The sequence below is a fragment of the Pan troglodytes genome, chromosome X, assembly GCF_028858775.2.
Source record: "Pan troglodytes isolate AG18354 chromosome X, NHGRI_mPanTro3-v2.0_pri, whole genome shotgun sequence".
NCBI lineage: Eukaryota > Metazoa > Chordata > Mammalia > Primates > Hominidae > Pan > Pan troglodytes.
The window spans coordinates 65,496,380-65,568,468 of NC_072421.2; the positions used below are offsets into that span (position 1 = coordinate 65,496,380).

Sequence of the window (72,089 nt, forward strand, 5' to 3'; positions counted from 1 at the left end):
AGCCATTAATGTCACCTCCCACGTTGGTGATCCTGATCCAGCAGGCTTATGCAGCATCCAGAGAAATGGGAGAAGGGCCTCTAATCTTCAGTTTTTCATTGCCACTGCTGACATCCCTGTTACCCAAGCCCAGTCAATGGACTATGAATGAGGCAGGCTGAAAACTGTACCTGAGGAAATTCGGCCCTAGGCAACCCCTGTCTTTGGCCTTAGGTTAGAAAGAGCTTGTGAGACCCAAGAGAGTGCTCCAAAGGTACCTTTGTTATCCTTCTAATATTTTCATTACTATATTTATAACTATACAATGCTGGTTCTGTACCAATACAGCCTTGTAAAGCAAGCATAATGCCATCTGATCCTTACAAAAGATACTCATTTTAAAAAGACAGTAAAATAAACAAGAAAGGTGGCACTTGTGATTTAGAAGGAAGCCGGGAGGGCAGAAATGTAGTTTCCTGGGAGGTGGTGCTAGTAAGGCCCCACTGAAGTGGTAGAGGCGCCTGGATACTTGTCTTCTGGCCACAAAGAACTGCTTTGTAAAATTGACCTTGTTAATAAGATTTAATTTTCTTGTCATTCTTTCCTTCTTTGATCTGTTTTTAGTATTTAATACAATTATTTGTGAAATGACAGCCACTTTCACCTGTACCGCAAAGAAGCAGAAAATATGTGTGGCAGACTGCTTGTCCTTATCCCATACCTACTCTCTTATTCCTAACAGAACATTAATTTTGTTTGAGGCAGAAGTGTGCCCAGCTGAACAAACTACACTTCTCAGCCTCCCTTGCCTTGTAGAAGTGTAGCCAGATGACAGGTAGCCAATGAGATATAAGCAGAACTCACTGTGTTGGGATTCTAGAAGTTTATTTTTTTAAAGACACTTATATGGGCACATAAGTTTTGCCTTTTTCCTGTCCTCTTCTTTCTTCCTGCAATGCAGCCATGATGCCTGGAGCTTCAGGAGCTATCTATCCTGTAGATAGATACCTATATCACTAGGATGATGCTACAGGCAAGAATGGCAGAGCATAAAGACACGAGGGCCTGAATATCCAGTGGTTCCTGGACTTGCTAGCTTTTGATTTCTTGTTATATGAGAAAAGCAAACCCTTTGCTTGTTTAAACTTCCGGGTTTCTTTGTTTGCTTATTTGCTTTTATTATTTGTGGCCAAATGCAATCACAAATTTATGTAGTTTGCATACCTTCTTGAGCTAGAGTTGAAAGAGTAGTGGGGCAGTGGTGTCTGCTGAGAAAGAGATCATACTGAGAGGTGAGCTGTGGGCAGCCAATCCTTCCCCTCCTGCAGGCCTTCCTTTCCAAGCTCTTCTTTGTCCAAACCTGGGAATTTCTCCGTGCTCATTAAATTGAGAACTCTGTTCCCTTACAAGGGGTGACAGTGAGAACCAGTGCCTTCAAGGGAAAGTAAAACCCAGTAGATAAAATATGGGCATCTGATACAAACTGTACCTTCCCTCCTACACCCTTGTCTTTTGGAACTCTTCTTTGGCAAAACCTAGGATGTTCCCAGTTCTGATTTTTAAAAATACGCAAATGTAGTGATTTAATAGTGATAAGCAAGACAAAATGATAGAATTGTGCTTTTTTTACATAGAGGGGACAATGAAATGTTTAGCCAAAAATTTTCCATATAAACCTGAAGCAATATTCATATAGAATAAACAGCCTCACATGTAACTGATAGATGATAAATATACACAGTTTGACCAAAGCAAAATATATATGGAAAATTGTTGGAGTTATTCATATTTTATGTTCAACATGCTCACTCTATTTTAAAATTAATACATGTAGAAGATCATAATAAATTATTTATATTATCAGACATTACAGAGAAGGTATATTCCATTGTTTGTAACTGTTAAAGTAACTATTAAATTAGAAAATGCTACTATGCCCCATACTAAAAAAAAATTCTGATTCATTTAAAAATTAAAAGGTTTCATTTTAAAAATTGCTATAGAATTATAGTTACTGACAGGCATTTTAAAAACACACTAATTCCACCATAGCCAACAGGCAAAATTTAGAACGATATACACAATTTTTATATTCCTTGGTTAAGAGATTTTCTTTATTATAGTAATAAAATTTTAAAGTAAAAAAATGTATTATTGGAAATATTTCAACATTGTAATGATTTGTCAATTTCTTCCAATGGAAAATAATTTAGATTTGTGTATCCACATTTAAAATGTTACATGATGATAAGCAAGGTTCAAATACAGAGTATCTGCCAAGTCTGAACTAGTTTGGATAACTTGAAAACCATTTCTAAGTACATGAAACACAATATTTTCATTATTATATTTATAAATATACAATACTGTTTCTGTACGAATACAGCATTGTAAAGCAAGCATAATGCCATCTGATTCTTACAAAATATATTCATTTAAACAAGTCAGTAAAAATAAACAATAGTACCCACTTTTAAAGCACACAAATTGTAAAACTGCTGTTTACTTTCTTAAGATTGTTCTGTGCAATAACAGAGAAGTAAAGTGAAATGAAGAACTCAAAATGGTTAAATATGCAAGAAATGGCTACTCACAGTTACATCGCAGCATTTGATGTATAGTCTATGCACCATTCTATGCATATTCTTTTTATTTTTTAAATTTCAAAATAAAAAGCATGTGTTGTCTACAGGTTCATAAAACAACATAATAGCAAGAACAATCCAAGGGCATGTAACACAGATGTTAATGGAGATTGACGAACTATGGACCAAGGTTTATGTCTATTTTAGAGGGTTTTCACATTCAAACAGTGTTTACAGAAAACACTTCACACAGAAGAAAACATTGCCTGCCCACACAAAAACCAGTTCTTTTTAAGACAATCTTTCTTTCCAAGTAATGTATATATGAATGTCACACTTGGTCCATCTTTTATAGTCAAATTCAATGTAATTACAAAAGAAAGCAAATTTGACCACAGTCACGTGTATTAGTGTTTGTAAAGCTGTAATGGCATAGACATACCTATATAAATTAGGAGCTTGGCTGAGCACTATGGCTCGCGTCTGTAATCTCAACACTTTGGGAGGACAAGGAGGGAGGATTGCTTGAGCCCAGGAGTTTGAGACCAGCATGGGCAACATAGGGAGACCCCCATCTCTACATTTAAAAAAAAAACTTAAATTTGTTGGGCATGGTGGCACTCACCTGTGGTCCCAGCTACTTGGGAGGCTGAGGTGGGAGGATAGCTTGAGCCCAGGAGGTCTAGGCTGCAGTGAGTTGTGATCACACCACTGTGATCCAGCCTGGGCAATAGAGCAAGACCCTGTCTCAAAAAAAAAAAAAAATTAGGAGCTGGATTTTTTTTTCCTTAACAGTCTCAGTTATCAACCTAAGAATGAAGTTTCTAATAACCCATTTGCTGATGATTTTTTAGGTCTGTTGGCAGAGAAAGGTTCATAGTTACCAGTGGGACTGTTCCTGGTGGCATTCATAATACTGGGCATGTGAGGAAACTGAAGATGAGGAGACTGGATTGGAGTAGTGCAGCTAGGCAAACAAGAAGAGCTAGAGGAAATAACTCCTACTGGGCCATTGGCCTTGTTACTTCCAAAGTCACATTCCAGTTCTCCAGCATTTTTGTCAGTTCATCTCTCCGGCAACTAAGTTTCATTCTTTTACTAATAGGTCAAACACCGTACTTTAAAGGAAGAAGTCCATTTCTTATCCACATATAAATGTAAGTAATATCTATTAATGTATATTTATCCTTTAAAGATTCCTCTTCATACATGACATCAATTGGGAAGTATAAGATATGTTCCTTAGGTTCATCACAGTCATTCTGGCTGAGCATTGTAAATAACTTTTATCATTCACCTCCTCCTTAAACTTCTCTTTGTCTTTGTTTACTTTCTGTTCTGGTCAAAAAAAAAATCCAATGGATAAGCTTATTGTTTCACCATCAGTTATAATTCTCTTATCTTCATCTGCAACTTCTCTATTTTCATTAGAGCCATTGGCAGCAACAGCTGAATAAAGAGATGCATAAAGATCCCTTCTCATTTTATTTTTGAAAAGGCCTGGAAGTAATTGTATACAATAGATTGAGGATTTTTATCTGATGTTATATTCAGAGCATAATGGTTTTGTGAACTTGGACATTAAAGGACAATATTTGCTGATCTATAGGTAACACGAAATACAGGTTTCACAGAAGGAATGCAGATATTCTATTATGGTTCTGGCATCAATTAAGTATCCTCCACAAAGCACACACATTAAGTGGGGATTTAGCTCAGTGATTTTGACTTTGATTGCTCAATGCATTTTTGCGTTATGAAAGATCTCAGAAAAGCAGCCACTGAGAGGCTATCAAAGCGAGTGGAAAAGACAATGAAAGTTAAAAGTCATTGAGCAGAAAATGAATGTGGGCTAACTGGCCATCTTAAAGTGAGCTGCAGATACCACTGTCAACAGCCAAAGAGGAGCCTCTGCTTTGTAGGTGTTCAGCTGGGCTACCTCCCAAGCCTGGCCCCTCTTTTGTGCCCTGGGGAGGGAGCATGAGGAAGGAGTGCGATCAGTCATCAATACTGTTCTGCTGGGCTAGAAGGTATTTCTAATTCGAATCAGGGCTTCCTTGACAACATCCCCTCCCCTCCCACCCCCACCCTCACCCTTGCCAGTTCTCTTTCAGCAAGGGCAGCTGTTTTCCTTGTGTGATGGCAGGAAAAGAAGAAAGGGGGCCTACTAACCTGGCTAGAAAATAGAGAGAGTGTCTAGAAGGCAGAAAATTAATAACAGTAATAATCATGGTTGCCATGGATTAATCATTTTCTTTTTCCCAGGCAATGCGCTATGGACTTTTTATGTTTATTTCTCATTAACCCTAGTACGAATGCTATGCCATAGGTGCAATTGTTGTTCCCGTTCTATAGAAACTCACACAGAAAGGTTAAGATACTTGCCCAAGATCACACAACCAGCAAACTGAAAGCTGCAATTTTAACTTAGAAGCACTACCCAAGTATAACCTGAAAAACTTCCATAGTTTCTTATAGTCTCTGGGGAAGTCCCAGACATTTCAAAAGGTATTAAAGATCTAGTATGATCTGGCCCTAAAATACCTTTTTGGCCAAACCTGAATCAATTCAAAGGAACCAAGTCTGTTTGGGCTAGAAGTTTTTTTAGAGATCATCTAGTCTAATGTCCTTCTTATATAGATGGAGAGACTGAGGCGTAGAACTCATTCCTAGTGGTAGTACTAGAACTAGGACTCAGGTCTTCAGGATCAGTCCAGTATTTCTTTTCTGGTGTGCCTGGTCAGGAAAATGTAATTAATAAATGTTCATTAAACTCATAGATAAATGGATTAAAGCTACACCTAAATGACAACAAGTGGTTCCAACAATGCTGTGGGAATGCATAGAAGGGATAGAGTAGGACTATTGATCTTAGACCAGAAGCTCCTGGGAGGTAAGAACAAAGTTTCCTGGTCCCTTCCTATATACATACATATCTTATTTGTATATGACCCAGTTAGTACCATCAGGAACCTAGAAAATGCCTCATGAGGGCAGTGATTGATTCTTCTCTCAAAAGGTTGCATCTCTCTCTCTTTCTCTCTCTCTCTCTCTCTCTGTCTCTCCCTGTCTAATACACACACACACACACACACACACACAATCTCTCTCTGGCAGAGTATCCTGTAAGAAAGCTGTCATGCAATAGTATAGAAGAAAAAGCATAGGAAAAGATAGATCTAGATTTGGGTCCAGACTGCTACTTAAAAGCTGTGTGGACTTAGACAAATCTCTTAGCTTCTGTTTCTTCATGTGTCCAATTGGAATAATAAAGCCTACCTCATGAAGTTATTGAGAAGATTAAATGAGATTATTTTATCAGCTAAGATTGTGCTGTCTTTGTGTAACAGAAATTCTTTCACCTAAAGTGGCTTAGATAATAAGGGCTTTATTTGTGTCACTAAAAAAAAAGCATGGACGTAAACCACAGAGGATTGGAACAGTGGTTCTAAAGTCTTTAAATATTAGGTTCTTAGGATTCTTGGCCCCCCAAATCCTTAGCATGTATATTTCTTCCTTGTGCTCTCAAGTTGCATCACATTCTAGGCATGAAAGGAAGAAGGGCAAAAGGCACAGGATGAGTGCCAGCTCAATCTATCATTGGCCACAGTGGGTCACATTATCACACCTAGTTGCAGGGAGTTTGTGGAGAGGAGCATTTTAAGTGGGTGCATTATTTACCCAAACAAAATCATGGTTCTGTTTAGAAGGAGGAAAGAATGGATAGAGAGTAGGTAACTTGCCGAGTCTATCACAATGGTATAGGTCAAAGTTTTTAGACACAGAGCCAGTTTGCTATAAAAGAGATGTTTAGTAAATGTGAGTGATTGACCTATAAACCTGAAAAAAAGTTCAAGTGATAGATGAAGTCAAGGACATTCTGGCCCATTAGTGGGGCACTCAAGACCCAGGGTCCCAGCTTGGAGGTCTCCACCAAAGTGTCTACTGGGAAATCTGTAAATACAAAAAACAAAAAACAAAAAACAAAAAAAAAATAACAAAATCTCTCATATTAAGTTCTTGTCCACTGGCTTTAAACCATTCCTGAAATTTTACTATTCAGCTTACTCTTTTGAGCTGAGGTATTGTCTCTAGGTTAAAACACAAACATGGAAGTCCTAGCCATAGCAATCAGGCAAGAAAAAGAAATAAAAGGCATCCAAATCAGAAAAAAATTCAAACTATCTTTCCCTGCCAATGATATAATCTTTGGAGAACTCTAAAGATTCCTCCAAAAGACTATATTTAATAACTGAATTCAGCAAAGTCTCAAGTACCAAAATCAATGCACACAAATCAATAACACTGCTGTATACCACCAAACAAGCTGATAATCAAATCAAGAACTCAATCCCTTTTACAATAGTTGCAACTTAACAAAAAGCATGAAAGTTATCCACAAGGAGAACTACAAGACACTGCTGAAAGAAATCATAGATGACAAAAACAAATGGAAATACACCCCATGCTCATGGATTGGAAGAATCAATATCATGAAAATGGCCATACTGCTCAAAGCGATCTACAGATTCAAAGTAATTCTTATCAAACCACAAACATCATTATTCACAGAATTAGAAAAAAAAATCCTACATTTCATATGGTGCCAAAAATAGAGCCCAAATGGCAATCCTAAGCAAAAGAACAAATCTGGAGGCATCACATTACCAAACTTCAAATTATACTATGAGGCTATAGTACCCAAAACAGCGTGGTACTGATATAAAAGTATATATATAGACCAATAGAACAGGATAGAGAACCCTGAAGTAAAGCCAAATACTTACAACCAACTGATCTTTGACAAAGCATACGAAAACATAATGTGGGGAAAGGACACCCTCTTTAATAAATGGTGTTGGGAAAACTGGATAGCCACATGTAGAAGAATGAAAGTGGAGCCCTGTCTCTCACCATATACAAAAATTAACTCTAGATGGATTAAAGGCTTTATTCTAAATACTGAAACTATAAAAATTCTACAAGAAAATCCAGGCAAACTCTTCTGGACATTGGCCTAGGCAAAGAATTTATGACTAAGACCGCAAAAGCAAATTCGACAAAAACAAAAATAAATAAATGGGACCTAATGAAACTAAAAAACATCTTTACAGCAAAAGAAATAATCATCAGAGTAAATAGATAACCTAGAGAATGGGAGAAAATATTTGCAAACTATGTATCCAACAGAAGACTAACATCTAGAATCTACAAGGAATACAAACAAATCAGCAAGAAAAAAAATCCTTTAAAAAATGGGTAGATGTCATGAATAAACATTTCTCAAAATAATATATACAAATGGCCAAGAAACATAAAAAAATGCTCACTACATCAAACATTACTACATTTTCTTCAGGTAAATGCAAATTAAAATCACAATGAGATACCACCTTACCTTGCCAGAACGCTAGGTAAAAAGTCAAAAAACAGGATTGTTGTGATTACTCACACCTGCAATCCCAGTATTTTGGGAGGCTAAGGTGAAAGTACTGCTTGAGCCTAGGAGTTTGAGACCAGCCTGGGCAACATAGTGGGACCCCATCTCTTCAAAAACTAATAATTAAACAAAAATTAGTCAGGCCTGGTGGTACACATCTGTAGTCCCAGCTACTCTGGAAGCTAAGGTGGTTGACTCACTTGAGCCCTGGAGTTTTAGGCTGCAGTGAGCCATGATTGTGCCACCACAATCCAGTCTGGGTGACAGAGTGAGTGAGACCCTGTCACAAATATATATATATATATATATATATATATATATATATATATATATATATATGTGTGTGTGTGTGTGTATATATATGTATATATATGTATGTGTATATATATGTATATATATGTATGTGTATATATATGTATATATATGTATGTGTATATATATATACATATATACATATATATATATTTTTAAAGATGTTGGCATGGATGTGGTGAAAAGGGAACACTTATATATTGCCGGTGGGAATGTAAATTAGTACAACCTCTATGGAAAACAGTATGGAGATTTATCAAAGAAGTAAAATTAGATCTACCATTCAATCCAGGAATCCCACTACTGATATCTACTCAGACGAAAAGAAAATATTATGCAAAACAGACATCTGCATGTGTGTGTTTATTGCAGCATTACTCACAGTTGCAAAGATATGGAATCAACCTAAATGCCCATCAACTGCTAAGTGGATAAAGAAAATATGGTATATACATATACCATGAGATATTACTCAGCTATTAAAACAAACAAACAACAAAAAAAAAACAAAGTAATGCCTTCTGCAGCAACATGGCTAGAACTGGAGGCCATTGTTCTATGAGAGGTAATTCAGGAATGGAAAACCAAATACCACATAGTCTCACATACAAGTGAGAGCGTTCAAGCTATGGGTAAGCAAAAGCAATCAGAGTGGTATAATGCACATTGGAGACTAAGAAGGGGGAGGGTGCAAGGGAGTGACGGATGAAAACCTACCTATTGGGTACAATGTACACTACTCAAGTGATGGGTACACGAAAATTCCAGACTTTACCAATATACAATTCACCCATGTACTGAAAAAAATTATACCCACAAAGTGATTGCAATAAAAAAATAAAAATATATAAATAAACCAAATAAAATACCAACATGTTATAACTTTAGGTTGGGTAACATATTGGTCTCTTAAGCCCTTTGCATATCAGCACAACTAAAAATGTGAGCATAAGATGTGCCCTGAAAGAATAAGGGGAACTTATGAAAAGGTGGAAGTGGGGTTTGAGAAAGTCCAAACAATGGGGGAAGCTCTGTGGAGACAGGCAACCAGGTTTAGAGTTAAATGTTGGGCACAGAGAACCCAAAGGGAAGACATAAACCCTGCCCACTTTACTATTTTTCTTCGAGATGGACCTGCTGAGTTGCTTTTAAGTCAACTGTGGAACACAGACACACCAACAAGTTTATCAGACTCTTGTGCCCAACTCTGCTTTCCAAGCCACTAACAAAAGTTGGCCTTATTCTTCTTCCCATTACCATGGTTGGGATTTTTTTTTTTTTTACTTAGAGAATAGGAGTCAGGAGGTCTGTGTTCAGTTTCTAACTCTAGCATCCACTTGTTGATAGCATAGGGAAATTGTTTAGCATATACATTCCAAAGTTTTACTTCCCCACATATCAAATGAGGATAAAAATCTCCACCTAGCTCATAATTCATAATTGAAGGAAAGTACTTTAAAAATAATAAAGTCTAATGTGTTATACAAAAGTAAGAAATTACTTTCTGGGTTTATCTATTCCATAATTCAACAGCATTTATTGAGAGCTTACTTTGGAGTCTGTTTTAGCATAGGGGATACTACTGTAGAAAACAAATTTTATTTTTACAAAATTTTAATCCTGTTAAAAGATCTAGAAAATAAACAAGAAAATATCACCTAGTAGTACATAAGTGCTATAATGGAATTAAAAAGGGTAATGTTGTTAGGAGTAACTTGTGAAGTAAAGAAAACTATTTTAAAATTCATATGGAACCAAAAAAGAGCCCAAATATCCAAGGCAATCCCTAGGCAAAAAGAACAAAGCTGGAGGCATTACACTACCTGACTTCAACCTATACTACAAAGTTACAGTAACTAAAACAGCACTGTACTGGTATAAGGACAGACACATAGACTGGTGGAACAGCAGAGAACCCGGAAATAAGACCTCACTCCTACAGCTATCTGATCATCAACAAACCTGGCAAAAACAAGCAATGGGAAAAAGATTCCCTATTTTATAAATGGTGCTTGGATAACTGGCTAGCCACGTGCAGAAAATTGAAACTGGACCCTGTCCTTACACCTTACACAAAAATTAACTCAAGATAGAGTAAGGACTTAAATATAAAACCCAAAACTATAAAAACCCTAGAAGAAAACCTGGGCAATACCATTCAGGACATAGGCATGGGCAAAGATTTCATGATGAAGATGCCAAAGGCAATTGCAACTACAGCAAAAATTGACAGATGGGATCTATTAAACTAAAAAGCTTCTGCACAGCAAAAGAAACTATTAACAGAGTAAACAGACAACCTACAGAATGGGAGAAAAGTTTTGCCAACTGACAGAAGTCTAATATCCAGCATCTATAAGAAACTTAAACAAATTAACAAGAAAAAAACAACCCCATAAAAAAGTGGACAAAGACATGAACAGACACTTCTCAAAAGAAGACATACATGTGAGCCAGGCAAGGTGGCTCAAGTCTATAATCCCAGCTCTCTGGGAGGCTGAGGTGGGTGGATCATGCGGTCAAGAGATCGAGACCATCCTGGCCAACATGGTGAAACCCTGTCTCTACTAAAAATAAAAAAAAAATAGCTGAATGTGGTGGTGCACACCTGTAGTCCCAGCTACTCAGGAGGCTGAGGCAGGAGAATCACTTGAACCAGGAGGCGGAGGTTGCAGTGAGCTGAGATCATGCCACTGCACTCCAGCCTGGCGACAGAGCAAGACTCCATCTCAAAAAAAAAAATTTTTTTTTTTTTTGCACATTGATTTTGTATCCTGAGACTTTGCTGAAGTTGCTTATCAGCTTAAGGAGATTTTGGGCTGAGACGATGGGGTTTTCTAGATATACAATCATGTCATCTGCAAACAGGGACAATTTGACTTCCTCTTTTCCTAACTGAATACCTTTATTTCTTTCTCCTGCCTGATTGCCCTGGCCAGAACTTCCAACACTATGTTGAATAGGAGTGAACAGGCAACCTACAGAATGGGAGAAAAATTTTGCAATCTATTCATCTGACAAAGGGCTAATATCCAGAATCTACAAAGAACTCAAACAAATTTACAAGAAAAAAACAAGCAACCCCATCAACAAGTGGGTGAAGGATATGAACAGACACTTCTCAAAAGAAGACAATTATGCAGCCAAAAGACACATGAAAAAATGCTCATCATCACTGGCCATCAGAGAAATGCAAATCAAAAACACAATGAGATATCATCTCACACCAGTTAGAATAGCGATCATTAAAAAGTCAGGAAACGACAGGTGCTAGAGAGGATGTAGAGAAACAGGAACACTTTTACACTGTTGGTGGGACTGTAAACTCGTTCAACCATTGTGGAAGACAGTGTGGCGATTCCTCAGGGATCTAGAGCGAGCAATTCCATTTGACCCAGCCATCCCATTACTGGGTATATACCCAAAGGATTATAAATCATGCTGCTATAAAGACACATGCACACGTATGTTTATGGTGCCACTATTCACAATAGCAAAGACTTGGAACCAACCCAAATGTCCAACAATGATAGACTGGATTAAGAAAATGTGGCACATACACAACATGGAATACTATGCAGCCATAAAAAAGGATGAGTTCATGTCCTTTGTAGGGACATGGATGAAGCTGGAAACCATCATTCTCAGCAAACTATCACAAGGACAAAAAACCAAACGCTGCATGTTCTCACTCATAGGTGGGAATGGAACAACGAGAACACTTGGACACAGGAAGGGGAACATCACACACCGGGGCCTGTTGTGGGGTTGGGGGAGGGGGGAGGGATAGCATTAGAGATATACCTAATGTAAATGACGAGTTACTGGGTGCAGCACACCAATATGGCACATGTATACATATGTAACAAATCTGCACGTTGTGCACAAGTACCCTAGAACTTAAAGTATAATAATAATTATATATATATATATATATATATATATATATGACTTACATGCGGCCAACAATCATATGAAAAAAAGCTCAACCTCACTGATAATTAGAGAAATGTAAATCAAAACCACAACAAGATACCATCTCACACCAGCCCAGAATGGCTATTATTTAAAAAGTCAAAAAAACAACAGATGCTGGCGAGGTTGTGGAGAAAAAGGAACACTTTACACTGTTGATGGAAGTGTAAATTAGTTCAACCATTTTGGAAGACAGTGTGGCAATTCCTCAAAGACCTGAAGGCAGAAATACCATTCGACCCAGCAATCTCATTACTGGGCACATACCCAAAGGAATATAAATCATTCTATTGTAAAGACACATACACATGTATGTTCATTGCATCACTATTCACAATAGCAAAGACATGGAATCAATCTAAATACCCATCAATGATAGACTGGATAAAGAAAATGTGTTACATGTACACCATGGGATACTATGCAGCCATAAAAAAGAATGAGATTATGTTTTTGCAGGGACATGGGTGGTGTTGGAGGCCATTATCCTTAGCAAACTAATGCAGGAACAGAAAAGCAAACACTGCTTATTCTCATTTATAAGTGGGAGCTAAGTGATGAGAACACATGGACACATAGAGGGGAACAACTCACAGTGGGACCTGCTGGAGGGCGGAGGGTGGAAGGAAGGAGAGGATCAAGAAAAATATCTAATGAATACTAGGCTTAATACCTGGGTGATGAAATAATCTGTACAACAAACCCCTTACCTATGTAACAAACCTGCACATCCTGTATATGTACCCCTGAATTTAAAAGTTAAGGAAAAAAGGAGTGATTGTGGCTATCAAATAGTTTGGTCAGGAAAAGAGAAGCTACTCTATGGATTCCAGCTGTGAAGAGTCTTAGTGTAGGAATTAGGAGATGATACAACTGTTGTATGAACTGGGGTAGCAAAGGTGAGGTATGCTGCTAATAATGATTGTATTCTGAAGCACAGAAGTGAGTGGTTTCTAAGAGCTCATGAGAAAATTGCTAAAATTCTCCAGAATCCTTCAGGGATATTCCCATCTACAATTTTAGTCTTAGTGAAGCAGGTAGATAGACCTTAAGAGCTCACTGGAAAAATGCTGTAAGTCTCACATTTGCCTACATGTCTTGCTGCAACTGCCTCCACAGAATAACATCTTCTAATTCCAAATCTGATGCAAGTGCCCTTTGTTGGAAAACTATAACCTAAAACCACATAAAGAAGAGGATTCTGAGAAATATGGCTCTGAAATTGATGATACCAAGTCGACAGAGACAATCCAGCATATTGGGAACTACTTTAGGCTGCGTCGTGAAAAGTCTTTCTCACAGGACCTTCACGAATGATTATACAATGTATATTGCACAAAGGCTCTCAACTGAGAACAGAGGGGCTGAAATTCAGCCCATTATCTGCTAGCCAAGACTTGAGCCCTGGCTTGGGGTTGTGTCAGAATAAAAAGAGTGCCTCTTCCTAATCAATCCCTGAAGTTGCCTTTTGTACAGTTTATCTTGGGTGGGGAGGTTCCTTTTAATAATTTACACAAAGGTACTGTATGTCTTGGCAATCCTCTCCTGTCTTAGAAGATGACAATCAAGATGTGAGATGTGACCTGAGCCATGATGGGACATGTCTATCTCACCCTATCTGTTGTTACCACCTTAAGGTCACAAAAGGGCCCATATATTAGCCTTCCTCTGTGCTGGTTGGTGGTCTGGCTGATTAAAATAAAGTTTGGCTGGCTCTCTGACTGACAGAATTACTGACTGGCTAACCAGCTGCTGTACTAACTAAATTTCTGATTGGCTGACTTATATAGAGTGAGTGGCAAATTTATTTAGTTGATAGGATAACTTTCTGATTCTCTGACTAATTGAATGATTGGCTCACTGACTTATTTGTGCTCTAGTGAACAAGCTTTCTGTGTGTCTGATTAGTGGTCTGGCAGGCTGATTCCTTAGTTACTTTTTCTATCATATAGGTGATTGATAGATTATCTGATGGACTGTCTGATAGACTGATTCATTGACATACTGATTCTCTGACTGTCGGACACTTTGACTGACTGGCCTACTGGCTGGTTTCATACTGGATAACAGATTACCTAGCATTCTTTCCAACAGACAAGTCTTCAGGCCTACAGGCTGACTGACAGGCTAGTCAATTGTGAGTGGAAATGGCCGACTGGATAGCTCTTATTTTGTCTGAAAGACTTTCCAATTGTGTATTCATGTAAAGAGACAAGGGTGAAGAAAGAAGACTGATAATACAATTCAAGACACTACCCTATGCAGATGAAAAAGGAAGGCAAATTGGTGACAAGCAGAAGAAAAGGGAATTTGATAAAGGGGTTAACAGCTTTTTTCTGATAGTTCAAAGGGGAAAATGGCTCTACATAAAATCAACCCATTAATAATGAGGCATGGAATTAATGTTAGCTCTAAACTGCCTGAGATACAAAGCTCATTACTCAACTTGATCGTTAACAAGGAAAACAACAGATGACACTTGAATAATAAAGAAACAGTAAAATATCGGGAATGGTCATAAAGGAGTCACTTATTGAGCCAGCAAGATGAAGACTGAGAGGGCACAAATCCCAGAGCCTGCTGATAAAGCCCCAAGCACTTAGTCATAAAGAAGCAAGCCCAGGAAGAAGAGAAACTCAAAAGCCATACATGTTTTCTAGTAGAAAAAAGGTGAAAGTATTATTCTCTCTTTATTCTCTGATTAAACTGAACAGCTGAATCTTTGAAATCCCCTTTTGCCCAATTCCCTTTGACTTTATACTAAGAAATACCAACTGGTAATTTACATACTGTGCTCTATACATTACTTATTTTGTGTCAGATATACATTGTGATGCCTGCTCACTCATGGTTTCTTTTTTATATATATTCTTTAAGTTTTAGGGTGCATGTGCACAACGTGCAGGTTTGTTACATATGTATACATGTGCCATGTTGGTGTGCTGCACCCATTAACTCATCATTTAGCATTAGGTATATCTCCTAATGCTATCCCTCCCCCCTCCCCACTCCCCCCACCCCACCACAGTCCTCGGTGTGTGATGTTCCCCTTCCTGTGTCCAAGTGTTCTCATTGTTCAATTCCCACGCATGAGTGACAACATGCGGTGTTTGGTTTTTTGTCCTTGCCATAGTTTGCTGAGAATGATGGTTTCCAATTTCATCCATGTCCCTACAAAGGACATGAACTCATCATTTTTTATGGCTGCATAATATCCCATGGTGTATATGTGCCACATTTTCTTAATCCAGTCTACCGTTGTTGGACATTTGGGTTGGTTCCAAGTCTTTGCTATTGTGAATAGTGGCACCATAAACATATGTGTGCATGTGTCTTTATAGCAGCATGATTTATAATCCTTTGGGTATATACCCAGTAATGGGATGGCTGGGTCAAATGGAATTTCTAGTTCTAGATCCCTGAGGAATCGCCACACTGTCTTCCACAATGGTTGAACTAGTTTACAGTCCCACCAACAGTGTAAAAGTGTTCCTATTTCCCCACATCCTCTTCTTATAGACTGCTGGCCATGACTTCAGACCCTACTAAAAGAACATGTGACTTTACTCTCATGCATGGCCATAGCTATTAGACTATGGTGCAAACTTAATAAACTTTTAGCCTAATCATAGATTTGCCAGTGAGCTATTACACTTTCTACTACAAAAAGATGTGCTGGGGCAACTCTCTAACTTTTGAGAAGTTGAACTAAGAAATACAGAGAGAAAGGGGCAATTAGCAGTATCAGTACAGTAGGCCAGAATATGAAAGGTTATCAGGTAAAGAGAGACAAGAGCAACAATGATGAATCTATTTTAAGCCTAAATTTTGTGGAAACAGAACCACAAGTAAGCAGAAGCCAGGAGGTAGAGAAAAGGGTATAAAATTGGCCACAATTGAAAAGTGAATAGAGAAATTATTGAGGAGCTGAGTTCCATTCATGGAAGACTACTAGCATGAGAAACCATAACCTCCAGTTGCTGAAGACCCTGGAACTTCTTTGACCTATTCTGTAGTTCTCCATACTACTGAATACCAGATGATTTGCTTTTCTTGGTCTCCTGGGTACAAGTCCTTAAAATGGATCCTCTATACTTAAAAAAAGAAGTGGACTTCTTATAAGCAAAAGTACCATATAAAGTCTGTACATAGAAACTCCTAACATCTTCCTCCTTTCCCCATCTAGATTTCCTTAGAATTTAATCCTTTTACCAAAATGTTCCCTCTTCTCCATCCCTTCCATATCCCCAAGAGTGTTAAAGTAAAATATCAGATATAACCCTACTTGCTTAGATATGTAATGCTATTTCCCAAGCCCACAATACACAATACTTCTGTATTGGATTTCTAGTGATTATTAATATTTTTACAGAATTTTCACATTCCTTTAAAATTTTATATTACATAACTCTTAGAAGTGGGCAAGGTAACTGTTTTTATGCTCATCTTCGAGATGAAGTAACAGAGACTGAGGATAAAGAATGATGAGTCCAAAATCACACAGTAGTCAAGCCAGGACTAGAACCCACTTCCTCTTACTTCCAGTCCTCTACTTCCTCAAATGCTTAGAGTCATTCTTTAGGCCTGAGTTCTCAAAAGTGGGGTGTGCCTACATCAGGAAATGTATAAGATAATATGTTGTGCAAAATAAACAAAATATTTTATATAGACTTCTGCTTCTGAGAAGAAGGAGTAGATACTATTTTCCCTATTCCTCACATTAAATACAACTAGGAACCCTGAATGTGATATATACAACAAACATAAAAAGACTGAAATCTACAGAAGAGAAGGCAGACTGGCAAGGGACATTGAGACCTGAGGAACAACATGGTGATAGGTTCCTTTGAGTTTTCCTTTTGCTCATATATCTAAGACATGGAGCTGAAAAATCAGCAACCCAAAAATACCAATGGGCACAGACCAAAAACGGTGCAATAAAAGCCTGCTGTTTTTATCCAAAAGATCAAGGAAGGAACAATCTAGCCAGTCAGAAGATTTTAGACAATAACCACCCTACTTCAGCCAAACAATGCAGAAAAAAATGATAAAATCATATCAATCTTAGTACGGGTTTTCTAGAAAAACAAAACCAGTAGCAGGCTTCTATCCTCCAGAGGTGTGAAACAATAAATTTCTGTCATTTAAGACAACCAATACAGTCAGGTGCCGCATGATGACATTTTAGCCAATGATGAACCATATATAACATGATGGTCACATAAGAGTATAACACCATATTTTTATGGTACTTCTTCTATGTTTAGTTATGTTTAGATACACAAATACTTACAATTGCCTACACTATTCAGTACAAAAACATGCTTTACATGTTTTTAGCCTAGAAGCAAAAGGTTATACCATGTAGCTTAGGAGGGTAGTAAGGTTATTCCATCCAGGTTTGTGTAAGTGCACGCTATGATGCTCACACGGTGAAGAAGTCGCCCTATGACACATTTCTCAGAACACATTCCCCATCTTCAAGTGACACACGACTACATATGGTATTGTGTTATGGCAGCCAGAGCTGGCAAATACAAATACTATGACAGCAAATAAGGCATTCCGTAAATCCGTGGATGATAGTTTTAGTAGAAACATGTGCTGGGAAGACAAATCCATATCCAGAATGTCTATTCAAATAATAACAAAATGGTGCCCCTTTTATGATGGAAAATGTTCAATGTAATCAACCTACCACCAGGCTGGTCACCCTAGAGAACGGTGCGGTACTGGGGACTCAGCGTTGGTCTCTGCTGTTGGAGGATTGGGTACTCAGCAGTGGCTGCAGCCATGTCAGCCTTGGTAAATGAAAAAACAAATTGCTAAGTCCATGCATGACGTCCATCTCTGCCTCCATGTCCAGTTTGTCCATGAACTCATTGGGCCATGACTAGAGTGACTGGGGAAAGAGGCTGACTGGTATCCACAGAATGGGCTATCCTATGCGTTTAATCATTAAAATTCTCCTCTGCTGAGGTTACCCTTTGGTGTGCATTCACAATATTCACATAGATATTCACACAAATATCTTCATGTTTTTCACCCATTCAGAGAGGTCTATCCATGCCTCTTCCCCAGACCTCCTTGTTATCAATTTTCCAATCATGTTCCTTCCAAGTCCCTGATTATCCATCCAAAACATTGGCCATGATGCATGAACCAGTATACAATCACATGTCTGGCCATTTCTCCTTTCAAGTAAAATAAATGAACAGGTATACTACTAGAAATTATTCCCACTAGGAGGATTTTTCTTCACCACTGTCCTTCAGGCATGTCCCAGAAAGAGGATGTAGTGCTAAAGATGTCCACTTTGGGATGGTGCCTCCATACTGCAGAGAAGCATCTGTAAATCAGTCCCTAGTTTTCACTTGCCATATCAGTTGGTTACAGGAAACTCCTCAAAAGGCTTAGGTTGAGGCTGGGAGAAAGAAGGTAAGATAGGAGGAATCAGGACCATGGACATTTGGGCTACTTCTTTATGTAATTTTGTTGTGCCTTCGGTCCTGTTTGAGGCTTCTGTGCACATCCTCATTTATGATTTTGTGGGTCAAACAACACCCAGTTTCTGATAGGCAGCTCAGATATGGTAACTTGGTGGCCAACGGTTAAGCAGTCAGTCCTTATTAAGGTCCAGTAGCACACCAAAGCCTCTTTCTCAAAAGGATTGTAGTTATCTACAGAGGATTACAAGGCTTTGCTCCAACATCCTGAGGATCTGAGCTGTGATTCACCTACAGGGGCCTGCCAAAATGTCCAAACAATATCACTATCCACCACTACCACTTCAATTACCATTGGATATGCTGGCTCATATGGCACAAGTGGCAGAGCAGCTTGCATGGCAGCCTGTACCTGTTGCAGAGCCTTCTCTTTTTCTCAGCCCCACTCAAAATTAGCAGATTTTTGGGCCTCTAACACCAAAATGAGGAATATGTTGTCTCCCAAATTCAAAGAATTCCACTAAGCACAGGACCACTTTTTTGGTTGTAGCAGGAGCGAGATGTAACAACTTATCCTTCACCATAGAAGAGTTATATCAACATGCCCTACACCACTGAGCCCCTGCACATTTTACTGATGTAGAAGGCCCCTGAATTTCTGCTGGATTTATCTCTCATCCTCTGATATGCAAATGCTTTACTGACAAGTAGTTTCTACTTCTGGCTCACTATGTCCAGTAAGCATAATGCCATCGATGTAATGGACCAGTCTGATGTCTGTGGAAGGGAAAGGTATCAAGATCCCTCAATCTAAATTATGACACAAGTCTGGAGAATTGATATATCCCTAAGGTAGGACAGTGAAGGTGTATTGCTGGCCTTAACAACTGAAATAAAACTGTTTCTGGTGGTCCTTGCTACAAGTTATAATTTTTTTAAAAAGAAAGCATTGGCCAGATTAATAGCTGCATCAGAGAATTTGTTATTCTGCTCAAGCAATGAAACCACATCTGATACAGCAGCTGCAATTGGAGTAACCAGCTGGTTAAGCTTATGATAATCCAGTGTAGTTCTCCAAGACTCACCAATTTTCTGCACAGGACACATAAGAGTGTTAAATGTAGACTGAGTGGAAAACCTAAGCTTCCACCCTTGTAAGGCTGTAATGAGGTACTCCAAAACCCCCCAGAGTGGTGTCAGAAAAGGCTAAGTAGAAAATCAAAACTTTCACACAGCGGCTATTAACGTGTCCCTCCATCACGAAAGTGTTAGTGGAGACCACTCAGCAGCCTAGACTTCCCCATCAATCGCCAGTAATAAGGAGTCTCACCACCTCTTAATTGCAGTGGTGTCAGAGTTGTACTAGTGGAGAGTCAGGACTTTCACTATCACCAAGCGATAAATACATTTCCCCCAGCACAGTGTACATGAAGACTTTGCAGAAGTCAAAACTCTCATCCCCACCTAGCAGTAATGAAGAACCCTGGCCTTCTGTCAACAGAAGCTGTATGAGAACTTCTACTTCTACCTGGGAGTAATGAGGTGGCAACCTTTCTTCCCTTACCAGAGTGGCCTTTTTTAAAATTCAGTTAAAACACAATTTAAGTCAGGTTTAAATAGTGTCCAGAGGCTCCTAACATAACTGAAAATGTTCATGTTTTAATAAAAATTTATCATTATACCAAGAACAAGGAGGAACCCAAATGGAATGAAAAGAAAATAAATAGGTGGCAAGATAAGATAATAGAGATGTTAGAATTATCTGGCAAATATTTTAAAGCATCCATGAAAAAAAAGTTTTAAAACACAATTACAAATATACATGAGACAAATGAAAAAATAGAAAACCTACCCCAAAAAATAGACTCAGCAAAAAAATGAAGAAAGTAAAAAAAAAAAAAAAAAAAGGAAAGAAACAAAAAAAGAAAATGAAAATACAAGGAACAAGCAAATGGAAAACTAGAACTGATATATACAATAATTGAAATAAAAAGTTACAGGGATGGGCTTAACAGCACAATAGAGACAAGGTGACAGAGGAATCAGTGAACTAGAAGATGGAATAATAGAAATTATCCAATTTGAACAGCAGAAAATAAACCAAAAAAAAAATAGTGGAAAGAGCCTATGGTATATATGAGACTATACCAACAGACATAACATTTGTATCATTGGAAGCTCAAAAGAAGAGGGGAAAGAAGGAGAGGCAGAAAAAGTATTCAAAGAAATAATGACTGAATTTTTATTAAAAATTGGTGAAAAACATGAACCTATGGATTCAAGAGGCTGAAGAAATCCCGAACAGGCTAAGCCCAAAGAAATCCATGCCTATATACATCATAGTACAACTTCTGAAAGGTAAAGACAAAGAAAAGTAATTTTAGAGCAGTAAGAATCAACACATTATCAACTGGAGAAAAACAATAGGAATGACAGCAGATTTATTGTCAGAAACCAAGCATACCAGGAAGAGATGGCATATTTTTAAGTATTGAAGGAAAACAATCCAGAAACCTATACCCAATGAAAATTTCTTACAGAAAGGAAAAAAAAAATGAAAACATTCTCAGATGAAGGAAAACAGAGAATTTGCCATCAGCAGACCTGACCCCCCCCCCAAAAAAAAGGTTAAAGGAAGTTATCTAAAATAAAGAAATTAATAAGATAAGAAACCTTGGACAATCAGGAAGGAATAAAAGACAGAATAAGCAAAAATATGAGTAAATGCAATAGGCTTTCCTTCCCTTGTACTTTCTAAATAATATGTGATAGTCCACACAAAATTATAACACTTCAGTGTGGTTCATATATATGTAGAGGAAATATTTTAAGAAATTATATTATAAATAGGGAAAAGTAAAAAGAGAGATCTATATAAAGGGTATATATATATATATATATATATATATATATAGAGAGAGAGAGAGAGAGAGAGAGAGAGAGAGAAATGAAATATAAAGAAATATATGTAGATATATTTACATATAAACATACCTATATGGAGAGAAAGAGACAGACTCTAGCAAGACTGTCAAAAAGAGAAGATACAAATTACCAATAATAGAAATGAACATATAATATATACACAAATCAAACAGTTGGAAACCAACACAAAGAGATACACACAAAAGCTATAGAGATAAATCAAAATAGAATTATAAAAAACATTCAAGTAATAACTTGAAGGCAGGAAAATAAATCCAAGGAAATAAAATACAGAGAAAACCAGGAAAAAAATAAAAGGCAGACTTAAGTCCTAACAGATGGACAATTATATTAAATAAAAATGGTCTAAATACATTATTTAAAAGACAGAGAATGGATAATGTGGGTGACATCAGCAAGATGGTGGACTAGGAAGCTCCAGGCCCTTGTTCCTTCAGGAAAACATTAAAATAATAACTGCAGGCTGCCTAAAATAACTTTATAGGCACCATGGAAATCAATCAAAGATCTACAGCAACCAAAGAAACACCAACGTATGAAAAAGCCAAATTCAAATAGAGGGAAATTTCATAGTGTTTTTATTTGCCCTTGCCTCATCTTCTCTGGCATGGCATGGTCAGAAGGAAGCAGTAACTTCCTGGTTTCCTCTCTCAGACTAGAAGGAGCAGAGCAGAACTTATTTGCTATGTTCTAAACTCTCTGTGGACTGCTAAGGGAATAGTTTCTGTTTTTCCTGGCTTGATTGTCAAACTGGGAAAAATTGTGTAAGTTGGATGTCAGGCTATAAAAGATTGTGGAAGGCAATAGTGAGTAAAATAACTGAAATAATAAAATGTACTAGAGAAGATCAATATCGGATTTGAGCAGGTAGAAGAGAGAAACAGAGAACTTAAAGATAGGACAATTGAAATTTTCTAGTCTAAAGGACAGAAAGTAAAAAGAATTTTAAAAAGTGAACAGTGTTTTAAAAATTCAAGGTGGCAGACTAAGGGTTTTCCAGCACACCTTGCCCATTTGGAAACAGCAAAATGTGTGTAGCAATTCATGCCATGAATTTTTATCTTAGAAAAAATATAGAAGTTAAACAGGAAAGAAAGAAAATTTCAAATACTGGTATCGGGGGAAATTCAGCCAGATATCGGGTGAAATCCACCCCTGATATTTCACGTAAGTTCTTTTCTATTTTCCCTAAGTGTTGGCTGGTCTGAGAAATAAAGGGACAGAGTACAAAAGAGAGAAATTTTAAAGCTGGGTGTCCAGGGGAGACACCACATGTCAGCAGGTTCTGTGATGCCCCTTGAGCCATAAAACCAGCAAGTTTTTATTAGTGATTTTCAAAATGGGAGGGAGTGTACGAATAGGGTGTGGGTCACAGAGATCACGTGCTTCACAAGGTAATAGACTATCACAAGGCAAATGGAGGCAGGGCGAGATCACAGGACCACAGGACTGGGGTGAAATTAAAATTGCTAATGAAGTTTCAGGCACGCATTGTCATTGATAACATCTTATCAGGAGACAGGGTTTGAGAGCAGACAACCGGTCTAACCAAAATTTATTACGTGGGAGTTTCCTCATCCTAATAAGCCTGGGAGTGCTATGGGAGACTGGGGCTTATTTCATCCCTTCAGCTTCTACCATAAAAGACAGCCACCCCTGAAGCGGCCATTTTAGAGGCCTACCCTCAGGGAGGCATTCTGTTTCTCAGGGATATTCCTTGTTGAGAAAAAGAATTCAGTGATATTTCCCCCATTTGCTTTTGAAAGAAGAGAAATATGGCTCTATTCCGCCTGGCTCACTGGCAGTCAGAGTTTAAGGTTATCTCTCTTGTTCCCTAAACATCGCTGTTATCCTGTTCTTTTTTCAAGGTGCCCAGATTTCATATTGTTCAAACACACATGCTCTACAAACAATTTGTGCAGTTAACGCAATCATCACAGGGTCCTGAGGTGACATACATCCTCCTCAGCTTACAAAGATGATGGGATTAAGAGATTAAAGTAAAGACAGGCATAGGAAATCACAAGGGTATTGATTGGGGAAGTGATAAGTGTCTATGAAATCTTCACAATTTATGTTCAGAGATTGCAGTAAAGACAGGTGTAAGGAATTATAAAAGTATTAATTTGGGGAACTAATAAATGTCCATGAAATCTTCACAATCCACATTCTTCTGCAATGGCTTCAGCCAGTTCCTCCATTCGGGGTCCCTGACTTCCTGCAACAACTGGGAAAAAGAAGGCAGGCAGCATCCTGCCTGGTGGGGTCCGGGAAATATGGGAAAGGGGGAGTGAGTGTCTCTGTAATACACATTCCCACTAGGAAATGATGCATTCCAGGCCATGAGGAAGCAACTTGACTTTCCCAAGCCCTGGATCCAATTTGGGGAGCAGTCTGGAGACTGTAAGAAGGAACAGCACTGGGAAGTGTCCCACACACATTACCATACCTGGGCACGGATAGAAGGAAGCCATTATCCAGCCTAGTTCATAGCAAGCTGCGTGGGATTCACCCAGCTAACAAGGACAGCAGCCACTGATTTGGAGAGTCTGGGGCTGGGGATTGGCAATCTGGTCTTGAGTGGAGGAGGGGCCCTCAAGGCCAGAACTGAGAGGCAAATGTGGCATGAGCTCCAACCATGGGTGGTAGAATTGGTCTTTTTTACTTCTTGGGACTGAAGCAAAAGGAGACTTGTCTGAGACACATGAGTTTAACCTGGGCAGCAAGTTTTATGACCTGGGGCGGGTTTGCAGACTGAAAACACACTGAGTGGAACCTGGCTAACTGTCCTGACTTGCTGCCAGGGTCAGGCTATGGCAAGGAGTTTCACTGGGTCTGAAATGTGAGAGCAAAGCAGGTCAGTCTCCCACTCATTTGGCTGTGGAGTTGGAACTGCCCCTTCTTCCCCATGCTAAGACTTTGGTGAAGCAGCGGTTGCTCTACTCACCTGGGCATTTCTCCAGAGACCTGAGGACTTCCTCTTGACATCAGTCAGGGCCAGCACTTGCACCTGCCATTGAGAGCCCACGTGCAGTCCCCAGGTCCAACCTCATCCAACTTCACCCCCTTGCCTCTGAGGCAGAGCATGAGACCAGACTACTGACCATTTCACAGCCCAACCCATTGCCTAGCACATCCTAACACTTCTGCTTAAGAAAGGCCAAGCAGTACCTCTACTGTTACCACTGCAGCTGGCTCTCACCTGCAAGTGCCACCTACTAGCCAGGAGACCAACCCACACAGTCCATTACAACATCTGCTGACACAAATACATACCACTGGGGAATGAGATAAACTTCTTATGACCTCTGCTACCACAATTGCCCATGCCACCTCAGCTAATCAGGAGGCTGTAAACCTGATCACTAACCCAGTACACTGGCTACTACAACTAGCAATTAGGAAAGCCACTAACTAAAACTATAACCAAGGAAATCATACAAATACTTCACTACTCAGTGCACCCAGAAGCAAAACAAAATGGCCCTACTCAACGTACATCATAGTCACATGCTCAAAGGAAAAAACAGTCTCATCCTAATGAAAGAACATTCAAAATAAAAAGTGACTGTTTATCCATATGTGAAAAAAACTCAGTGTAACAATACTGGAAATATAAAAAAGCAAGATATCATGACACACTGAAAGGAACACACGGAGGGAACACAGTAATTCTCTAGCAATGAATCCTAACCAAAAAAAATTTTAAATGCCGGATGAAGAATACAAAATACTGATTTTAAAGAAGCTAAATTAGATACAAGTGAAATCTGAAAATCAACACAAGGAAATCAGATAATCAATTCAGAGTATGAATGAAAAATTTGCTAAGAAGTTATACATCTTTAAAAAAACAACAGAACTCCTAGAAATGAAAACTTTGTTGAAGGAATTACAAAATGCAGTAGAAAGATTCAACAATAGATGACTAAGCAGAAGAGAGAATTTCAGAACTTGAAGACAGATCTTTTGAATTAATCCAGTCAAAACAAAATAAACAAAAAAGAATGAAAGGAGTGAATAAAGCCTTCAGGAAGTGTGGGACTACATAAAACAACTGAATCTACAAATCATGGGCATTCCCAAGGGAGAAGAAAAAGCAAAAAGTTTAGAAAACCTATTTAAGGAAATAATTGATGAAAACTTCCTTAGTCTAACAAGAGATTTAGACATCCAGATACAGGAGGCCCAGTGAACATCAGGTAATACATTGCAAGGTGGACTTCACTATGGCACATAGTCACCAGACTATCTAATGTCAATGTGAAGGAAAAAAATCCTAAAATCAGCAAAAGAAAAGCATCTAGTAACCCATAAAGAAAACCCCATAAAAGTTACAATAGACTAATCAGCAAAATCCTTGCAAGCTAAAAGAGATTGGGATCTTATTTTCAAATGCATAAGAGAAAAAAAAGCTACAAACGACAAATTTTCTATCCTGCCAGAATAAACTTCATAAATGAAAAAGAATAACGTGTTTCCTAGACAAGCAAATGCAGAGTGAGTTATTCATCATTAACTAGTCCTACAAAACAATTCTCATAGGAGTTCTAAACATGAAAAAAACGTTGATATTCCTCCATCATAAAAAACATACAAAAGTATGAAAATCACAACTCATAAAACAATTGCACAAAGCAAGAATAAAAAAATCAAGTGGCAATATTACAGAACTCCATCAAATCAGAAAGATACACACACAAAAGAAACAGGGGGTGGAGCAAGATGGCAAAATAAACGGCTGCAGTTATCTCTTCCCCACCCTGCAAGGGCACCAATTTAACAACTATCTATATCTATCTATCTATCTATCTATCTATCTATCTATCTATCATCTATCTATCTATGTATAGATCTATCTATCTATACAAATATATAGATAGTATATCTATATAGTATATATTTGTGTATATATATATTTGGTATATATATATATATATATATATATATACCAAATATACAGATATAGATATATAGATAGATAGATAGATGATAGATAGATAGATAGATAGATCTATCTATATATATATATACCAAAAACTGGTGAGCACTCACAATATCTGGTTTTAATTTTATATCACTGAAATAAGCACTGGAAAGGTAGGAAAAACTGTCATCAATCACCAACTTCCCACCTCCTCCATCCCCCAACAGTGATGGCATAATGTGGAGATCATTCCTCTGCCCTGGGGAGAGGGAGAGCCAGCAACTGTGATGCATTGAACTCAGTGCTGCTCTTATTATATCAGGAAGCAAAAATGGACAAAACTCAGCTGATGCTTGCCAATGGAGGAAGCATTTAAACCAGCCCTAGCCAGAGAGGGACCACCAATCTTAGTGGTCAGAATCTGAGTTCCTGCAAGCCTTGCCACCATAAACTAGAGGTCTCTGGGGTCCCAAATAAAGCTGAAAATCAGTCTAGGCCACAAGGACTGCAACACCTAGGCAAGTCCTGGGGCCGAACTTGGCCAAAGTACGCTAGACTGTGGGGGCATGTGATTTACTGAGACATCAGCTGGGGCCCCTAGGGAGAATTGGCATCATCTCTCCCCTAAGCTCAGGCTGCACAGCTCACAGCCCTAAAAGAGACCCCTTCCCTCCAGTGAGGAGAGGAGAGGGAAGAGTGGGAAGGACTTTGTCTTGAATCTTGGATATCAGCTCAGCCACAACAGGATAGGGTGCTGGTCAAAGTTGTGAGGTACCCTTTCCACACGCTAGCTAGCTCCTGGATGACATTTCTTGACACATGGTGGGCCAGAAGGGAACCCACTGCCTTGAAGGGAAGAACCCAGTCCTGGCAAGATTTATCACCTGCTAACTGCAGAACACTTGGGCCCTGAATAACTATCAGAGATACCCAGGCACTACATCAAGGGCTTTGGGTGAGACACTGAGACTTGATAACTTCAGATGAGACTCAGCACATTCCCAGCTGTTGTGGCTACAGGGCAAGACTGCTTCTGCTTGAGAAAAGTGAAAGAAAAAGTAAATGGGACTTTGTCTTGCATCTTAGATACCAACTCAGCCACAGGGTCCCTGACTCCTGGATTTAGCTCTCAGATGGCATTTCTGGACCTGTCCTGGGCCATAGAGGAGCCCACTCCCCTGAAGGGAAAGTCCCAGGTGAGGCATCATTCACCACAAGCTGACTGAAGAGCCCTTGGGCCTTAAAAGAACATTGGTGGTAGTCTGACAGTACTCCTCATGGGCCTGAGGTGGTAGTAGCCACAGAGTGAGACTCCTCTGCATTTAAAGGATGAGGGAAGAGAGTAGGAAGAACTGAATCTCCTGGTTTTAGTGCCAGCTCAGCCAGAGTACAACAGAATATAAGGTAGACTTCTAAGGTTTTTGACTCTAGACTTCAGCTCCCAGACAGCATCCCTGGACCTGCCCAGGGCCTGGGGGGAACTCGCTGCTCTGAAGGGAAGTATATGAGCCTAGATGGCTTTGCCACCTGCTGATTGTAAAGGCCCAGGGCTGTGAGCAAACATAGGTAGTAGCCAGGGAGTGGTTACTGCAGGCTTTAGGCAAGACCCAGTGCTGTGCTGGCTTCAAGTCTGACCCAGTGCAGTCCTAATGGTGGTGGCCATAGGGGCGCTTATGTCACTCCACCCCCATCTCCAGGTGGCTCAGAGGAGAGAGATAGGCTTCATTTGTTAGGGAGAAAATAAGGGGAAAGAACAAGAGCCTCTGTCTGGTAATCTAAAGAATTCTTCCAGATTGTATCCAAGACAATCAAGGTAGTACCTCTACAAGGCTAGAAGAATGACAGCACTACAAGGCTTTTGGTCCCTTCTAAAGCAGATATAGCTTAGCTCAAAACACTCAAGTCCTTTTAAATATCTGGAAAGTCTTCTTAAGAAGGATGGGTGCAAAAAAGCCCAGAGTGTGAAGACTATAATACTTAACTTTTCAATGCCCTAAAACTGATGAATATCTACAAGTACCAAGAAGATCCAGAAAAATGTGGCCTCACCAAATGAACTAAATAACACATCAGGGGACAATCCTGGAGAAATTATTAGACACAGAATTCAAAAGAGTTGTTCTGGGGAAACTCAAAGAAATTCAAGATAACACAGGCAAAGAATTCAGAATTCTATAAGATAAATTTAACAAACGAAATAATAAAAAAGCAAAAATTCTGGAGCTGAAAAATGCATTTGGTATATTGAAGAATGCATCAGTTTTTAACAGCAGATTTAGCCAGGCAAAAGAAAGAATTGCTGAGCTTGAAGATAGGCTACTTGAAAATATAGTCAGAGGAGAGAAAAGAAAAGAATAAAAAACAGTGAAGCATACATACAAGATCTAAAGAATAACCTCAAAGGGTAAATCTAAGGGTTATTGGCCTTATAGAGGAGCTAGAGAAAGAAATATGGCTGGAAAGTGTATTCAAAGGGATAATAACAGAAAACTTCCCAAACCTAGAGAAATATATCAGTATTGAAGTACAAGAAGGCTGTGGAACACCAAATAGATTTATCCCAAAGAAGATTACCTGGAGGTATTTAATAATCAAACTCTCAAAGATCAAATATAAAGAAAAGATCCTAAAAGCAGCCAAAGAAACAAATAACATAAAATGGAGTTCCAATGCATCTGGCAAAAGACTTTTCAGTGGAAACTGTACAGGCCAGGAGAGAGTAGCATGATATATTTAAAATGCTGAAGGAAAAAAAAAATTACACTAGAATAGTATATCTGGTGAAAATATCCTACTAATATGAAGGAAAAAATACAGACTTTACAAGACAAACAAAAGCTGAGGGATTTTATCAACACCAGACCTGTCCTAAAAGCAATGCTAAAGGAAGTACTTCAATCAAAAAGAAAAGGATGTTAATGAGCAATAAGAAATCATCTGAAGGTACAAAATTCGTTGATAATAGTAAGTATTCATAAATACCCACAATATCAGAACACTGTACCTGTGGTGTGTAAGCTACTCTTATCTTAAGTAGAAAGACTACAAGTTGAACCAATGAAAGATAATAACTACAACTTTTCAAGACATAGACAGTACAATAAGATATAAATAAAAACAACACCAAGTTTAAAAGTGGAAGGACAAAGTAGGTAAGTTATAGACTTTTATTAGTTTTGTTTTCGCTTGTTGGTTTGTTTACTTATGTAAACAGTGTTAAGTTACTATGAGCTTAAAATGATTGGATATAAGATAGTATTTGCAAGACTCATGATAACCTCAAACAAAAAAATACAACAAATACACAAAATAAAATGGAAGAAACTAAATAATATAACCAGAGAAAGTCACCTTCAAAAAAACGAAGACAAAAAGGAAAAAAAGAAGGCAGAGAAGACAACAAAACAACCAGAAAACAAATAACAAAATGGCAAAAGTAAGACCTTACTTATCAATAATAACATATTGAATGTAAATGGGCTAAACTCTCCAATCAAAAGACATAGACTAAAAGGATAAAAAACACACTACAGCTATAAAGACACACATAGACTAAAAGCAAAGAGATTGAAAAAGATATTCCTTACCAAGGACACTAAAACAAAAGCAGGAGTAGCTACACTTATATGAGAAAAATATACATTTCAAGACAAAAACTATAAGAAGAGACAAATAAGGTCAATATATAATGATAAAAGATCAATTCAGCAAGAGGATATAAAAATTTTAAATACATGTTCACCAAATACTGGAGAATTCAGACATCTAAAACAAATATTATTAGAGCTAAAAAAGATACAGGCCCCAATACAATAATAGCTAGAGACTTCAAAAACCCACTTTCAGCATTAAGCAGATCTCACAGACAGAAACTGAAAAAAGAAACACTGGATTTAATCTGCACTACAGAAAAAATGGACCTAATAGATATTTACAAACATTTTATTTAGCATCACAGAACACACATTCTCCTTCTCTACACAAGGATTATTCTCAAGGATGGATCATAGGTTAGGTCATAAAAAAGTCTTTAAAAATTCCAAAAAATGTTGTAATAATATCAAGCATCTTCTCTGACCACATTGAAACAAAACTAGACACCAATAACAAGAGGAATTTTGGAAACTATAAGAATACATGGAAATCAAACTACAGGGTTCAGAATGACCATTGGGTCACTGAATAAATTAAGAAGGAATTTTTTTAAAAATTAAAACAAATAATAATTGGAACAAAACATACCGAAATGTATGGGAAACAGCAAAACTAGTACTAAGATGTAAGTTTATAGCTATAAGTGCCTACATCAAAAAAGAAGAATAACTTCAAATAAACAACTTAACAATGCCTCTTAAACAATTAGGAAACCAAGAGTAAACCAAAACCAAAATTAGTAGAACAAAGAAATAATAAAGATCAAAGCAGAAGGAAATGAAATTGAAAGTTAAAAAAAAAGATCGTTTTAAAAGAGTTGGTGTTTTTATTTTTAGTTTAATAATTTTATTTCATTTTATTATTATTATACTTTAAGTTTAAGGGTACATGTGCACAATGTGCAAGTTAGTTACATATGTATACATGTGCCATGTTGGTGTGCTGCACCCATTAACTCATCATTTATCATTAGGTATATCTCCTAATGCTATCCCTCCCCTCTCCCCCCATCCCACAACAGTCCCCAGAGTGTGATGTTCCCCTTCCTGTGTCCATGTGTCCTCATTGTTCAATTCCCATCTATGAGTGAGAATATGCGGTGTTTGGTTTTTTGTTCTTGCGATAGTTTACTGAGAATGATGATTTCCAATTTCATCCATGTCCCTACAAAGGACATGAACTCATCATTTTTTATGGCTGCATAGTGTTCCATGGTGTATATGTGCCACATTTTCTTAATCCAGTCTATCATTGCTGGACATTTGGGTTGGTTCCAAGTCTTTGCTATTGTGAATAGTGCCACAATAAACATATGTGCACATGTGTCTTTATAGCAGCTTGATTTATAGTCCTTTGGGTATACACCCAGTAATGGGATGGCTGGGTCCAGTGGTATTTCTAGTTCTACATCCCTGAGGAATCGCCACACTGACTTCCACAATGGTTGAACTAGTTTACAGTCCTGCCAACAGTGTAAAAGTATTCCTATTTCTCCACATCCTCTCCAGCACCTGCTGTTTCCTGACTTTTTAATGATTGCCATTCTAACTGGTGTGAGATGGTATCTCATTGTGGTTTTGATTTGCATTTCTCTGATGGCCAGTGATCATGAGCATTTTTTCATGTGTCTTTTGGCTGCATAAATGTCTTCTTTTGAGAAGTGTCTGCTCATGTCCTTCGCCCACTTTTTGATGGGGTTGTTTGTTTTTTCTTGTCAATTTGTTTGAGCTCATTATAGATTCTGGATATTAGCCCTTTATCAGATGAGTAGGTTGTGAAAATTTTCTCCCATTTTGTAGGTTGCCTGTTCACTCTGATGGTAGTTTCTTTTGCTGTGCAGAAGCTCTTTAGTTTAATTAGATCCCATTTGTCAATTTTGGCTTTTCTTGCCATTACTTTTGGTGTTTTAGACATGAAGTCCTTCCCCATGCCTATGTCCTGAATGGTAATGCCTAGGTTTTCTTCCAGGGTTTTTATGGTTTTAGGTCTAACGTTTAAGTCTTTAATCCATCTTGAATTAATTTTTGTATAAGGTGTAAGGAAGGGATCCAGTTTCAGCTTTCTACATATGGCTAGCCAGTTTTCCCAGCACCATTTATTAAATAGGGAATCCTTTCCCCATTGCTTATTTTTCTCAGGTTTGTCAAAGATCAGATAGTTGTAGATATGCGGCGTTACTTCTGAGGGCTCTGTTCTGTTCCATTGATCTATATCTCTGTTTTGGTACCAGTACCATGCTGTTTTGCTTACTGTAGCCTTATAGTATAGTTTGAAGTGGAAACATTAATCAAAATTGACGAACTTTTAGCCAGGCTACCTGAGAAAAAAAGAGAAATTAATAAAATGAGAGATGAAAAAGGAGACATTACAATTGATATTGCAGAAATTCAAAGGATCATTAGTAGCTACTATTAGCAATTACATGTTAATAAATTGGAAAAAAATAGATAAATTCCTAGACACATGCCACCTACCAAAATTAAACCATGAGGAAATCCAAATCATAAACTGACCAATAACAGGTAAAGAGATTAAAGCCATATTGAAAAGCTTCCCAGTATACGCATTCAAAGCAGTGTGTAGAGGGAAATTTATAGCACTAAATGCCCACAAGAGAAAGCAGGAAAGATCTAAAATTGACACCTTAACATCACAATTAAAAGAACTAGAAAAAAAAGAGCAAACACATTCAAAAGCTAGCAGAAGGCAGGAAATAACTAAAATCAGAGCAGAACGGAAGGAAATAGAGACACAAAAAACCTTTCAGAAAATTAATGAATCCAGGAGCTGGTTTTTTGAAAGGATCAACAAAATTTATAAACTGCTAGCAAGACTAATAAAGAAAAAAAGGGAGAAGAATCAAATAGACACAGTAAAAAATGATAAAGGGGATATCACCACCGATCCCACAAAAATACAAACTACCATCAGAGAATACTACAAACACCTCTATGCAAATAAACTAGAAAATCTAGAAGAAATGGATAAATACCTTGACACATACACCCTCCCAAGACTAAATCAGGAAGAAGTTGAATCTCTGAACAGACCAATAACAGGATCTGAAATTATGGCAATAATCAATAGCTTACCAACCAAAAAGAGAACAGGACAAGGTGGATTCACAGCCAAATTCTACCAGATGTACAAGGAGGAACTGGTACCATTCCTTCTGAAACTATTCCAATCAATAGAAAAAGAGGGAACCCTCCCTTACTCATTTTATGAGGCCAGCATCATCCTGATACCAAAGCCGGGCAGAGACACAACCGAAAAAGAGAATTTTCGACCAATATCCTTGGTGAATATTGATGCAAAAATCCTCAATAAAATACTGGCAAACCGAATCCAGCAGCACATCAAAAAGCTTATCCACCATGATCAAGTGGGCTTCATCCCTGGGATGCAAGGCTGGTTCAAAATACGCAAATCAATAAATGTAATCCATCATATAAACAGAACCAAAGAGAAAAACCACATGATTATCTCAATAGATGCAGAAAAGGCCTTTGACAAAATTCAACAACCCTTCATGCTAAAAACTCTCAATAAATTAGGTATTGATGGGACGTATCTCAAAATAATAAGAGCTATCTATGACAAACCCACAGCCAATATCATACTGAATGGGCAAAAACTGGAAGTATTCCCTTTGAAAACTGGCACAAGACAGGGATGCCGTCTCTCACCACTCCTATTCAACATAGTGTTGGAAGTTCTGGCCAGGGCAATTAGGCAGGAGAAGGAAATAAAGGGTATTCAATTAGGAAAAGAGGAAGTCAAATTGTCCCTGTTTGCAGATGACATGATTGTATATCTAGAAAACCCCATTGTCTCAGCCCAAAATCTCCTTAAGCTGATAAGCAACTTCAGCAAAGTCTCAGGATACAAAACCAATGTGCAAAAATCACAGCATTCTTATACACCAATAACAGACAAACAGAGAGCCAAATCATGGGTGAACTCCCATTCACAATTGCTTCAAAGAGAATAAAATACCTAGCAATCCAACTTACAAGGGATGTGAAGGACCTCTTCAAGGAGAACTACAAACCACTGCTCAAGGAAATAAAAGAGGATACAAACAAATGGAAGAACATTCCATGCTCATGGGTAGGAAGAATCAATATCGTGAAAATGGCCATACTGCCCAAGATAATTTATAGATTCAATGCCATCCCCATCAAGCTACCAATGACTTTCTTCACAGAATTGGAAAAAACTACTTTAAAGTTCATATGGAACCAAAAAAGAACCCACATCGCCAAGTCAATCCCAAGCCAAAAGAACAAAGCTGGAGGCATCACACTACTTGACTTCAAACTGTACTAAAAGGCTACAGTAACCAAAACAACATGGTACTGGTACCAAAACAGAGATATAGATCAATGGAACAGAACAGAGCCCTCAGAAATAATGCTGCATATCTACAACTATCTGATCTTTGACAAACCTGAGAAAAACAAGCAATGGGGAAAGGATTCCCTTTTTAATAAATGGTGCCGGGAAAACTGGCTAACCATATGTAGAAAACTGAAACTGGATCCCTTCCTTACACCTTATACAAAAATCAATTCAAGATGGATTAAAGACTTAAATGTTAAACCTAAAACCATAAAAACCCTGGAAGAAAACCTAGGCATTACCATTCAGGACATAGGCATGGACAAGGACTTCATGTCTAAATCACCAAAAGCAATGGCAAGAAAAGCCAAAATTGACAAATGGGATCTAATTAAACTAAAGAGCTTCTGCACAGCAAAAGAAACTACCATCAGAGTGAACAGGCAACCTACAGAATGGGAGAAAATTTTCACAACCCACTCATCCGACAAAGGGCTAATATCCAGAATCTACAATGAGCTCAAACAAATTGACAAGAAAAAAAACAAACAACCCCATCAAAAAGTGGGTGAAGGACATGAACAGACACTTCTCAAAAGAAGACATTTATGCAGCCAAAAAACACATGAAGAAGTGCTCACCATCACTGGCCATCAGAGAAATGCAAATCAAAACCACAACGAGATGCCATCTCACACCAGTTAGAATGGCAACCTTTAAAAAGTCAGGAAACAACAGGTGCTGGAGAGGATGTGGAGAAATAGGAACACTTTTACACTGTTGGTGGGACTGTAAACTAGTTCAACCATTGTGGAAGTCAGTGTGACAATTCCTCAGGGATCTAGAACTAAAAATAGCATTGGACCCAGCCATCCCATTACTGGGTGTATACCCAAAGGACTGTAAATCATGCTGCTATAAAGACCCATGCACACGTATGTTTATTGCAGCATTATTCACAGTAGCAAAGACTTGGAACCAACCCAAATGTCCAACAATGATAGACTGGATTAAGCAAATGTGGCACATATACACCATGTAACACTATGCAGCCATGAAAAATGATAAGTTCATGTCCTTTGTAGGGGCATAGATGAAATTGGAAATCATCATTCTCAGTAAACTATCACAAGAACAAAAAACCAAACACTGCATATTCTCACTCATAGGTGGGAACTGAACAATGAGAACACATGGACACAGGAAGGGGAACATCACACTCTGGGGACTGTTGTGGGGTGGGGGGAGGGGGAGGGATAGCATTGGGAAATATACCTAATGGTAGATGACGAGTTAGTGGGTGCAGTGCACCAGCATGGCACATGTATACATATGTAACTAACCTGCACAATGTGCACATGTACCCTAAAACTTAAAGTATAATAAAAATAAACAAATAAATAAATAAAAATAAAAATAAAATAAAATAAAAAAAGATTTGAATAGACATTCCTCAAAAGAAGACATACAAATGGCAATGAGGTGTATAAAAAGGTGCTCAATTTCATTGGTTATTATAGAAATACAAATTAAAACTACAATGAGATATAATTTCACCCCAGTTGAAAAATATTATATCCAAAAGACAGGGAATAACAAATGCTGGTGAGAATGAGAAGAATAGGGAACTCTAGTAAACTATTGGAAGAAATGTAAATTAGTACAACTGGTATGGTAACCAGTTAGGCATTTCCTCCAAAAATTAAAAAAGAGCTACTATATGATCCAGGAATCCCATCTCTGGATACATACTCAAAAGAACGGAAATGAGTATATTGAAGAGACATTTGCACTCCCATTTTTGTTGCAGCATGGCTGGCAATAGCCAAGATTTGGAAGCAACCTAAGTGTCCATCAACAGACGAATGGATGAAGAAAATATGGCACTTATACACAATGGAGTACTATTCAGCCATAGAAAACAATGAGATTCAATCATTTGAAATAACATGCATGGAACTGAAGGTCATATTCTATGTGAAATAAGCCAGGCACATAAATCATTGCATGATCTCACTTATTTTGAGGATCTAAAAATCAAAATAATTGAACCAATTGAGATAGAGAGTAGAAGGATGATTACTAGAGGCTGAGAAGGGTAGTCAGAGGTTGAGGGGGAGGTTAGGATGGTTAATGGGTTAAAAAATAGAGTGAATGTATAAGACCTGGTATTTGATAGCATGACAGGGTGACTGTAGTCAATAATAATTTAATTGTATATTTTAAATAACTAAAAGAGTAGAATTTCATTGTTGTAACACAAAGAATAAATGTTTGAGGGGATGGATACTCCATCTTCCATGATGAAATTATTGTGTATTGCATGCCTGTATCAAAACATCTCATGTAACTTATAAATATATGTACTACTATATACCCAAAAAATTAAAAACATAAAAGAAAAAAGGAAACAAAAAATTTTTAAGAAAACTAGAGAAAAATTAGCAACATGAATATGTAACAAACCTGCACATTGTGCACATGTACCCTAAAACTTAAAGTATAATAATAGTAAAATAAAAAAATAACAACATGAAAGAAACAAAATCTCATATATTGATATCAACCTTGAACATGAATGAATTAAATGCTCCAATTAAAATATATAGATCTGCAGAATAAATTTTTTAAATGACCCAACTATATGCTGCTTACAAGAAACTTACCTTTCCTGTAAAGACACTTACAGACTAAAAGGAAAGAAATGGGAAAAAGATATTCCATATAGATGAAACCCAAAATTGAGAAGTAGCTATACTCATATCAGATTAAAAACACTTATTTCATTAAACCAGTAAATATAAGACAAAGAGTCAGGTGTGGTGGCTCATGCCTGTAATCCCAGCACTTTGGGAGGCTGAGGTGGATGGATTGCTTGAGCTCAGGAGTTCAAGACCAACCTGGGCAGCATGGTGAAACCCCATCTCTACAAAAAATACAAAAATTAGCCAGATGCTGTGGCACATACCTGTAGTCCCAGCTACACAGGAGGTGGGAGGATTGCTTGATTCCAAGATGTGAAGGTTGCAGTGAGTTGTGATTGTGCCACTGCACTCCAGCATAGGTGACAGAGTGAGACTCTGTCTCAAATGAAGATAAATAAGTAAGACAAAGGACATTATAACATGTTAAAAGGAGTCCATTTCCAAGGTTGCAGTGAGCCCAGATCATGCCACTGCACTCCAGCCTGGGTGACAAGAGCGAGACTCCATCTTAAAAAAAAAGAGAGAGAGAGAGAGTCTATTTCCATTCATTTCCAAAAAAAATTAAATTTCTGCCTTAATTTCATTGTTTACCAAAAGATTATTTAGGAGCATGTTGTTTAATTTCTTGGTATTTGTGCAGTTTCTGGAGTTCCTCTTGTATTGATTTCTGGTTTTACTCTGCTGTGATCTGATAAGATTCTTGATGTAACTTCCATTTTAAAAAATTTGTGGAGACTTGTTTCATGGCCTTATACATGGTCTATCTTTCAGAATGTTCCACATGCTGACAAAAAGAATCTATATTCTGCAGTTGTTGGGTAGTCTAAAGCCTGATTTACATCCAGTGGTTTTTTGTGGACAGTATATTTGACAGTCTGTCCAGTGCTGTGATTGGGGCAAAGAAGTCCCCCATGATTATTGTATTGCTATCTTTTTCTTTAGGTCTAATTGTATTTGTTTTATAAATCTATTGGCTCTGGTGTTGGGTATCTATATAGGTTGTTACACCCTCTTGCTGAATTTTGAAATAAATGGAAATTGAAACACAAGTTACCATAACCTTTGCGATACAGGAAAGGCAGTGCTGAGAGGGAATTTTATAGCATTAAATGCCTACATTCAAAAAACAGAAATATCATAAACTAGCAATTTAACATTGCACCTTAAGGAACTAGAAAAACAAGAACAAGCCAAACCCAAACTTGGCAGAAAAAGAGATATCAAATGTAAGAGTAGAATTAAATAAAGTTGAAACCAAAAAATATATAAAGGATTAACAAATTGAAAAGTTGTTTTTTTGAAATGATAAACAAAATTAATAAACTGCTAGCTAGACTACCAAGAAGAGAGAAGATCCAAATGAATATAATCAGATATGAAAAAGAAGACATTACCACTGACATCACAGAAATACAAAAGACAATCAGAGACTGCTATGAACAACTCTACATTCACAAACTAGAAAACCCAGAGGAAAATGGATAAATTCCTGGAAACATACAACCTCCCAAGATTGAACCAGAAAAAAAATAGAAATCTTGAACAGAGCAACAATGAGTAGCAAGATTGAATCAATAATAAAAATCACCCCTTCCCAAAAAAGATGGATACACAGGTGAACTCTACCAAACATGAAAAGAGAAACTGGCACCAATATTCCTGAAACTGTTTCAAAAAAATCAAGGATAGAATCCTCCCTATTTCATTATATGAAACCAGTATCAGCTGTATACCAAAACCAGACAATGACACAACCAAAAAAGAAAACTACAGACCACTATTCCTGATGAACATAGATGGCAAAATTTCTAAAAAAATCAGCAAATATAACTCAACAGCACATCAACAAGATAATATATCATGATCAAATGTGTTTTATTTCAGAAATGCAAATATGGTTTGACACATGAAATTCAATAAATGTGCTTCATCACATAAACAGAATAAACAAAAATCACATGATTATTTCCATAGATGCAGAAAGAGCATTTGATAAAATTCAGCATCCCTTCATGATAAAACCTTCAACAAACTAGGAATAGAAGGAACATACCTGAAAATAATAAATGCCATATGGAACAGACTCAGAGCCAACATTATACTGAATGGTGGAAAGTTGAAAGTATTCCCCCTAAGAACCAGAAAAAAGATAAAGATGCCTGCTTTCACTACTATTCCACACAATACTGGAAGTCTTAGCCAGAGCAATCAGGCAAGAGAAAAATAAAAGGCATACAAATTGAAAGAGAGGGAGTCAAGTTATCTCTGTTTCTAAAGTATGATCTTATATCTAGAAAAGTCTAAATACTCCTCCAAAAAACTCTTAGATTTGATAAATGATTTCAGTAAAGTTTCAGGATTCAAAATTAACATATAAAAATCAGTAGTATTTTAAACAACCATAATAATCAAGCTGAGAACAAAATCAAGAAGGCAATCCTATTCACATTAGCCACAAAGAAATGCAGGGAAAACATATTTAGGATGTAAAATACCCAGGAATAAAGTGAAGGAAGTGAGAGATCTCTACAATAAAAATTATGAAAAATTGATGAAATAAATTTATAGAGGACACAAATGTGAGCAAAATATCTCATGCTCATGGATCTGAAGAATTAATATCATTAAACTGACCATACTGCACAAAGCATTCTACAGATTGAATGTCATCCCTATTCAAAATAATATTGTAATTTTCACAGAATTTGAACAAACAATCCTAAAATTAATATGGAACCAAAAAAAAAAGAGCCTGAAGAGCCAAACCAATTTTTTTTTAACTTTAAATTTCAGGGCTACATGTGCAAGTTTGTAATATAGGTAAACTTGTGTTATGGGGGTTTGTTGCACAGATTATTTCATCACACAGGTATTAAGCCTAGTACCCATTAGCTATTTTTCCTAATCTTTTCCCTCCTACTCTGTACCTTCCAATAGGCCCCAGTGTCGTTGTTCCCTTCTATGTGTCCATGTGTTCTCATCATTTAGCTCCAGCACAGCAATCTTAACACCAAAAGACAAAGCTGGAAGCATCACCTTATTTGATCTCAAATTATGGGGTTATAATAACCAAAAGAGCATGATATTAGTATAAAAACAGACACAAAATGTAATGGAACAGAATAGAGAACCCAGAAATAAAGACACGTATCTAGGGCCAACTGATTTTTGACAAAGGTGACAAAAATATACACCAGGAAGAAGCCATCCTTTTCAATAAATAATACTGGAAGAATTAGATCATGAAGGCGGCCAGGCGTGGTGGCTCACACCTGTAATCCCAGCACTTTGGGAGGCTAAGGCAGGTGGATCACCGGAGGTCCAGAGTTCGAGACCAGCCTGGCCAACGTGGCAAAAACCTATCTCTACTAAAAATACAAAAAGATTAGCCAGGCATAGTGGCGAGTGACTGTAATCCCAGCTACACAGAAGGCTGAGGCATGAGAATCCCTTGAACCCAGGAGGCGGAGGTTGCAGTGACCCGAGATCATGCCACTGCACTCCAGCCTCGGTGACAGAGCAAGACCCTGTCTCAATAAATAAATAAATAAATAAATAAATAAATAAATAAATAAATAGAATTAGATCACCATATGCATAAGAATGAAACTAGATCTCTATCTCTCATCATATACAAAAATCAACTCAAGATGGATGAAATAATTAAATGTAACAGAAGAAACTATAAAAATACTAGAAAAAAGCTAGATAAAACTTCTCTTGGCTTTGGTCTAGGCAAAAAACTCCTGACAAAGTGATCAAAAGCAGAGACAACAAAAACAAAATAGGCAAGTGAGACTTAATTAAATTAAAAAGCTTCTACACAGCACATGAAATAATCAACCCACTGTACAGACAACCTGCAAAATGGGAGAAAATATTTGCAAGCTATGCAACTGAAGGAAATGACATTCAGGATTTACAAGGAACTCAAAAAACTCAACAACAAAAACAGGAGGGGTGGAACAAGATGGTGAAATAGAAGGCTCCACTGATTATCCCTCCTACAAGCACACCAGTTTAAAACTATCTACACAAGGAAACTCCAAAGATGGCCGAATAGGAACAGCTCCAGTCTACAGCTCCCAGTAAGATCGATGCAGAAGACAGGCGATTTCTGCATATCCAACTGATGGCATATCTGAACAAAAGGCAGAAGACAGCTTCTCCATACCTAAACATCCCTGCCTGACAGCTCTGAAGAGAGCAGTGGTTCTTCCAGCATGGCATTTGAGCTCTGATAATGGACAGAACGCCTCCCCAAGTGGGTCCCTGACCCCCGTGTAAACTGACTGGGAGACACCTCCCAGTAGGGGCCAATAGACACCTCATACAGGTGGGTGCCCCCTGGGACAAAGCTTCCAGAGGAAGGATTAGGCAGCAATATTTGCTGTTCTGCAGCCTCCACTGGTGATACCCAGGCAAACAGGGTCTGGAGTGGACCTCCAGCAAACTCCAACAGACCTGCAGCCGAGGGGCCTGTGTGTTAGAAGGAAAACTAACAAACAGAAAGGAATAGAATGAACATCGACAAAAAGGACATTCACACCGAAAATTCCAAAAACCAGAATGTCTCTTCTCCTCCAAAGGAACACAACTCCTTGTCAGCAAGGGAACAAAACTGTACAGAGAATGAGTTTGACAAGTTGACAGAAGTAGGCTTCAGAAGGTTGGTAATAACAAACTTCTCTGAGCTAAAGTAGCATGTTCTAATCCAATGCAAGGGAGCTAAATACCTTGAAAAAAGGTTAGACGAATGGCTAAATAGAATAAGCAGTGTAGAGAAGAGCTTAAATGACCTGATGGAGCTGAAAACCACAGTACAAGAACTTCATGAAGCATACACAAGCTTTAATAGCTGATTCAATCAAGCAGAAGAAAGGATATCAGTGATTGAAGATCAAATTAATGAAATAAAGTGAGAAGACAATATTGGATAAAAAAGAGTGAAAAGAAATGAACAAAGCCTCCAAGAAATATGGGACTATGTGAAAAGACCAGATCTACGCCTGATTGGTGTACCTGAAAGTGACGGGGAGAATGGAACCAAGTTAGAAAACACTCTTCAGGATATTATCCAAGAGAACTTCCACAACCTAGCAAGGCAGGCCAACATTCAAATTCAGGAAATACAGACATACTCCTTGAGAAGAGCAACCCAAAGACACACGGTTGTCAGATTCACCAAGGTTGAAATGAAGGAAAAAATGTTAAGGGCAGCCAGAGAGAAAGGTCGGGTTACCCACAAAGTGAAGCCCATCAGACTAACAGCAGATCTCTTGGCAGAAACCCTACAAGCCAGAAGACAGTGGGGGCAAATATTCAACATTCTTAAAGAAAAGAATTTTCAACCAAGAATTTCATAACCAGCCAAAACAAGCTTCATAAGTGAAGGAGAAATAAAATCCTTTACAGACAAGCAAATGCTGAGAGATTTTGTCACCACCAGGCCTGCCTTACAAGAGCTTCTCAAGGAAGCACTAAACATGGATAGGAACAACCGGTACTAGCCACTGCAAAAACATGCCAAATTGTAAAGACCATTGATGCTATGAAAAAACTGCATCAATTAACGGGCAAAATAAGCAGCTAGCATCATAATGATAGGATCAAATTCACACATAACAATATTAACCTTAAATGTAAATGGACTAAATGCCCCAATTAAAAGACACAGACTGGCAAATTGGATAAAGAGTCAAGACCCATCAGTGTGCTGTATTCAGGAGACCCATCTCACATGCAAAGACACACATAGACTCAAAATAAAAGGATGGAGGAAGATCTACCAAGCAAATGGAAAGTGAAAAAAAGCAGAGGTTCAAACCTGGTCACTGATAAAACAGACTTTAAACCAACAAAGATCAAAAGAGATAAAGAAGGCCATTACATAATGGTAAAGGGATCAATTCAACAAGAAGAGCTAACTATCCTAAATATATATGCACCCAATACAGGAGCACCCAGGTTCATAAAGCAAGTTCTTAGAGACCTACAAAGAGACTTAGATTCCCACACAATAATAATGGGAGACTTTAACACCACACTGTCAATATTAGACAGATCAACAAGACAGAAAATTAACAAGGATATCCAGGACTTGAACTCGGATCTGGACCAAGCAGACCTAACAGACATCTACAGAACTCTCCACCCCAAATCAACAGAATATACATCCTTCTGAGCACCACATCACACTTATTCTAAAATTGACCACATAATTGGAAGTAAAACCCTCCTCAGCAAATGCAAAAGAACAGAAATCACAGCAGACTGTCTCTCAGACCACAGTGCAATCAAATTAGAACTCAGGATGAAGAAACTCACTCAAAACCGCCCAACTACATGGAAACTGAACAACTTGCTCCTGAATGACTGCTGGTAAATAATGAAATGAAGGCAGAAATAAAGATGCTCTTTGAAACCAATGAGAACACCACATACCAGAATCTCTGGGACACTTTTAAAGCAGTGTATAGAGGGAAATTTATAGCACTGAATGCCCACAAGAGAAAGCAGGAGAGATCTAAAATTGACACCCTAACATCACAATTAAAAGAACTGGAGAAGTAAGAGCAAACAAATTCAAAAGCTAGCATGAGACAAGAAATAACTAAGATGAGAGCAGAACTGAAGGAGATAGAGACACAAAAAGCCCTTCAAAAAATCAATGAATCCAAGAGCTGGTTTTTGAAAATATCAACAAAATTGATAGACCACTAGCAAGACTAGTAAACAAGAAAAGGGAGAATAATTCAATAGATGCAATAAAAAATGATAAAGGGGATATCACAGCCAATCCCACCGAAATACAAACTACCATCAGAGAATACTACAAACACCTCTACATAAATAAACTAGAAAATCTAGAAAAATGGATAAATTCCTGGACACATCCTCCCACCCAAGAGTAAACCAGGAAGAAGTTGAATCGCTGAATAGACCAATGACAGATTCTGAAATTGAGGCAATAGTTAATAGCTTACCAACCAAAAAAAGCCCAGGACCAGACGGGTTCACAGCCAAATCCTACCACAGGTACAAACAGGAGCTGACACCATTCCTTCTGAAAGTGTTCTGATCAACAGAAAAAGAGGGAATCCTCCCTAACTAATTTTATGAGGCCAGCATCATCCTGATACCAAAGCCTGGCAGAGAAACGACAATAAAAGAGAATTTTAGGCCAATATCCCTGTTGAACATCGATGTGAAAATCCTCAATAAAATACTGGCAAATCGAAACCAGCAGCATATCAAAAAGCTTATCCACCACGATCAAGTTGGCTTCATCCCTGGGATACAAAGGTGGTTCAACATATGCAAATCAATAAACATAATACATAACATAAACAGAACCAATGACAAAAACCACATGATTATCTCAATAGATGCAGAAAAGGCCTTTGACAAAATTCAACAGCCCTTTATGCTAAAAATTCTCAATAAACTAGGTATTGATGGAACGTATCTCAACATACTAAGAGCTATTTATGACAAACCCACAGCAAATATCATACTGAATGGGCAAAAGCTGGAAACATTCCCTTTGAAAACCGGCACAAGACAAGGATGTCCTCTCTCACCACTCTTATTCAACAAAGTATTGGAAGTTCTGGCCAGTGTAATCGGGCAAGAGAAAGCAATAAAGGATATTAAAATAGGAAGAGTGGAAGTCAAATTTTCTCTGTTTGCAGATGACATGACTGTATATTTAGAAAACTCCAGCGTCTCAGCCCAAAATCTCCTTAAGCTGATGAAAGCAACTTCAGCAAAGTGTCAGGATACAAAATCAATGTGCAAAAATCACAAGCATTCCTATACACCAAGAACAGACCAACAGAGAGCCAAATCATGAGTGAACTCCCATTGACAATTGCTACTAAGAAAATAAAATACCTAGGAATCCAACTTACAAGGAATGTGAAGAACCTCTTCAAGAAGAACTACAAACCACTGTTCAAGGAAATAAGAGAGGACACAATCAAATGGAATAACATTCGATGCTCATGGATAGGAAGAATCAATATTGTGAAAATGGCCTTACTGCCCAAAGTTATTTACAGATTCAGTGCTATCCCCAAGAAGCTACCACTGACTTTCTTCACAGCATTGGAAAAAACTACTTTAAACTTCATATGGAACCAAAAAAGAGCCCGCATAGCCAAGACAATCCTAAGCAAGAAGAACAAACCTGGAAGCATCACACTACCTGACTTCAACTCTACTAGAAGTCTACAGTAACAAAAACAGCATGGTACTGGTACCAAAACAGATGTATAGACCAATGGAACACAACGGAGGCCTCAGAAATAACACCACACAACTACCACCATCGGTTATTTGACAAACCTGACACACATAAGCAATGGAGAAAAGATTCCCTATTTAATAAATTGTGTTGGGAAAACTGGCTAGCCATATGCAGAAAACTGAAACTGGATCCCTTCCTTACACCTTATAAAAAAGCAACTCAAGATGGATCAAAGACTTAAATGTAAGACCTAGGACCATAAAAATCCTAGAAGAAAACCTGGGTAATACCATTCAGGACATACACATGGGCAAAGACTTCATGTCTAAAACACCAAAAGCAATGGCAACAGAAGCCAAAATTGACATATGAGATCTAATTAAACTCAAGAGCTTCTGCACAGCAAAAGAAACTATCATCAGAGGGAAAGAAGCAAATTACAGAACGGGAGAAAATTTTTGCAATCTATTCATCTGTCAAAAGGCTAATATCCAGAATCTACAAAGAACTTAATCAAATTTACAAGAAAAACCCAAACAACCATATCAAAAAATGGGCAATGGATGTGAACAGGCACTTCTCAAAAGAAGACATTTATGCAGCCAACAGACATATGAAAAACTGCTCATCATCACTGGTCATTAGAGAAAAGCAAATCAAAACCACAATGAGATACCATCTCTTGCCAGTTAGAATGGCGATCATTAAAAAGTCAGGAAACAAAAGATGCTGGAGAAGATCTGGAGAAATAGGAATGCTTTTACACTGCTGGTGAGTGTGTAAATTAGTTTAACCATTGTGGAAGACAGTGTGGCGATTCCTCAAGGATCTAGAACTAGAAATACTATTTGACCCAGCAATCTGGGCATATACCCGAAGGATTATAAATCATTCTACTATCAAGACACATGCACACGTATGTTTATTGCAGCACTATTCACAATAGCAAAGACTTGGAACCAATGAAAATGTCCATCAGTGATAGACTGGATGAAGAAAATCTGGCACATATACACCATGGAATACTACGCAGCCATAAAAAGGATGAGTTTACACCAATAAGAGACAAAACAGAGAGCCAAATTATGAGTGGACTCCCATTCACAATTGCTTCAAAGAGAATAAAATACCTAGGAATCCAACTTACAAGGGATGTGAAGGACCTCTTCAAGGAGAACTACAAACCACTGCTCAATGAAATAAAGGAGGATACAAACAAATGGAAGAACATTCCATGCTCATGGGTAGGAAGAATCAATATCGTGAAAATGGCCATACTGCCCAAGGTAATTTATAGATTCAATGCCATCCCCATCAAGCGACCAATGACTTTCTTCACAGAATTGGAAAAAACTACTTTAAAGTTCATATGGAACCAAAAAAGAGCCCTCATTGCCAAGTCAATCCTAAGCAAAAAGAACAAAGCTGGAGGCATCATGTTACCTGACATCAAACTATACTACAAGGCTACAGTAACCAAAACAGCATGGTACTGGTACCAAAACAGAGATATAGTTCAATGGAACAGAACAGAGCCCTCGGAAATAATGCCACATATCTACAATTATCTGATCTTTGACAAACCTGACAAAAACAAGCAATGGGGAAAGGATTCCCTATTTAATAAATGGTGCTGGGAAAACTGGCTAACCACATGTAGAAAGCTGAAACTGGATCCCTTCCTTACACCTTATACAAAAATTAATTCAAGATGGATTAAAGACTTAAACGTTAGACCTAAAACCATAAAAACCCTAGAAGAAAACCTAGGCAATACCATTCAGGACATAGGCATGGGCAAGGACTTCATGTCTAAAACACCAAAAGCAATGACAACAAAAGCCAGAATTGACAAATGGGATCTAATTAAACTAAAGAGCTTCTGCACAGCAAAAGAAACTACCATCAGAGTGAACAGGCAACCTACAAAATGGGAGAAAATTTTTGCCATCTACTCATCTGACAAAGGGCTAATATCCAGAATCTACAATGAACTCGAACAAATTTACAAGAAAAAAACGAACAACGCCATCAAAAAGTGGGCAAAGGATATGAATAGACACTTCTCAAAAGAAGACATTTATGCAGCCAAAACACATGAAAAAATGCTCATCATCACTGGCCATCAGACAAATGCAAATCAAAACCACAATGAGATACCATCTCACACCAGTTAGAATGGCGATCATTAAAAAGTCAGGAAACAACAGGTGCTGGAGAGGATGTGGAAAAATAGGAACACTTTTACACTGTTGGCGGGACTGTAAACTAGTTCAACCATTGTGGAAGTCAGTGTGGCGATTCCTCAGGGATCTAGAACTAGAAATACCATTTGACCCAGCCATCCAATTACTGGGTATATACCCAAAGGATTATAAATCATGCTGCTATAAAGACACATGCACACGTATGTTTATAGCGGCACTATTCACAATAGCAAAGACTTGGAACCAACCCAAATGTCCAACAATGATAAACTGGATTAAGAAAATGTGGCACATATACACCATGGAATACTATGCAGCCATAAAAAAGGATGAGTTCATGTCCTTTGTAGGGACATGGATGAAACTGGAAACCATCATTCTCAGCAAACTATTGCAAGGACAAAAAACCAAACACCGCACGTTCTCACTCTTAGGTGGGAATTGAACAATGAGAACACATGGACACAGGAAGGGGAACATCACACACCGGGGACAGTTGTGGGGTTGAGGGAGGGGGGAGGGATAGCATTAGGAGATATACCTAATGTTAAATTACGAGTTAATGGGTGCAGCACACCAACATGGCACATGTATACATATGTAACAAACCTGCACGTTGTGCACATGTACCCTAAAACTTAAAGAATAATAATAATAAAATTAAAAAAAAAGGATGAGTTAATGTCCTTTGCAGAGACATGGATGAAGCTGGACTATCACAAGATCAGAAAACTAAACACTGCATATTCTCACTCATAAGTGGGAGTTGAACAATGAGAACACATGGACACAGGGCGGGAAATATCACACACCGGGGCCTGTGTGGGGAGGGGGGCTCTTGGAGGGATAACGTTAGCAGAAATACCTAATGTAGGTGACAGGTTGATGGGTGCAGCAAACCACAATGGTACGTGTATACCTATGTAACAAAACTGCATGTTTTGTACATGTAACCCAGATCTTAAAGTATAATTTAAAAAAAAACTATCTACACAAAAAAGCACCATCATTCGAACTAAAAATAAGATGAGCACTCACAGAGTCTAATTTTAACTTTATATCACTGAAAGAGGCACTGAAGAGGTGGGAAAAAGAGTCTTAAGTGGCGAATGCCACCCCTCCCCCATCCCTAGATATTGGCCGTATGGTGCAGAGAGCATTTCTGTGCACTACGGAGAGGGACAGTGCAGCAGTTGTGAAGTATTGCACTCAATGGTGCCCTGTTGTAGCAGAAAATAATACCAGACCAAAGTCAGCTGACACCCATCCAGGTGTAGAGCATTCAAACCAGCCGTAGGTGGTGAGAATCTCTGATCCCAACAGCCCAAACTTGAGTTCCCACAAGCCTCGCCACCATGGGCTAAAGTACTCTGGGATCCCAAGTAAACTTGAAATGCAGCCTAGGCCACAAGAACTGCTACTCCTAGGTAAGTCCTAGTGCTGAATTGGGCGGAGCCAGTGGACTAGGGTGCATGTAACCTACTGGGACACCAGCCTGGGTAGCTATAGAAGTGCTGGCATCCTCCTCCCCTAACCCCAGGCTGCACAGTTCACAGTTCCAAAAGAGACACCTTCCCTTTGCTGAAAACAGGAGAGGGAAAAATGGGAGGACTTTATCTTGCATTTTGAATACCAGCTCAGCTGCATTAGTATAGGGCACCGGTCAAAGTCCTGAGGCCATCTTTTCAGGCACTAGCTCCTGGATGACATTTCTAGAGACACTCTGGGCCAGAAGGGAAGCTACTGCCTTGAACGGAAAGACCCAGTCCTGGTGAGATTCATTACCTGCTAACTGAAGAGCCCTAGGGCCCTGAATAACCAGCAGAGAAACCCAGGTACTATGATAAGGGCCTTCGGTAAAACTTTCAGACTTGCTGGCTTCAGGTGAGACTCAGCACATTCCCAGCTTTGGTGGCTACAAGGTGAGACTCCTTTCGATTGAGAAAAGTAGAGGAAAAATTAAAGGAGATTTTGTCTTGGACTTTAGGTACCAGCTCAGCCACAGAAGGGTAGAGCACCAAGCCAGTTTTTGGGGTGCCCAATTCCACGGCTTGGCTCTTGGACAGCATTCCTGGACTGGGTCTGGGCCACAGAAGAGCCCACTGCCATGAAAGGTGAGTCCAAGGCCAGGCAGCATTCACCGCAAGCTGACTGAAGAGCTTCTGGGCTTTAAGAGAACAAAAGAGGTAGTCTGGCAATACTACCCCTGGGACTGTAGTGGCGATGGCCATGGGGTGAGGCTCCTCTGTCTTTGAAAAGGGGAGAGAAGAGTGGGGAGGTCTGCATATTGTAATGTGAGTGCCATTTCAGCTGCAGTAAAATAGAAAACCAGGTAGATTTCTAAGGTTTTTGACTCTAGTGTCTGGCTCCCAGACAACAACTTTGGACTTGTCTGGCACCTAGAGGAACTTGCTACCCTGGACATAGGCCTAATTGGCTTTGCCACCTGCTGAATGTAGAGTCCCCAGGACCTTGAGAGAACATAGTCTATAGCCAGGGAGTGGTTACAGCAGGACTTGGGTGAGACTTAGTGCTTTGCTGGCTTCAGACCTGACCCAGAGCAAGTCCTAGTGGTAGGGGCATCAAAGATGTTTGTGTAATTTCACGTCACCTCCAGGGGGCTCAGAACAGAGATAAACTCTATTTAGGGGAAAATAAAATAAGAAAACATGAGTCTCTGCCTGGTAATGAAGAGAATTCTCCCAGATCTTGTCCAAGACCATTCAGGCAGTACCTCTACAAGTCTGCAAGAACCACAGTACTGGGCTTGGGGGTCCCTGTAAAACAGATAAAGCTTAGATCACAACACTCAAGTCCTTTCAAATATCTGGAAAGCCTTCCTAAGAGGAAAAGATACAAACAAGACCAGACCAAGAAGACTACAATAAATACTGGATTCTTCAATGCCCAGACATAGATGAACATCCACAAGTATCATGACTGTCCAAGAAAATATGACTTCACCAAATTAACTAAATAAGGAATCAGGGAACAATACTGGTGACCTTTCAAACAGAGTATTAAAAATAGTTGTTCTGAAAAAACTCAAAAAAATTCAAGAAAACAAAGAGAAGGAATTCAGAATTCTATCAGAATAATTTAACTAAAAGATTGAAATAATTAATAATAAAGAGAAATCCTGGAGCTGAAAAATGCAATTGGCATACCAAAGAATATATCAGAGTCTTTTGTAGTAAAATTGATCAAGCAGAAGACAAAATTAGTGAGCTTAAAGACAGGCTATTTGAAAAAAACACAGAGGAGACAAAAGAAAAAAAGAACAATAAACAATAAAGTATGCCTACAGGATCTAGAAAATTACCTAAAAAGTGCAAATCTAAGAGTTATTGGCCTTAAAGAGGAGGTAGAGAAAGAGATAGGGGTAAGAAGTTTATTCAAAGAAATAATAACAGAGAACTTCCCAAACCTAGAGAAATATACCAATTTGTAAGTAAAAGAAGGCTATAGAACACCAAGTAGATTTAACTCAAAGACAGTCAAAAAAATGAAGTAAAGGGCATCCAAATTGGAAATGAACAAGTGAAACTCATTTCGTTTGCATGAGATATGATCTTCTATTTAGAAAAACCTAAAGACTACACCAAAAAAACTATTGGAACTGATGAACAAATTCATTAAGCTGCAGGATACAAAATCAACATACAAAAATTAGTATCATTTCTATATGAAAACAGGGAATAATCCAAAAAGAAATCAAGCATGTAATAACATTTACAGTAGCCACAAATACAATCAAATGCCTAAAAATTAATTTAAACAATAAAGTGAAAAATCTCTACAATGAATACTATAAAATACTGCTGAAATAAATTGAAGGAGACACCTAAAAATGGGAAGATATTTTATGTTCATAGACTGAAAGAATCAATATTGTTAAAAGGTGGATACTACCCAAAACAATCTACAGATTCAATGCAATTCCTATCAAAATACCAATGATATTCTTCACAAAAATAGGGAAAAAAACCCCTAAAATTTATATGGAACTACAAAAGACACAGAATAGCGAAGGCTACCCTGAGCAAAAAGAAGAAAACTGGAGGTATCACATTACCTGACTTCAAATTATACTACAGAGATATAGTAAACCAAACAGTATGGTATTTGCCCAAAAAAAAAGACACACAGACCAATGGAACAGAATTGAGAACCCAGAAACAAATCTGCACACCAAAGTGCACTCATTTTTCACAAACGTGCAAAGAACATACATTGTCTCTTCAATAAATGGTGTTGGGAAAAGTGAATATCCATATGCAGAAGAATGAAACTAGATTCCTTTCTCTCATTGTATGCAAAAATCAAACCAAAATGGATTAAAGACTTAAATCTAAGACCTCAAACTATGAAACTACAAGAAGAAAACATTGAGGAATCTCTCTAGGACATTGTTCTGGGCAAAAATTTCTTGAATCAAACCCCACAAGCACAGGTAACCAAAGCAAAAATTGACAAATGGGATCACATCAAGTTAAAAAGCTTCTGCACAGCAAAGGAAACAATTGACAAAGTGAAGAGACAACACATGGGATGGGAGAAAATATTTGCAAATACCCTTCTGACAAGAGATTAATAACTAGGGTGTGTATAGAGTAATACAAGGAAAAAAGCTAACAATCCAATTTAAAAACAGGCAAAAATCTGAATAGACATTTCTCAATAGAAGACATACAAAAGGCAAACAGGCCTATGAAAAGATGCTCAACATCATTGATCATCAGAGAAATGCAAATCAAAACTACAATGAAATGTTATCTCTTTCAGTTAATATGGTGTATATCCAAAAGACAGGCAATAACAAATGCTGGCGAGGATGTGGAGAAAAGAGAACCCTCGACACTGTTGGTGGGAATGTAAATTAGTAAAATCACTGTGGAGAACAGTTTGGAATTTCCTTTAAAAAGCTAAAAATAGAGCTACCATATGATCCAGCAATTCCACTGCTGAGTATATACCCAAAAGAAAGGAAGTGAGTATATCGAAGAGATATCTGCACTCCCACATTTGTTGCAGCACTGTTCACAATAGCTATGATTTGGAAGCAACCTAAGTGTCCAAGGGATGAATGCATAAAGAAAATGTTCTTATACTCAATGGAGTACTCTTCAGCCACAAAAAAGGAATGAGATCCTGTCATTTGCATGAATGGAAATGAAGTTTATTATGCTAAATGAAATAAGCCAGGCACAGAAAGACAAACATCACTTGTTCTCACTTATTTTTGGTATCTAAAAATCAAATCAATTGAACTAATAGACATACAAAGTAGAAGAATGGTTACTAGAAGGTGGGAAGGGTAGTAGGGGATGAGGAGGAGATGGGGATGATTAATGGGTCCAAAAAAAGATATTTAAAGTGAATAAATAAGACCTAGTATTTGATAACACAACAGGGTGTGTGTAGTCAAAATACTTTAATTGTATATTTTTAAACAACAAAAAGTATAATTGTATTGTTTGTAACACAAAGGATAAATGTTTTGGGGGATGGATACCACATTTTCTATGAAGTTTTTATTGTGCATTGCATGCCTGTAGGAAAATATCTCATGTACCCCATAAATACATGTACCTACTATGTACCCAGAGAAATTAAAAATTAAAAAATTTTAAAGATAGTTCAGATTGTTGGATCCACAGCTAATGCTGCTGATACCATAAACCAGGATGTTAGGGGCACAGGGTTTCTTAGTAGGCGCAAGGCCAAAGCTAGCTCAAGCAAATGCTGGAGCCTTGCTGCAAACAGTAACACTGAAAAAAGAGCTGTTGGCTTTAGCTGTGGTGGTGCTCCAGGAGTTAATGCTCTTCATGGTTGACGTAGAGTTGTGTTAGCTATGCAAAACGCTATGATACTGAAGGCAAGACCAGATATTGATAGTTGTAGCCAGTTTCTAAACTTCATGAGGGGTATTTAATTATTTCTTTTTTTCTTAGATTGAGTCTCACTCTGTCACCCAGGCTGGAGTGCAGTAGCATGATCTCGGCTCACTGCAACCTCCACCTCCCAGGTTCAAGCAATTCTTCCACCTCAGCCTTCCAAGTAGCTGGGATTACAGGCATGCACTACCAGGCCCAGCTAATTTTGTATTTTTTGTAGAGATGGGGTTTCACCATGTTGGCCAGGCTGGTCTCGAACTCCTGACTTCAGGTGATCTGCCCACCTCGGCCTCCCAAAGTACCAGGATTATAGGTGTAAGCCACCACGCCCAGCCCTTGAGGGGTATTATATCAATGTGGAACTCTCTTTCCCAGGGCCAAATTACACAATGGCAATCTGAAGTATGGGAGAGGGTTCTGTCTTGATCATTGACTCTTGCATCTGGTAATGCCAGCCTTACTAGATTAGAGAATAGATGAGATGTGTTATCTTCCTCTGAAAATTTCATGTGTGTGCCTGGGAGAGGATTAATGGCTTGTAGGCAGCCAGGTCTTCCCAATACCTTCTGGTGGCTCTTTACCATACTCTGGATATGATTTGCCTGCACATCAGTGATTCTGGAAAGCAGTACAGCATCTTTCAAGTTTCCCTTCACCATAAGTAGTGGGACATTCGAACTCTCTAAATAGCTCCATAGAGCCTAGTGAGTGAGCTGTCCTGTGCAGCAAAGTCCACAGTGCTGCGTACTATTCTGTGCTACTACTCCCTTGGAATATGGTTCTCTTGAGATTGTAAAATCCTTTACTGAATATGTCCCTGGCAACTTGGGAATGATACCCTACTTCAGGCATCATTTCTCTTGAGTTTACCAATGGTTAGAAAGGTGATGGAGTCCACATAATAGAAATGAAAGAAAGAAGATTAAAGTGCTTCGCAAACTCTAAACTAAAAAAAAACACAAATAATTCAATTAAAGTGTAGGTGAAGGATATGAATAGACATTTTCAAAAGAAGACATACAAATGATCAACAAAAGTGAAAAAATGCTCAACATCACTAATCACCAGGGAAATGCAAATTAAAACCACAGTGAAATATCATTTTACACCAGTCAGAATGGCTATTGTTAAAAAATTAAAAAATAACAGATGTTGGCAATTATGTGAAGAAAAGGTGCTTATACACTATTAGTGGGAATGTAAATTATTAGTACAAACTTTATGGAAAAACAGTATGGAGGCTTATTAAAGAACTGAAAATAGAACTGCCATTCCATCTAGCAATCCCACTACTGGGTATGAACCCAAAGAAAAGAAGTCATTATATCAAAAAGATGCATACACTCATGTGTCTATCACAGTACTATTCAGAAAGATACTTGCACTCATATGTTTATCACAGTACTGTTCACAATAGCAAAGACATGAAATCAACCTAAATGTCCATGACTGGGTAAAGAAAATGTGGAATACTATTCAGCAATTAAAAATAATGCAATCATGTCTTTTGCAGCAACTTGGGTGCAACTGGAGGCCACGATCTCAAGTGAAACAACTCAGAAACATAAAGTTAAATACCACATATTCTCACATATAAGTGAGAGCTAAATAATAATACACATACATATAGAATGGGAAATAATAGACATTGAAGACTTGAAAGAATGGGAGGGGGTGGATGATGAGAAACTACTTAACGGTGACAATGTATGTTATTCAGGTGACGGATACAACTAAAAGTCAAGCCTTCACCACTATGTAATATCTCCATATAATAAAATTGCACTTGTACTTGTACCTCTTAAATTTATACAAAGAAAGAAAAACTGGTGAACAAGAGACTAAGGACTTACGGTACAGCATCAAAGTAAATAATATATGCATTATAGGAATCCCCAAGGGAGAAGAGAGAGAGAAAAGGAGAGGCTTGAGAAAAATAGTGCTTGAAAATTTCACAAATTGAAGAAAAGACATGGATCTACAAATGCAAGATGCTCAATGAACTTCAAATAGGATATAACTAAAGAGTCCTACACTAAGACACATTATAATCAAACTATTGGAAGCCAAAAACATGGACACTAAGACACATTTTTTCTTTTTTTTATTTATTATTATTATACTTTAAGTTTTAGGGTACATGTGCACAATGTGCAAGTACAAAGACACATTATAATCAAACTATTGGAAGCCAAAAACATGGAAAGAATCTTGGAAGCATTAAAAAAAAGTACCTCATAATGATCAAGAAATTCTCAATGGGGTTGTGGATTCCCCAACAGAAATATTGCAAGTCAAAAGGCTGATATATTTAAGGACCTGAAAAAACAACAACAACAACAACAACAAAAACTTGCCAACTAAAAATTCTACATCTTGCAAAACTGTCTTTCAAAAATAAAGGAGAAATTAAGACATTCCCCAAAAAACAAAAGCTGGGAGAGCTCATTACCACTACAGTTTCCTTACAGGGAATGCTAAAGGGAATTCTTCAGGTTGAAATGAAAAGATTATAGGCAGGAACTGAAAGCCACAAAAAGTATAAAGCCTGTTAGTAAAAGTAAATACACGGAAAAATATTACAACCAGTATTAATTTAATTTTGATATGTAACTCCAATTTTCATTTTTCTATAGGATTTAACAGATAAATAATTATAATATATGTAAATGGGTACATAATATATAGAGGTATAATCTGTAACATCAATAATGTAAAGTGGGGAAGGGCAAGGTAGAAAAAGAGTAGAATGCTTGTATGTGACTAAAATTATGTTGGTATCAGTTTAAAATATATTATTATAACTTTAGAATGCTATACCCATTCCCACAGTAATTCCCATAGTAACCAAAAAGAAAATATCTGTAGGATACACACAAAAGAAAATCAGAAGTAGATGCAAACTTGTCACTACAGAAAAAAAAAAGCTATCAAAATAGAAAACAATAATGGAGAAAATAAGACACAAAAAGCTATAAGACATACAGAAAATAAATAATAAAATGGCAAAAAGAAGTCATCTCTTATTAGTAATTACTTTAAACTTAAATGAGTAAACATCCCAATCAAAGACATAGAGTGACAGAATGAATAAATAAACAGAGTACAACTCTATTGTGTCTTTTGAGAGACTTACTTTAGATCTGAGAACATGCATAGGTTGAAAATAAAAGTATAGAAAAATATTCATATAAAAATCAGACAAGATAAAGAAATAAAGGGATCCAAATTGGAAAGGAACAAGTGAAATTAATATGGTGTGCAGAAGATATGATCATATATTTAGAAAAACCTAAAGACTCCTCACAAAAAAACTATTAGAAGTGATAAACAAATTCAATGAGTTGCAGGATACAAAATCAACATACAAGAATCAGTAGCATTTCTACATGCCAACAGTGAAGAATCTACAAAAGAAATAAAAAAGTAATTCTATTGACAATAACCAACCAAAAAAATTAAATACCTAGAAATTAACCAAAGAAATGAAAGACCTCTATAATGAAAACTATAAAACATTGATGAAAAAATTGAAGAGGACCCCAAAAAATGGAAAAATAGTTCATGTCCACAGATTAGAAGAATCAATATTGTTAAAATGTCCATACTAGCCAAAGCAATCTACAGATTCAATGCAATTTCTATCAAAATATCAGTTACACTTTTCACAGAAATAGAAAAAAAATTCTAAAATTTACGTGAAACCACAAAAAAAAAAAAAAGAAAAACAGAACAGCCAAAGCTATCCTAAGCAAAAATAACGAAACTGGAGGAATCATATTACTTGACTTGACATTATACTATAGAGCTATAGTAACCAAAACAGCATGTTACTGGCATAAAAATAGGCACATAGACCAATGCAACAGAATTGAGAACACAGAAACAAATCCACACACCTACAGAGAGCTGATTTTTGACAAAGGTGCCAAGAATACATTGGAGAAAAGACAGTCTCTTTAATAAATGGTGCCGGGGAAATTGGAGGTCCATATGCAGAAGGATGAAACTATACCTCTATCTCTCACCATACACAAACTTCACATCAAAATGAATTAAAGACTTAAATCAGAGACCTCAAACTATGAAACTACTACAACAAAACATTGGGCGAAATCTCCAAAACATTGGTGTGGGGAAAAAGTTTCTTGAGCAATACCCGACAAGCACGGGCAACTAAAGCAAAAACGGACAAATGAGATCATATCAAGTTGAAAATCTGCACAGCAAAGGATACAACCAACAAAGTGAAGATACAACCCACAGAATGGGAGAAAATATTTGCAAACTACTTATCTGTCAAGTGATTGATAACCAGAATATATAAGGAGCTCAAACAACTCTATAAGAAAAAATCTAATAATCTGATCAAAAAATGGACAAAAGATCTGAATAGACATTTCTCGAAAGAAGACATACAAATGTCAAGCAGGCATGTGAAGAGATGCTCAACATTATTCATCATCAGGGAAATTCAAATCAAAACTACAATAAGACAGCATCTAATCCAAGTTAAAATGACTTATATCCAAAAGACAGGCAAAAACAATTGCTGGTGAGGTTGTGGAGAAAAGAGAACACTTGTACACTGTTGGTGGGAATCTAATTTAGTACAATCACTCTGGAGAACTGGTTGGAGGTTCCTCAGGAAGCAAAAAATAGAGCTACCCCTCAGCAATCTCACTGCTGAGTATATACCCACCAAAAAGGAAATGAGTATATTGAAGAGATATCTGCACTCCCATGTTTGTTGCAGCACTGTTCACAATAGCCATGATTTGGAAGCAACATAAGTGTCCAACAGATGAGTGGATAAAGAAAATATGGTACTTATACTCAATGGAATACTATTCAGCCATAGAAAAGAATGAAATTCTGTCATCTGCATGAATGGAAATGGAGTTCATTATACTAAATGAAATAAGCCAGGCACAGAAAGACAAACATCACAGGGTTTCACTAATCTGTGGGATCTAACAATTTAAAAAATTGAATTCATGGACATAGAGAGTAGAAGGACGGTTACCAGAGGCTGGGAAGGGTAGTAGGGGGCTGGGAGGGAGTTGGAGATGGTTAATGGTTATGAAAAAAAGGTAGTTAAAAAGAATGAATGAGATTTAGCATTTGAGAGCACAACAGGATGACTGTAGCCAATAATAGCCTAGTTGTACATTTTTAAATAACTAAAAGAGAGTAATTGGATTGTTTGTAACACAAAGAAGGGGATGGATACCCCTTTCCCCATGATGTAATTATTTCACATTGCATGCCTGTATCAAAACATCTCATATACCCCATATATATATATATATATACATATATATACATATATATACACATATATATGCACACACCTACTATGTATTAAAAATTAAAAAATTATATAAAAATATTTTATACAAATAGTTACCAGAAGAGAGCAGGAGTGGTTATAGTAATATAGGATAAAATAGGTTTTCAGATAAAAACTATTATAAGAGACAAAGTAAGACATTACATAATGACAAAAGAGTCAATTCACTGAGATATAATGATTATAAACATACACCAATCGAAGATCAGAGCTACTAAAAGTATGAAACACACATTGACAGAATTGAAGGGGAAACAAACAGTTCTACAATAATCCTAGGAGACTAAAATGCTACTTTCAGTTATGAATAGAACAACAGACACAAATCAATTATGCAATAGAGAATATGAACAACACTGAAGACCAATTGGACCTAAAACATACACAGAACACTTCATGCAACAAAAGCTGAATGCACATTTTTCTCAAGTGAACATGGAACATTCTCCAGGATTGACCATGTATAGTTCACAAAACAAGTCTTAATAAATTTAAAAGCTTGAAATTATATAAAGTATCTATTCTGAAAACAAATAAATGGAAATAGAAAAGAATAACAGAGGGAAAATTGTAAAATTCACAAATATGTGAAAATCAAACAACACCGTCTTAAACAACCAATGGATTAAAGGAGAAATCACAAGAGAAATTAGAAAATATCCTGAGACAAATAACAATTTAAACACAACATACGAAAACTAATGGAATACAGTAAAAGGAGGGCTAAAATGAAAATTTATAACTCTAAATGATTTCTCATTAGAGTTATACACTGAAAAAAACTATCAAATCTACAACTCAACTTTACATCTTCAGGAACTAGAAAAAGAAGAAAAAAATAACTTGAAAATAGCAGAAGGAAATAATAAAAATCAGAGCAGAGAAAAATAAAACAGAAATAGAGAAAAACAATGAAGTGAAGAATAGGTTCTTTGGAAAAAATCACCAAAATTGACAAACCTTTTCTAGATTGACTGAAAATGAAAAAAAGAAGATTCAAGTGACTAAAATCAGAAATGAAAGTGGAGACATCACTATGGATTTTACAGAAATAATGAGAATTATAACAAGTATTATAAATAATTTCATACCAACAAATTAGATAATATAGATGAAATGAGAAAATATCTGGAAACACAAACACACCAAGACCAAATCATGAAAACCTGCCAAAAAAGAAATGCCCAAAACCAGATGGCTTCACTAATGAATTCTGTTAACCATTTTAAAAAGAATTAACACCAATCCTGCTCAAAACCTTGCAAAAAAATTGAAGAGGAGTGTATTAGTCTGCTTGGGGTTTCTATAGAGGCATATCTGAGGCTGGGTAGTTGATAAAGAAAGAAGGTTTATTTTTGCTCACAGTTCTTCAGACTGTGCAAGAAGCATAGTGCCAGTATTTGTTTCTGGTGAGGACCCCAAGAAGCTTACAATCACAGTGGAAGAGGAAGGAGGAGCAGACATGACACACGGTGAGAGGAGTAAGAAGGAATGGAGCAGTTGCCAGGCTCTTTAAACAGCTCTCATATAAACTAAGAGAATGAGAAATCACTCACTACCACAAGTAGGGCACCAAGCCATCCATGAAGGATCCACTCCCTTTGCAAAAACACCTCGCATCAGGCCCCACATCCAACATTGGGGATCACATCTCAACATGAGATTTGGAGGGGAAAAACATCTGAACTACATCAAGGAAGGAAGACTTTTTAACTCATTCTATGCAGCCAGCCTTACCTTGATAATAAATCTATACAATGACACTATAAGAAAAAAAACCCTACAAACTAATATCCCTTATGAGTATGGATACAAAAATCCTCAACAAAATACTGACAAAATGCATCCAAAAGGACATTAATAGAATTATACACCATGACCAAAATGGGCTTATTTTTTGAAGTCAAGGATGTCTCAACATATGAAAAGAAAACAATATAATATACCACAATAACAGAATGAAGAAAAGATGCCCACATTATCATTTCAATAGGTGCAGAAAACACATTTGATAAAATTCAAGCCCTTTTCATAATTAAAAAAAATACTCAACAAACTAGGAATAGAAGGACACTACTTCAATATAGTAAAGGTCACATGTTAAAAACCCACAGCTAAAGTCATGCTCAATGGTCAAAGACTGAAAGCTTTTCTTCTATGATATGTTTTATTAGACATCGATGCCTGCTCTCACCACTTCTGTTCCTTATGATACTGGAAGTCCTAGCTAGAGTGATTAGACAAGAAAAAAAATAAAAGCCATCCAAATTGGAAAGGAAGAAGTAATATGTTTTTTTAATTGTTAATTTGTCAATCACATTTGTTGATTTGCATATGTTGAACCAACCTTGCATTCCATGGATAAAGCCTATTTGATCATACTGAATTCAATTTTGATGAGTTGCTGGATTTGATTTGCTAGTATTTTTTTCAGGATTTTTGCATCTATGTTCATCATGAGGGATATTGGCCTAAAGTTTTTGTTGTTGTTGCTGTGTCTCTGCCAGATTTTGCTATCACATTTTTGGAATAGTTTCATCAATATAATTGGTATCAGCTCTTATTTGTATGTCTGGTAGAATTTCGCTGTGAATCCCTCTGGCTCACAGCATTTTTGGTTAGCTGGTTGGGTTTTTTTTTTTAACTGATTCAATTTTGGAACTCATTACCAGTCTGTTGAGCATTTCAATTTCTTCCCGGTTCTACCTTGGGAAGTTGTGTGTTTCCAGGAATTTATCCATTTCATCTAAATTTTCTAAATTGTGTGCATAGTGCTGTTCATAATACTCTCTGATGGTTTTTTATTATTGTTGAGATGGAGTCTCACTCTGTCACCCAGGCTGGAGTACATGGCATGATCTCAGCTCACTGCAACCTCTGTCTTCCAGGTTCAAGTGATTCTCCTGCCTCAGCCTCCTGAGTAGCTGGGACTGCAAGCATGTTCCACCATTCCCAGCTATTTTTTTGTATTTTTAGTAGAGACACGGTTTCACCATGTTGGCCAGGCTGGTCTCAAACTCCTGACCTCAAGTGATCCACCTGCCTTGTCCTACCAAAAGTGCTGGGATTACAGGCTTGAGACATCATGTCAGGCCAGTCCCTAATGAACTTTTTTATTTCTGTGAGATCAGTTATAATGTATTTTCATTTCTGATTGTGCTTATTTGAATCTTTTTAAAATTTTCTTTGTTAATCTAGTTAGCTGTCCATCACTCTAGTTTATTCTTTCAAAGAACCAACTTTTGGTTTCATTTATCTTTTTTATGGATTTTTGCATCTCAGTTTTATCCAGTTTTGTTGATTTTGGTTATTCTTTTCTTCTTCTAGCTTTGGGGATGGTTTGTTCTCACTAGCTGTGATGTTAGAGTTTTCATTTTAAATCTTTTTAAAGTGTTGATGTATAACAGGTGTTTAGCACTATAAACATTCCTCCCCACATTATTTTACTTGGATCCCAAAGATTTTGGTATGTTGTGTCTCCATTTTCATTAATTTCAAGGATTTTTTTTAAAATTTCTGCTCTAATTTCATTGTTTACCCAAAAGTCATTCAGGAGAAAGTCCTTTAATTTCAATGTAATTGTGTGTTTTTATGAGGCCTTCTTGACATTGATTTTTATTTCACTGTTCTGAGAGTATGCTTGGTATGATTCTGAATTTTTAAATTTATTGAGACTTACTTTATGGCTGAAAATGTGGTCGATCTTAGAGTATGGTCTGTGTGCAGATGAGAAGAATGTATATGCTGTTGATGTTAGTTGGAGGAGATAATGTGATTTTTATCTGTAGAAAACTCTAGAGATTACAGGGAGAAAAACTGTTAGAACTAATAAATGGACTAAATTTTTGTGTCTCCCTCTACCCCCACAATTTATATTTGAGGCCATAACTGTCATTGTGGCTGTATTTGCAGTGGGAAGTAATTAAAGTTAAATGAGTTCAAAAACTGGGGCCCTGATCTGATAGAATTAGTGTCCTTATAAGAAGAGACACCGGACAGCTCACTCTTCAAGCAAATTCACTGAGGAAAGGCCATGTGATGATATAATGAGAAGGCAGCTGTCTTCAAGCCAGGAAGAGAGACCTCACCAGAAACCAAATCAACTGGAATTTGATCTTGCAATTGGAGCCTCCAGAACTATGAGAAAAGAAATTTCTGTTATGTAAACCACCCAAACTGCAGCATTTTGTTATGGAAGCCTGAGCTTATTAATACAAACAAATCCAGCACAGTCACAGAATATAAATACAACATGCCAAAATCCATTATGTTTCTATACATTAGCAATGAAAAATCTGACAAGGATATAAATAAAACAATTCTATTTACAATAGTATCAAAATAAGAAAATATTTGGGGTCAGCTTAAACAATATGCTTAAGAGGTCAATACTACAGAAAATGTGTATGTTCAATACAATTCCTAACAAAATCCCAATAAACTTGTGTCTAGAAATGGAAAAATCTATCCTGAAATTCCTATGAAATCTCAGTAGACATCAAATAGCCAAAATAATCTTGAAAAACAATATAGCTAGAATTTTCACATTATCTGAATTCCAAAGTTATTACAAAGCTACAGTAATTGAATTAGCATGGTGCTGGCATAAAACTAGTCATATCAACTAATGGAGTAGAATAGGGAAGATGCGGTTGGCAATAGCTAAACTAGATAATACCTCTGTGAGAAAGGGGGGAAGTTACTGTCTCTGAGAGAAAGATCTGCTTTAACTTTCACTTACCCCCTCACTGGGCACCACTGGAAAACAAAAATTGTCACAACTCTATGTGGCAGACTGGGCTGAGTGGAAGATCAAAAGCTTAGATCTCAGAGAATCAAGGAACCATCTACTTCTGGGTTTCTTGTTATGTAAGACAAATTAAATCCTTAATAATGACCATGTTGGGAGGGTTTTTTTATTCATGGGTAAGTTCAGTTCTTAACTGATATAACTATGGAAAGGGTTCTTTGGGGAGGGACATCATTGCCAGAGCAAAAAGAAGTCCAAATATTTTTCTTTTGTTTTCTTTTTTTTTTTTGGTTATTTGTTTTTTTTTTGTTTTTCTTTTTGTTTTTATTATACTTTAAGTTTTAGGGTACATGTGCACAACGTGCAGGTTAGTTACATATGTATACATGTGCCATATTTGTGTGCTGCACCCATTAACTCGTCATTTAACATTAGGTATATCTCCTAATGCTATCCCTCCCCTCTCCCCCAACCCCACAACAGGCCCTGGTGTGTGATGTTCCCCTTCCTGTGTCCATGTGTTCTCATTGTTCAATTCCCACCTATGACTGAGAACATGCGGTGCTTGGTTTTCTGTCCTTGCGATACTTTGCTGAGAATGATGGATTCCAGCTTCATCCATGTCCCTACAAAGGACATGAACTCATCAATTTTTATGGCTGCATAGTATTCCATGGTGTATATGTGCCACATTTTCTTAATCCAGTCTATCATTGTTGGACATTTGGGTTGGTTCCAAGTCTTTGCTATTGTGAATAGTGCTGCAATAAACATACGTGTGCATGTGTCTTTATAGCAGCATGATTTATAATCCTTTGGGTATATACCCAGTAATGAGATGGCTGGGTCAAATGGTATTTCTAGTTCTAGATCCCTGAGGAATTGCCACACTGACTTCCAAAATGGTTGAACTAGTTTACAGTCCCACCAACAGTGTAAAAGTGTTCCTATTTCTCCACATCCTCTCCAGCACCTGTTGTTTCCTGACTTTTTAATGATTGCCATTCTAACTGGTGAGAGATGGTATCTCATTGTGGTTTTGATTTGCATTTCTCTGACGACCAGTGATGATAAGCATTTTTTCATGTCTTTTGGCTGCATAAATGTCTTCTTTTGAGAAGTGTCTATTCATATCCTTCATCCACTTTTTGATGGGGTTGTTTGTTTTTTTCTTGTAAATTGTTGGAGTTCATTGTAGATTCTGGATATTAGTCATTTGTCAGATGAGTAGATTGCAAAAATTTTCTCCCATTTTGTAGGTTGCCTGTTCACTCTGATGGTAGTTTCTTTTGCTGTGCAGAAGCTCTTTAGTTTAATTAGATCTCATTTGTCAATTTTGGCTTTTGTTGCCATTGCTTTTGGTGTTTTAGACATGAAGTCCTTGCCCATGCCTATGTCCTGAATGGTATTGCCTAGGTTTTTTTCCGTTCCTTACACCTTATACAAAAATTAATTCAAGATGGATTAAAGACTTAAATGTTAGACCTAAAACCATAAAAACCCTAGAAGAAAACCTGGGCAATACCATTCAGGACATAGGCATGGGCAAGGACTTCACATCTAAAACACCAAAAGTGATGGTGACAAAAGCCAAAATTGACAAATGGGATCTAATTAAACTAAAGAGCTTCTGCACAGCAAAAGAAACTACCATCAGAGTGAACGGGCAACCTACAGAATGGGAGAAAATTTTTGCAATCTACTCATCTGACGAAGGGCTAATATCCAGAATCTACAATGAACTCCCACAAATTTACAAGAAAAAAAAACAAACAACCCCATCAAAAAGTGGGCAAAGGATATGAACAGACACTTCTCAAAAGAAGACATTTATGCAGCCAAAAGACACATGAAAAAATGCTCATCATCACTGGTCGTCAGAGAAATGCAAATCGAAACCACAATGAGATACAATCTCACACCAGTTAGAATGGTGATCATTAAAAAGTCAGGAAACAACAGGTGCTGGAGAGGATGTGGAGAAATAGGAACACTTTTACACTGTTGGTGGGACTGTAAACTAGTTCAACCATTGTGGAAGTCAGTGTGGTGATTCCTCAGGGATCTAGAACTAGAAATACCATTGGACCCAGCCATCCCGTTACTGGGTATATACCCAAAGGATTATAAATCATGATGCTATAAAGACACATGCACACGTGTGTTTATTGTGGCACTATTCACAATAGCAAAGACTTGGAACCAACCCAAATGTCCAACAATGATAGACTGGATTAGGAAAATGTGGCACATATACACCATGGAATACTATGCAGCCATAAAAAAGGATGAGTTCATGTCCTTTGTAGGGACATGGATGGAGCTGGAAACCATCATTCTCAGCAAACTATCGCAAGGAGAAAAAAACAAGCACCGCATGTTCTCACTCATAGGTGGGAATTGAACAATGAAAACACATGGACGGAGGAAGGGGAACATCACACACTGGGGCCTGTTGTGGAGTTGGGGGAGGGGGGAGGGATAGCATTAGGAGATATACCTAATGTTAAATGATGAGTTAACGGGTGCAGCACACCAACATGGCACATGTGTACATATGTAACTAACCTGCACTTTGTGCACATGTACCCTAAAACTGAATGTATAATAATAAAATAAATAAATAAATAAATTCCTAGATATAGTACGAGTTGACCAACACATATAATCATTTCTAACACCCTAAGGTTTTGCCCTAATTAGCATTACAACCAAAAGTATATAAGAATTCTGTCACCAGTATGGAACACTTTATCTTCCTAGTATTCAGTAGATTAAAAATAAACAAACAACTGCCACAAAAAAACAAAATAAAATAAAATAAAACATGGTTTGCTGGGCCCCATTTCCTGAGTTTCTGATTCAGTAGGTCTCAGGTGGTGCTTGAGAGTTTGCATTTATAATGAGTGGTATGGACTGAATTATGTTCCCCCAAATTCCTATGTTAAAGCCCTAACCCCCAATGTGACTATATTTTGAGGTTTGGCTTTTAGTAAGTAATTAAGATTAAATGAGGTCATAATGATGGGATCCTATTTCAATAGGATTGGTGGCCTCAGGAGAAGAAGCAGAGAGAAAGAAGTCTTTCTCCCTGTTATGTGAGGGCATAGCAAAAAGGCAGCCACCTGTAAGCCAGGAAGAGAGCCCTCACCAGAAACAGAATCAGCCAAAACCCTGATGTTTCACTTCCCAGCCTCCAGAACTGTGAGAAAATAAGTTTCTGTCATTGAAGCCACTCAATCTATTGTATTTTGTTATGGAAGCCTGAGCAGATGGATACAATGGGGTCCCAAGTGATGCCGATATTACTGGTCTAGAGACCATGCTGAGAACCAGCATAACTCTTTTCTATTCACTTTCACTTATCATAGGGGTGTGTGTGTGTGTGTGTGTGTGTGTGTGTGTGTGTGTGTTTTAACTGGATCCTGTTTCAGGTGCTAGGAAAAGTCAAAGACTATATGTAGGAGACCAAGGGCAATAACAGCCATTAATGAACCTCATCAGTTTGTCTTCACTGTTTCATGAGTGGATGCTCCTTATTGAAGCCGTTTTCATAGATTCCAGTTAATTAGTCTTCAGTCCTGAGGTGGGGGTGGAGGTGGGGACAAATTCCTGACCAGCAAAAGAACCTTGGTACTCTCAGCTTTATGTTCTTTACTTTCTTTCTTTCTTGTACTAAACTCCAAAGTCAGCTTTCAGTTTTTGAATTTTGCTCTGGTAATTAAAAAACACAGTATGGCTTCCAAATATGTTCAACTTACAGTTGAGGTACCAGGAGAATTAGACTAGAGGTGGGAAAATAGTTTACCTTTAGTGCTCCTGGTCTTGCAGTTCAGCATCTTTCTTTCCCCCTCATTGAAATTCTTTGTCTCTTCCCCTCAGCCACCATGAAACCTCACACATGTAACCACTCTCCTTTACAAAACATAAAATGTACAAAACATCAGGAAAAATGGGATAAACTTGTTATTAAGCACTATGTCAGTTGCATTTTCTAATAATGAGATGAAGACATTTTTCTTTAACCTCCAGATACCCCTTTCATGAGAAAAACTGCTAAATTGAAATCAAGAGTAAACTTTTAATCTAAACAGTAAATAAACCATTTTCTTTGTATTTGTAGACATCCAGACACTGGGTTTCCCATCATTTGTAGATTATTATTGTACATAATAAATCGTACTTTAAACAAAAAAAAGAATGTTGAATATTGGCCCCCACTGTCTTCTGGCTTGTAGAGTTTCTGCCGAGAGATCAGCTGTTAGTCTGATGGGCTTCCCTTTGTGGGTAACCCGACCTTTCTCTCTGGCTGCCCTTAGCATTTTTTCCTTCATTTCAACTTTGATGAATCTGACAATTATGTGTCTTGGAGTTGCTCTTCTCAAGGAGTATCTTTGTGGCATTCTCTGTATTTCCTGAATTTGAATGTTGGCCTGCCTTGCTAGATTGGGGAAGTTCTCCTGGATAATACACTGAAGAGTGTTTTCCAACTTGGATCCATTCTCCCTGTCACTTTCAGGTACACCAATCAGACATAGATTTGGTCTTTTCACATAGTCCAATATTTCTTGGAGGCTTTGTTCATCTCTTTTTATTCTTTTTTCTCTAAACTTCTCTTCTTGCTTCATTGCATTCATTTGATCTTCCATCACTGATACCTTTTCTTCCAGTTGATCGAATTGGCTACCAAGGCTTGTGCATTCGTCACGTAGTTCTCGTGCCATGGTTTTCAGCTCCATCAGGTCCTTTAAGGACATCTCTGCATTGGTTATTCTAGTTAGCCATTTGTCTAATTTCTTTTCAAGGTTTTTAACTTCTTTGCCATGGGTTCGAACTCCCTCCTTTAGCTTGGAGTAGTTTGATTGTCTGAAGCCTTCTTCTCTCAACTCGTCAAAGTCGTTCTCTGTCCAGCTTTGTTCCATTGCTGGTGAGGAGCTGCATTCCTTTGGAGGAAGAGAGGCACTCTGATTTTTAGAGTTTCCAGTTTTTCTGCTCTGTTTTTTCCCCATCTTTGTGGTTTTATCTACCTTTGGTCTTTGATGATGGTGATGTACAGATGGGCTTTTGGTGTGGATGTCCTTTCTGTTTGTTAGTTTTCCTTCTAACAGTCAAGACCCTCAGCTGCAGGTCTGTTGGAGTTTGCTGGAGGTCCACTCCAGACCCTGTTTGCCTGGGTATCAGCAGCAGAGGCTGCAGAACAGTGGATATTGGTGAACAGAAAATGTTGCTGGCTGATCATTCCTCTGGAAGTTTTGTCTCGGAGAAGTACCCAGCTGTGTGAGGTGTCAGTCTGCCCCTACTCAGGGGTGCCTCCCAGTTAGGCTAATCGGGGGTCAGGTACCCACTTGAGGAGGCAGTCTGTCCATTCTCAGATCTCTAGCTGCGTGCTGGGAGAACCACTACTCTCTTCAAAGCTGTCAGACAGGGACATTTAAGTCTGCAGAGGATTCTGCTGCCTTTTGTTTGGCTATGCCCTGCTCCCAGAGGTGGAGTCTAGAGAGGCAGGCAGGCCTCCTTGAGCTGTGGTGGGCTCCACCCAGTTCGAGCTTCCCGCTTGTTTACCTATTCAAGCCTTGGCAATGGCGGGCACCCCTCCCCCAGCCTGGCTGCCACCTTGCAGTTTGATCTCAGACAACTGTGCTAGCAATGAGCGAGGCTCTGTGGTCATAGGACCCTCCAAGCCAGGCGTGGGATATAATCTCCTGGTGTGCCATTTGCTAAGACTTTTGGAAAAGTGCAGTATTAGGGTGAGAGTGACCCGATTTTCCAGGTGCAATCTGTCACAGCTTCGCTTGGCTAGGAAAGGGAATTTCCTGACCCTTTGCGCTTCCCGGGTGAGGCGATGCCTCGCCCTGCTTCGGCTCATGCTCAGTGCGCTGCACCCACTGTCCTGCACCCACTTTCTGACACTCCCCAGTGAGAGGAACCCAGTACCTCAGTTGGAAATGCAGAAATCACCCATCTTCTGCATCGCTCATGCCGGGAGCTGTAGACTGGAGCTGTTCCTATTAGGCCATCTTGGCTCCACCCTCTGAAGTCCACATCTTTTTCTATGCACTTGGAAGAATGGATTTTCCTGAGAAATGTGAAAATTGGAGGAAGTATTTTTTAGGACTAGTTTTGGAAAAAGTAAAATAAGATATTTATTTCTTAGGAGTTTACATCTCTCTAGGATGCTTAGCAAATAAAAAAAAAAACATTCGTGGAGTTATGAGCTCTGATAATAGTCCAACAGGTATTTGAACCTAGGCATGAAGACTGAGTTTGCACAGGGCAGAAATTTTGTGTTGCTTTAATCCTACCAATTCTTTCCTGGCACTTGACTGGGCATACATAAACCAGAGGATATATACGTGTTGTAGCTTATACACACTGGTTTTAGCTTTCCTATCCTTTGCACCCTGCACCTCTCCCCTGCTCTCCCAATATCCATCACTTAGACAGAAGTCCAAGTTCCTGGTACAGATTGGGTCATGGAGTCCTGAAAGCTTATTCATTATTCAAGAACAATTTCCTCCAGACTGTCCCAAAGGGAGTGGGATAAGTCAAAGTGAGGATGAGGGTTGGGGTTGATCCAAAAGTCAATATTTCAAATAAGCCAAAATCAAAGCCAACCACTCTCTCAACCATTTATCCAAAGGGGCTGGTCCAAGTCAACAAATATACAGACTATGTAATGTCACTCACAAACCCCCAACCCCCACTCCAATGAAATACAGTCATGTATAGTGGCAAAGTCAACAAATATACAGACCACATACCGTCACTCACAAGCCCCCAACCCCAACTCCAATGATATACAGTCATGTATAGTGGTAAACAGTCATAGTACTCTCTTCCAATAAGCCCTGATAGAGCCACATAATCCTTTCCAACATGATGCACCAGTTATGAAGAATTTATTTGTCAGTATATGAAATGTTATTTATTTGTCACTCTGGGACTTGGATAGAAAGAGAGAATTTGGACATGAGGCAGTGAGGTACAAAATGGAGATCAAAACAAAAGCAAAAGTCAGGTTAGGACGCTAAGTGGAAGTGGTTGTGGCCTAGATGGGGGATGTAGATGATCTCATTGTTACTTAGGGCAGAGAACAGGCGAAATTTAATGACTGATTAGATACTGGCAAAGAGGGCATTAGGGGAGAAGAAGTCAGAAATTCTACCCAGACTTCTGACTTGGACAACTTGGTAGAAATATGTTTTACGTAAAAATCACTGACTATTTATTGAAAATTAACTCCTTATATGTGACTGATTATTTAGCTAAACATGTGGTGATTTGTAAACAGACAGATGCAGCATGCTAGAGGCAACAAGATGGGGTGAAGAGACATGGAACAAGGAGTCAGGGAACCAGGATGCTTTCCCAGCTCTGCCACAGCTGTTCTAGTTGCCCTTGGGACAGATCCTTTCACCTCCTAGGGCCTCCCTTCCTCTCTTGTAAATAAAAATGTACACTGAAAGATTTCTTCTTTCACATGACAAAAGTTGTTTTATCTTTTTGATAAAAGCAAAAGGATTAAAAATGAAGTGCTAAAGTAAAGCCTGCAGAAATCCACTGAGCCAAAGAGGATAGATGTAAGGGCCTTGTGGAAAGTAACTGAGGCTTAATTTGGGGCAAGGTGGAAGCTGTTAAGGTTTGCTGGCCCAGTCTAGATAGGAGTACCTCAACAGTGCCATTTCACAAGAACATTCTGGAGACAAGGTCCTTGGAGAATGCAGCACTGGGAAGACCAAGTAAGGAAGCTGTGATATTGGGGATATTGAGAGAAGCAAGGAAGCACAAGAAGAGAATTACAGGTTTCTAGCCTATGTCTGGCGCACTTTCTAGGACTTTACCTGTCTCATCCCTGCCTCTAGACTGTCTTCACTGGATTCTGACCTATGCCAAAATTTTCCCTTATTTCCTCAAACTTCTCTGAACCAAACCACGCACTCTTAGGCCCTTGCTGCAAGGTTGTTTTATATATTTTTTCTTTCTTTCACTTTCTTTGGGGCCTATTGATGTTGATTTCCCATTCTGTTTTCAAGCTCTAAGGCTAACTCTGCCAAATAGGCTCTGCTCATCCTTTGGAGAAGGATACTTCCCCAAAGAGACTTCAGTTCTTATGGCTAGCCTTGGAACAGCCCTTTTTTATGAAACCACAGTTATTTGGAGGTCCCCAAAAAGCATCTAAGTTTTTTCAGTGTCAAAGAAGCTCCTTAGAGACAGAACACTACTTTTTTTATGCTACTAAACATCCTTCACAGATGAGTAACCCTTGGTTCTAAGATTAGGTACATGTTTTTGTTCTACTTCCCTAGGGTGAGCATCCT

At 37.9% G+C, this 72,089-nt stretch overlaps 1 pseudogene; it reads right to left on the reverse strand.

Moving 5' to 3' along the window:
• Positions 1-3,368: 3,368 nt before the first annotated feature.
• Positions 3,369-40,346, reverse strand: LOC100608511 (polycomb complex protein BMI-1-like; annotated as a pseudogene).
• Between the last annotated feature and the right edge of the window lie 31,743 nt (positions 40,347-72,089).